This window comes from Acartia tonsa, chromosome 7 (genome assembly GCF_053477335.1).
Source record: "Acartia tonsa isolate MP-2025a chromosome 7, ASM5347733v1, whole genome shotgun sequence".
Lineage (NCBI taxonomy): Eukaryota > Metazoa > Arthropoda > Copepoda > Calanoida > Acartiidae > Acartia > Acartia tonsa.
In genome coordinates this window covers 1,180,494-1,252,582 of record NC_137266.1, presented here as the reverse complement: position 1 = coordinate 1,252,582, position 72,089 = coordinate 1,180,494, and the positions used below count along the sequence as shown (strand labels likewise).

Sequence of the window (72,089 nt, the reverse complement as noted above, 5' to 3'; positions counted from 1 at the left end):
CCCCTAGAGGCCTTTAGGAACAATTTAGTGAAATTTTTGTGGTAAATTGTCTGAAATACGATGCTGTACACGATTTTTCAGTATGGCTGAGAACCTGGTCAAATCCAACGGATATTATTTGGTTTCTTTGCCATACTGGAAAATATATTCCTGTCCGTGGATAACGTAGATGGATTGAGTTTAAATTATAATGTTTTCGTTTGAAATAGATTGATTTTAGTTTTAATCATATCATACATAGATGGATAGATACATTGATAGATAGATAGATAGACAGATAGATGGATATATAGATAGATAGATAGATAGATAGATAGATAGATAAATAAATTAATTGATAGATAGATAAATTAATTGATAGATAGATAAATAGATATATAGATAGATAGATAGATAGATAGATAGATAGATAAATAAATTAATTGATAGATAGATAAATTAATTGATAGATAGATAAATAGATAGATAGATAGATAGATAGATAGATAGATAGATAGATAGATAGATAGATAGATAGATAGATAGATAGATAGATAGATAGATAGATAGATAGATAGATAGATAGATAGATAGATAGATAGATAGATAGATAGATAGATAGATAGATAGATAGATAGATAGATAGATAGATAGATAGATAGATAGATAGATAGATAGATAGATAGATAGATAGATAGATAGATAGATAGATAGATAGATAGATAGATAGATAGATAGATAGATAGATAGATAGATAGTTAGATAGATATATAGATAGATAGATAGATAGATAGATAGATAGATAGATAGATAGATACATAGATAGATAGATAGATAGATACATAGATAGATAGATAGATAGATAGATAGATAGATAGATAGATAGATAGATACATAGATAGATAGATAGACAGATAAATGGATAGATAGATAGATATATAGATAGACAGATGGATAGATAGACAGATAAATGGATAGATAGATAGATAGATAGATAGATAGATAGATAGATAGATAGATAGATAGATAGATAGATAGATAGATAGATAGATAGATAGATAGATAGATAGATAGATAGATAGATAGATAGATAGATAGATAGATAGATAGATAGATAGATAGATAGATAGAAAGATAGATAGATAGATAGATAGATAGATAGATAGATAGATAGATAGATAGATAGATAGATAGATAGATAGATAGATAGATAGATAGATAGATAGATAGATAGATAGATAGATAGATAGATAGATAGATAGATAGATAGATAGATAGATAGATAGATAGATAGATAGATAGATAGATAGATAGATAGATAGACAGATAGATAGATAGATAGAGAGATAAATTAATTGATAGATAGATAGATTGATTGAGAGTTAGATTGAATAGCTTTAGTACAAGTCCTAACTAAAGTGGAAAACTATCAAAATTTGTATTATATGTAGTAATAATTTTTGCCGCTAGGAGTCGTATTTAAAAAACAAAAACACGTTTTGAAGCCAAATTTTGCACCAAAAAATATTTGTAGAATTGAATTTATAAAAACATAAAAATGAAATTAAGAAAAATAAATTGATATAATTGAAAATTAAAAAATAATAAGCAAGTACTTTTTGTTTTGATATTTATGTATTTAGAAATTGTCTCTGATCTATTCTTAACTAGTCATAAAGAATAAAAGATAAATTCAAATTTTCTGTAAGCGCTGATGATATAAAAATCAGCGTTATATTCTAGGCTAGATACTTTTAACTGCCTGTAGCTCACGGTAATCCATGTTATAACAAGGATGACAACATCCATAAGCAGCGAAGCAAAAAAATAGGAATGACAGTCATTGTTGATTTCTTCAAATGACGGGAAATTTAATTTTGATATCTTTAACTGAAAAAAAATTAAAAATCGGTCCATAAACACCAAAGATATGGGGGAAAATGTAAAACATATAAAAATAGCCAAAAACCTGCCAAAGGCAGTCTGACCGTCATTGTTGTTTTCTTCAAACGACGGAAAAATTAAATTTTGATATCTTTAACTGAAAATTTTTTGAAATCGGACCATAAACAACAAAGATATGGGGGAAAATGTAAAAAATATAAAAATAGCCAAAAAACCTGCAAAAAGGCAGTCTTTTCGTCATTGTTGGTTCTCCAAACGACGGAAAATTTAATTTTGATAAATCTAACTGAATAAATTTTGAAAATCGGACCAAAAACACCAAAGATATGAGGAAAAATGTGGAAAATAAAAAAAAGCCTAAAACCTGCTAAAAGCCGTCCGACCGCCATTGATGTTTTATAGTTAATTGTGCTCCCTAATGATAAGAATGTTGTCAAAAAATTTCAGCATTCTATCTTTTATAGGAGCTGAGTAAATTCCATTTCCCCATTATCGTTACGGACGGACGGACTGCCTGACTGACGGACAAAGTGAATTATAGAGTAGCTTCGCTACTAAAAAGTCACTATTATAAGCTGATAGATAGATATGTAATATAACCTGTATAGATAGAAAAAAAAGATAAATTAATTAATAGATACATAATCTAGATAACAGAAAGATTAGATTTATTGGTTGAAAAATGTGAACACTGAAGGTTTTCAAGCAGAAAATAGTTTTCTAATCCATTGTCCAATCTCTGTATCCTTGCATAATTACATTCCATTATTTGTTTCAACCCAAATTACACAGGGATATAAAGGGATAAGACAATGGACGATAATCACATACCTAATAAAAAGTAACAAAATTACCCCTTTAGCAGATTTAAATATTGGTTGATTTTTGGTATAATTAACCAAATGTCCCCAAAGTTTTATGATAACATTTTCTTATTTGTTGGCTCAACAACTTTGGTGACTTTTATTGGATTTGATTGGTTGGTTCATTAGATTCTAAACATTTCAATCATTAATTATAATCATTTTTTGTATCATTAATGAGGATGTACGTACAGTACATCAAATTATCTGCCATTGTATTATCCCTTTAGATCCCTGGAAATTACACCTTTGAATATTAATTTTCTGACCAGAGAGATATCTGGAGATAATGGATATATAATTACATGGATGTTGTACCAGATTTACATGTACTCTAATAAAGTGATATCCACAGCTGGCCAAAATAAAAAAACCCCATGCACCCCTTTCCATCCTATTAAAGAAAGCTAACCAATAAATAAGGACAAAATTAGCAACCTAAATTGACGTCAAAATTTCTCCTGTCATAATATCCACGTATACTATATCTATTCTGTAGAATTTGTGTTACCAATATGCTATGCTATGCATGCATATAAGGTGTTCTTGTTCAATAACCAATCATCTATAATACAAAGAAGAACGATGTCTGTCTGTCTATTTATCTGTTTGTTTGTAGCGAAGGATCTCGCTAACCGCTGAACCGATCGGGTTCTCCTTTACAGGGTAACTTCCTATAGGTCCCGGCAAGGTTTATAACTATTTTGGGGGAGGGTACCAAAACCCTCCCAAGGGAAAAAAAATAAATATTCAAAAGACTTGAATGAAACATATAGAGGTATCGTAGAATTTAAAAGCAATAAAGAGGTATCGTAGAGGCTTGAACAGAAAAAAAACATTTGAAGTGCCACCAGAGGCCTCTTAGGCGCTAGTTAGAATTAAAATAACAAGATGTCTTTCTGTGTTTCTGTCTCTTGCTAACTGCTAAACTGATTTGGTTCTCCTTTACAATGTTGTTTCTCTAATGTCCTGGGATGGTTTGTGACTATTTGTGATAGATTTAGGCTATTGTTCTTTCCCCTCTAAAGCAAATAATATAAATCATTGGTGGAAAAGTTTGGACACTAATCTAGATTATATCAACCATATATAAACTAATAAGTACCCAAAGTTAAAAGCCATGCTTAGAATACTTTGGGTACTAGTTTCCTTCACTATATTGTTCAATTTTATGTATAATGTTACTTTGTTGAAACATTTTTTGAGGGGGGGGGGTGTTACTTTAGAGTAGAGCACTACAATTACTAATTATTGGGAAACACCCGTATACACCGCCCCCCCCCCCCCCATTATGTTGCAGGGATCTTAAGTTATAGGATACTGGTCGAAAAATTAATGTATATCCCCAATGATGATACTCAAAAGTACCCCTTCTGTAGATTACAATTTGTAGTTGAAACGGTTTGGACATTCAACTTAATGATCCAACCAATCAAAATTCACTAGTAACAAAACGTTATTATAAAACTTTGAGGAAACTGAAATAAACAGCCCAATGTTCCAACTCTCTCCCTGGATAAGACAATAATTTTAATAAATTCATGTAAATATCCTATTATAAAAAAACGAAATTAACACTTCTTTATATTAGAAGTATTAGTTGAAAAGCTTGGAACTTTTAGTTTAAAACTAACCGCTCCTCATCTAATGAAAGTACCCAAAGTTTTGAGAGATAAAGTTTAACAAACTTTGGGTACCGGTGTAAATTACAGTCTAATGTCCCCTCCCTCTCCGCATACGGAAAAACTATACACAAAGTATAAAAGAACATCCATAATTCAATGATCCTATTATACAGTGTGTTTTTTTTATGAGAACTTTTTTGAAAGCAATTTTACTCCACTTATAGTTATCAGAATTTAATGATTAATGGCTTATTTTCTTTGTTTTTCAAGGCAATTAATAGAACAACAAAAAAATATTGCAGTTTTTATTTAAAAAGTACAGTAAAATCTAAAATTCAAAACTTAGGTGTCAACATCTAAAAATGGTTTTAGCGCATTTTTCTTATGCTCAAATAATCAACCTTTTGCAAGAATGGCTGCTTAACACTTCAAAGTTGAGATATAGAGCTAAAAATGTATACAGATACTATTAGGGACATGTACTAGAACATATCAAAGTTTGAAGGTCATATCTTAACCAGGGAGGAAGTACTGGCCCCCTAAAGTCGACTACAGAAAATCCACTTTTTAAAGAAAAATGCGCTAAAACCATTTTTATATGTTGACACCTAAGTTTTGAAATTTAGATTTTACTGTACTTTTTAAATAAAAACTGAAATATTTTTTTTGTTGTTCTATGAATTGCCTTAAGAAACAAAAAAAATAGGCCATTAATCATTAAATTCTGATAACTATAAGTGGGGTAAAATTGCTTTCAAAAAAGTTCTCATAAAAAAAACACACTGTATAAAGTAGTAAGATTTTTTTTTGTCTGTAGCTTAAGATTTCAATAACTACAGAAGCAATTGGTTTTTCCATATAAGGGTGGCTTCAAATTTCCCCCACAGCGTTACAGACTGATAGACTGACTGAACTGACAAAGTCAATTATAGAGTTGCTAAATTGATTCCCTACATTAAATACACAATAATTATTATATATGTACGTATTTTTCTTAGTTTTATATTTAGAACCGGTTCCTTAAATCTCTTTTTAACGTTTATGTGTTTGCGCTGGTAGTAACAAACATTAAAATAGTTTTAAAAATGAACGCTAGATGTCTCTTTAAAGTATGTATAACTTAATATTTTTTCTCTAAAATTATTGATATTAAACTAATTTAATCAGGACTTGTTTCAATTTTTATATCTAAATAATAAATTGCTAAAAATGTATTGATTAGTAATGTAATTTGAATGGTTAATATAGTTTACATTAAACGTTTTATTAGATTATCAGGATGTTATCAACCATCCAATAGTGGCGCTTCCACCTGCTTTAAATAGGTAAGCCAAATTATGAAGATCTAGTGATCTAATACATTCAACATTATTTTTAAACTCCTCAGGGACAGGGCCCACAACATAAACGGTTGGGTGGAGTGGCTATAGCAGGATGATAAAAAACTTCTCAGTATTAATGATTATCTACCCTGTATGATAGAACCATATCGGTTAGCGAGATCCTTTAGTACAGACAGAAAGACACTGATCTTGTTACTTGATAGTTGAATATTAAATGCGTTGTCACTCTATATTTGTTAAAATTTGTTTGTCTGCCCGTCTAATCAGCCATGTGACGTCAAAAATGAGGGATTATCCATATCTTTTTAGCCTTATTTTACCCCCCCCCTTCCAAAATAAAAAGCTTGGACGTCCTGGTTCTTCTTAAACAGAAAATTTTATCCTATTATATAATTGTTGACTAATAGCCCTAATAGTAAAGGATACATATCTTTAATCTATTTTTAAAAGAGTCAATTTATCAATGCCCTTAAAATTTAGGATAAAGTAGTAAGTAAATAATATCAAAAGTAATAGGATGTTTGTGTGTATTTTTGTGTACCAAAGGATATCGCTAACAGCGGAACCGATATGGTTTTCCTTTACAGTGTAGCTTCATATATTCTCTTAAGGGGCGATTTTTCATAGGAGGGTTGTGGTAATTTCCCCTAATATAGTTATAAACCTTCCAGGGGCCTATGAGAATCTACATTGTAAAGAAGAACCATATCGGTTCAGCGGTTAGCAAGATACTTTGGTACAGACAGACAGACAAAGATCCTGTGTCTTAACCTCTTTTCGAGGAAGCTTTGTGTTTATCAAGATCGAAATTAATTCCCTTATTCACAATTCCAATTCAGCGCAAATGTCGTCTTTGTTTGACTTTCCTTTCCTAAAGAGACGCGGCATGGAATGTTGTTTATGTTTTGATGTGTCCACGTTCTTTACTTTTGAATGATATGTGAGTGGATGAAGATTTCGGAGAATAAAGTTGGGCCTATCATTGGTCTCATAGTGCGTGAACAACCCTAGTATACCAGGGGCTTTAAACCATAAGAACTTCAGGTAGATTTTGTTCATTTTATTTAAATTGAATGGCGTATAGGACGAATTTATTAAGTTTAAAAGGCTTTAGCCAGCTAAACATGAAACTTTATTATGATTCAATTATTATGTTTTAGTAATTTTTATGTGCTTTTATTTTTGCATTTAACAATGATCTATTAAACCAAATAATTTTCCTTTAAAGCCAAAGTACCCAAAGATTCTTAACCGTAGAAAAAAAGATTTTTAAAAAGCAAATAATATTACGTGGTTATAAAAACTTGTATTTATTGATTTTGTAATTTCAGGACTTTGAAATAGTTTGTATCAATAAATCTATACTCAAACCTGCTGTTAAAACTTGATGGTTCCTGGTATTGGGGGTTTTTGTCCGTCAAACTAAGATCTCTAGAACTTCCCGCAAATTCGGAAGTCACACTTAACCAAAGTGTCATGGTTAAGACATCCTGTTACTTTAATATAAGAATAATAACTTACATTATTTGTAAAACTTACTTATTCCTTAATTCTATCTATATATAAATTTTAGTTAGCTGGAAGGTAAAGTGAAACAAGGATGACAACATCCTTAAAAGTAAAGCTTTAAACAATAGGATAAACTAACGTTAGCACTTGTAGAGTGTCAGAACTGAATAAGTATTAATATTTAAAAGTCTTAATAAGGTTATTTATAAAATTGTGGACTTACTGAAAATCTTGTACTTTGTTATCCTAGGAATCCTTGCTCCAAAATCATCATACATCATACAAAAATTTGTTATATTTGTAAGTGGACGTACAGACTTTTTCATAACGATTATAGAGTTGCTACACTTTCCAAATCATACCTAACTGTTACAGGAATCATTTTGCAATATTTGTAATCAATAGGACAATTCAAACATGTTTAAATTGATGTCTAGAGCTAACCATTACAGACGTATGTAAAGACCTATAGACCTCAATTATAGAAAAGCTTCGCCTTAAGAAAAAGGACCATTTAGTTTCTAGCGCCATAAAATTCCTAAATGGATCAAAAAGTGTCCTTGCGACCCTTCCGCTGTTTTTAAACGAGGCTTTTCTATAATTATGGTCGGTCTGTTCGTCCGTCCGTTGTTGAAGATTTTAAAAGGTTACTTTCTATAATTATGGTTGTTCCGTACGTCCATCCATTCCACGAACGTCAGTAAAGGATAGCACTTTTCGTTATACACATTAAAATTGATTTCAAACTTTGTATGATGATTCCTATAATATTTAGGTACGATTTTAGAATCGTAGCAACTCTATAATTGTAATTAGAATGTCCGTATGTCCATTAAAAATATGCTGAAATCTATGCTGATATTTATATGTAATGCTTCTCTAAAACTGTTTGTTCAATTAGGATAATACCCATAGATAATACCTTCATATTTATCTATCTATACATATCTGTATTATATCTATCTGTATATCATCTTTTTTTTCTATCTATCTATTTATATTGTTTTTCTATCTATCTATCTATCTATCTATTTATCTTTTTATCTTTCTCTCTCTCTCTCTCTCTCTCTCTCTCTCTCTCTCTCTCTCTCTCTCTCTCTCTCTCTCTCTCTCTCTCTCTCTCTCTCTCTCTCTCTCTCTCTCTTTCTCTCTCTGTCCTCTCTCTCCCTCTTTCTCTCTCTCTCTCTAATTCAATGTCTTTTGCTTTTTTTGACATATAGATCCTTGTTTTTTAGAACCTCTTATCAAGTTTGATAATCATAAAGATCTCATAAAACCGTTGAAAATTGGTGTACTATGAATTCCACCAATAAATATTACTCCAATTAATTTATAAGTATGAATTTATATTTTAATATATAGTATGTATTGTATAGATATATACTCTATGAAATGTTATAGGTTTAAATATATAGATGTACATTCCAGTAAATTTATGGATGTATACTACACTAAATTTATGTATGGATGTATTTTCCAATAGATGTATACTCGAATAAATATATATGCAAAGATATTTATTCCAATAAATGTATAAATTAGATGTAAACTCCATTAAATGTATTAAAATAGTTGTATATTCCAATAAATGTATAAGTATAGATATATGTCCCAGTATATGTATCATTTTGCAAAGACCCTATAGCTAGTAGACAAAAACATATTGTATCAAATTTTGCACACTCAGCTAAAGTGATAAAAGCAAAATAAGGATGGAGGGTCTGTGCTTGACTATAAACTTTGAGGGTAACCATCAAATAGTATTAGAGCCCTGCTATTATGATGATGGCGATTTTGTTAATCATAATCGTATGCAGAAAGTATTGCACAACGGTATAAGTTTCCGAACCAAATGTCTTTTTTTAGATAAATGTTCTAATTTGGAATTTTAGACAATTAAGGGTTCTAATTATGATCTGATAAAAATGGTTGTAGCCCATGGATCTTAAGGGATAAGACATCTCCTATGATAATACACCATATTAACCCTTCTATAGATTAAAATTGGTGATTGAAACTTTTGACAACTCAACTTAATAAAATAACCAATCAAAATTCACTGAAGTCCCCAAATTTATTAAGCCAACCAACAAGAAAACGTTGTTATTAAACTTTTGGGACTAGTGTAATAAACTGCCCCTTGTCCCCTCTCTCTCTAGTTTAAGACAGTGGAAAAATTAGAGGTCAATTAGGTTGCTAATATGTACCTAATATTTATTGGTCAGTTCGCTCATCCAGTAGGAGAGGAGGGAATGAGGTATGAGTTCGATGGGAATTAACGAAAAGAGCTATTCAATGCGGACGGACGAACCGACCCTAATCATAGAAACTGCTTTTCTTTTAAAAAACAGATATACAAAATTCAGTTAAAACTATTGTGTTAATTTTAACCTTTTTGGGGATCATTAGTTTCTAAAGCAAGGATAAGTATATATAAGTAGCGAAGCAATAACAATTTAAATACTGTTATTTTCAGGGATCTTAAGGGATAAGACACTGCACTGGCTGATAAATTGATGTTTATCCCCGATGATGATACACAACATTATCCCTTCTATAGGTTAATTTTATTGGTTAAAAGGTTAAAACTTAATAAACCAGCCAAAGTTGTTAAGCCAAAGAATAAGAAAACGTTATTATAAAACTTTGGAGACAAGTGTAATAAACAGCTCAATGTTCTCAACCTCAATGATTATAATTACAATTGTGTTGGCTTAAAAACTTTGGGGACTTTTATTAAATTTTGATTAGTTGGTCCTAACTAGCATTGTCAACTAAATCTACAGAAAGGATAATTGGTGGTGTACATCAATTTTTCTTCAATTGTCTTATCCCTTTAGATTTTAACATCCCCAAATATTGGACAGACCTACATACAGACTACTCTATGTATAGTAGCTACGCTACTAAAAAGAGAATACATATAATTAGGGCAGTCCGTCCCTATTCATTAAACCATGGTATTAACCAGGGAGGGAGGGAGGGGACATTGGACTGTAAATTATACTGGTACCCAAAGTTTTAAAACCACTTTATCTTGTTTGTTTGACCCAAAAACTCTTTTGAATTTTGATTGGTTGGTTCAAACTAATAATTTTAATCTACAAAAAGGCTAGTTTTATTTATCATTATTTGGGATGTATATCAATTTATCATCTATTGTCTTATCCCTTAAGATCCCTGGTATTTAGAAGTTATGTTTTTTTTCAGTCGAAGATTTTCGGTTTATAATTGTTCGTCTGTCTATTAGTCATTTGATGCATGTTATAATCGTCCAATCAGTTTCAAACCCCTCAAATCTCAAATTCTGACACACTTCCAAGGACATTAAAATGGAAAATTATGATAATGAAACCAGTTTTGTTAGACCCGAGGGACTAAAGGCCTGGGTTAACAAAACTGTTTTTATTTTAGTATTCGTGAAATATTGTCAGTAATACGATGCTGCACATGATTTTTTATTATGCCTGAGAACCGTTTCTAATCCAGTGGATATTCATCAGTTTCAAAGTCATGCTGGATTATTTCTTAATGTTCATTGTTTGTTTCGCTTTTATAGATGTTGTCATCCTTGTTTTTTTTTTCATTGACCAGAAGCCTTTCTCTCTTTTGTTCTATACATTTTCTAAACAATAGTTTTTGGTTATTTATACATGTGCGAATCTTTTCTATAACTACACATTTAGTTTTTTTGTTGATTTGTTTTAAAAATGTTAAGTAGCGAAATTTTCCGAGCAAACGAATGAGATAAAGTGGTTATAAAACTTTGGGTACCATATTAATCAAAATCCCAAAGTCACCTCGCTAACTGGGACATTTGACTGTATGTGTTATATCATACTGGTACCCCCTAAAGTTTATTAATCATTTATCATATTCATAAAAAAACTATTGATTGGTTGGTTCAAAGCGACTTTGCATCCATATTTCACTCTATAATTTTATTTTTCATCATTGGGGTTAATGTACATCAATTAATCGTCCATTGTCTTATCCCTTAAGATCCCCACAATTTAGTGAAAGATATAATTGGCTGAATAAAATCTCTAATATGAACCAAAAATATATCAACTTTTTGGTTAGCCAAAAATAAAAGTATCCTGAACGGTGGAAAAGTTGGAAGCAAAATAAATATTTAATAACCAATTGAAGAGTATTTTATAATCAACCCTACTGTTGGAAAAAATCATTCTTCTTGTTATAAAAAAAAGAATCCCCTTATTTCTAAAACACATTTTGTTATTCTTCTTTTAAGTTAAAACGTTAAACCAATTACAGGGGTATATGTATTAATTCTTTTTCTATATATTCTTTTTAAAACTAAGCTTTTCTATAATTAGAGTCAGTCCGTCTGTCCATCCGTTCATAACAGTTCTTTCCGTTAATTTAAACAGGTTAGAATTGTCTTATCGATTTTAAACTCTGCATGATGATTTCTATAACAGTTAGTTACAATTTTAAAAAGCGTAGCACCTTTCTAATAAAGACATACGTTATTTTGAAGACTTAATTATAGGGATGCTTCGCTTTTAATTTTATGCCTAATTTAATTTAAGCAAAAACTTTAAGTTATGTTTAAAATACTAAAACTGCTACACTTTCTAAATTGTACCTAATTAATTGTTATAGGAACCTTCAAGTTTGAAATCGTTAGGACAATTACATGCCCAAATCATTTAGTGCTATCAGTTACTAAAAACAGACCTTTGACTTTAAAAAAAGATTATTTCTAACTAAAAATATTTTATGCTTATATTTTCCCCTGAATGTCTATCGCATTAATAATGACCCTATAGTGCATTTGTTAGAAAAACATCTCATATATATTTTTTTTCATCGATTGATTTAATCTATCTATCTATCAATCTATATATCTATCTATCTATCTATCTATCTATTGTTTTTTAATGACCCTATAGTGTATTTGTTAGAAAAACATCTCACATATATTTTTTTCATAGATTGGTTTAATATATCTATCTATTAATCAATATATTTATCTATCTATCTAGCTATCACATCAATGACCCTATAGCTATAGTGCATTTGTTAGAAAAACATCTCATATATATTTTTATCATCGATTGTTTTAATCTATCTATCTATCCATCTATCTAATCTTTTATCTATCTATCTATCGCATTAATAATGACCCTATAGTGCATTTGTTAAAAAAAACATCTCATATACAGTTTTTTTTTTCATTGATTGGTTTGATCTATCTATCTATCTATTAACTTAAATATCAATATTATCTACCTATCTATCTATATTCTGTATAGGCGGGATTTATGATATATGTAGTATGAATTAATCAAACAATGTATTAAATCTTTTTTTTAGAAAACCATTTATCAAGTTATCCATAGAGTAACAATGTAAAGAAAATATTAATATTATTTTTCAAAGAAGATATTTCTTGCTCATCTTGGCTATTTACTTCTCTCTCTATCTCTCTCTCTCTCTCTTTCTCTCTCTCTCTCTCTCTCTCACTCTCGCTCTTTCTCTCTATCTCTCTCTCTCTCACTCTCGCTCATTCTCTCTCACTCTCTCTCTATCTCACTCTCTCTCCCTCTCTCTCTCTGTCTCTCTCTCTCTCTCTATCTCTATCTCTCTGTCTCTCTCTCTCTCTCTCTCTCGCTCTCTTTATCTATCTATCAATCTATCTATCTCCCTCTCTCTTACTCTGTTTTTCTCTCTTTTTGTCTTCTCTCTCTCCCTCTCTTTCAATTTTTTCTTTCTCCCTCCCTTTGCTTTCTCTCTCTATCTCTCCTTATCGCTCTCTCTCTTTTAAAACATTTATATTTCTTTTCTTTACCTTGTTACTGCATGTTAGTTTGTTATGATTTTGTTCTTTTAAAAAATCTTTATCAGTGGGGATATTAAATTGACTAAGGTTAGCTTAATTGGCTAATTTTACTGTTTTAATATCAGAAAATCTAACTTAGTTACTTTGCAATGATCTAAAGGGATAAGACAATGACTGATAAATCGATGTACATCCCCCCTGATGATACACAAAATTATCCCTCCTGTAGAATACAATTAGTGGTTAAAACGTTTAAACACTCAACATATTAAACCAACCAATCAAAATTCAAATAAGTAAACTAAAGTATCTTCATATACCTAAATATTTATTAAAGCATACATATAAGAGAATATAAACCATTATTTAAGAAAAACCATATGGCCAATACACACTGTACCGCAGTTTTTAAAAGTTACCATACATTACTGTAAATTTATAAATAGCAAAATAGAAATTGATATAGAAACCTAAAATCATTCTGAAATATAGCCTAAAACTTGCAAAGGGCACATAAAATGCTACCCTGCCAAGCAAAGAAATACAATTAATACCTTTTTGGATATCTTAAAGGCCACACAAACAATCACTTACTATTTTTTAGTAGTAGTAAGGTTTTCTTATTCGTTGGCTTAACAACTTTGAGAACTTCAGTGATTTTAGTTGGCTGTTTTATTAAGTGGAGTCTTAAAACGTTTTAACCACTAATTATTATCTACAGAAGGGGTAATTTTGTGAATCATCATTTTGGATGCACATCAAGTTATCGGCAGTTGTCTTATACCTAAGCTTTAGGCTATTTTTAATAACAATAATTTATAAAATTGACAATATTGTATAATAAACATGTATGATTTTCTGGAACCAATCGATTCAAGAGCGCAGCATATAATGCGAGTGTGCATTTACTTACGCATAAATGGGTACATTATTATTTGGATGTTGCACCAGATTTTCATGTTCTCTAAAAAAGTTATACTTTAGGCTTTCTAAAATAACAATACCATCCATCAACATCCTTTACACCATTTCCTCCCCTCCTACTGGATGAACCAACTGACCAATTATTGTGGTCCATAATAGCAAGCTAAATTGACGATAAAAAAGATTGGTTTAAATTACTAAAAGTGAAGCTATTGAGAAAGAGTATTTTGTACTGTTGTAATAATTTGTGGTAACAGGATGTCTGTTTGTGTGTCTTTAGCTTAGGGTCTAGATAACCGCTGAGCCTTTTTGTTTTTTCTTTACAGTGAAGGTCAAGATACCTCTACCCTCATCATTTTTTTCTCCTTTTCTTTTCAAAACCTATTTACGGGTAACGGAAAGGTAAAAATCAACCCTTCCCCCCTTCCTCCTTACCTTAAGTGCTGTTAGAGGCCTCTAGGGGCGGGGCCGCCACAGTGGGATCCAGTGGGACATCCAAAAAATTTAAAATTGACTTTTATCTATCCTAGGAATTAATAATGGCTGTAAGTAGACAGCTAGAAAAGAAATTTTTAAAAAATATTCATTTTTGGCGGATTTATGCCATTTTTAAAATAGGTAGTGTAAAATTTCTTTTCAGTTTTGATGATTTTCCAGATTTTTTTACACAATTTTTTCAAAGCAACAAAAAATACATTTATGTTCATCTTATGAAAATAATTTTTGATTGAGGTACTTTTCAGATACCTGTACCAATGTCTAATTAAAGAAAAATTTTAAAAAAATATTTTTTTGGTGGTGTAAATTGACATTTTGTGAGAAAATTTCACCAAAAATATTAAGATTTTTAACCCCAAAAAAGCAGTTTTCTCCATTTTACCCAAAAACGGCCAGGATGCCCCGGGTTTTGCAATAATAATATTAATATGCAACATGTATTGTGTTTAAAACAGTTTTCATAACCTGGGGCCTCCCGGCCGTTTTTGAGTAATTGAGCATTTTACATTGCATGGTTTGAACAATTTCGTTCTTGTTAATTTGAAATTTTCCCTCGTTAGAGGGGGAAGGAGTCATTTTAGAGCCCAAAGTCATCTCTGCAATGTTTTCTAACTTTTTGAGGTGGAACTTTCTTTACTTATGCATTATTTGCCTCCGGCCAACCGTTTCGCCGTTATTTGCCGCCGTAGGTGTGATTTTTAACGATTTTTGCCGTTCTCGCGGTTTTAATGGACATTTAAGGGAACAAGGAGTCCTTAAAAAAAGATGACTTATGAATACTTTTATTTTAGCAATTAAATTTGCTAAATTTCATGTGTTCTGAAAAAAATTGTATTTCTAACTGGTTTTGGTTCAGCAGAAATTCAAATTCGGGGATTAATTATAATATTGCAAAAACATTATATATGCGTCTGAGAGAGATAGAGAAATATACGTTTGAGAGAGAATATAATATAAGCAATTATGTTTATATTCTTATACAAACTTTAAATGAAGATAGCTAGACTTAGAATAAAGGTATTAACACAAAATCAAAAGTGTTTTGAAAATTATGTTATTGTTGTTTATATCTGTAAAAAAAAACATTAGAAAACATGCCTTATTAGTGTCCTATTTTACTTATACTGGACCTACCTAAAAATGCCGGGACTCGAACTGGGTGCACCTGACGCTATATTCATGTTCACAAACATTGTTTGCATTGAAGAAATATTTACATAGACGTTTATTTTGTTAAAATATTCCTATCCTAACTAAAGATATGAAGGTTTATAGATTTTTTAAAAATAGGGTAGCTTCGCTCCTCCAAAACCGCCAGACGTACTTACCAAATGCACATTAGAAGTTAACAGGAGCAAAATTTATGTTATTTTTGAGTTAAAGCAAAAGAAATTACATCATTTCGTCAAATACAAGCTTTTTTATTGATGTTTACTTTTGTCTACCCTTAATGTCCCGTTTTTTGGCAAAAGATCCCACTGTGGCCGCTAGTTATTTAATGATGTGATACATACACGGAAGTGAAAGTACACCAGAGTATAATGTATGTATTTATAAAAAAAAACATCGACAATGTTTTTCTAACAAATGCAGTCAGTGTTAATATCCCAGGGAAGGGGATAGGACTTCTGAAAAAACCTGAGATTAAGATCTCGCTAACTGCTGTACTAAAAGAGCTCAGCTTTTTAGGGATTACATATATTCATACGAAGGTTTTAAGCAATTTTGATATTGAAAAAATTAAAGAAATAGGGGTATAAAACCCCTCCCCCCAACGGTGTAAAGTATCCGTTTTTTTTACAAATAGTTAGATAGATAGATACATTCTTTGTGGACAATAGATAGATAGATAGATAAATTTATAGTTGGACGGTTTTATTTCACATTGAAGCTTCGCATAGGTCCATATGAGGTTGATAACTAATTTGGGGTAAGGAACCTTTACCGTCACAAGAAAATCCCTTTATTAAAAAAAAAATCTAAAAGATAAAATTTATAATATATGGTATTTTATACAATTAAAATTGAACTTTTTATTGAACAAATGGATTATCGTGACTAATTTTAAGCCTTTTTTTTCCACTTATGTCATTTTAGTGTTTTTACCTTTTAAAGATTATTTTGCTTTTTTTATTTGAGATATTCAAGAAAACGTTTAGTAATAAATATTTAACAGTAATCGGCCCAAGTGGTGGAGAACTTTTCGGTCTGCTAGCAAATTTCTTGCTGGTCTTTTTGGGGGAATTGACTACGTTTATATTACCGACGCTTTTAGCTGATTTCAAAGACCCTGAAGGAAAAGCTACTTATATCACATGTCCCCTCTATTCTATTTATTTATATTAAGGTTTAAATCATAACAAGCTTTTAAAAAGTAACAGGATGTGTGTGTGTGTGTTTCTGACTGTAACCGCTGGACCGATATGGATCTCCTTTTTTGGAAGTTCGTAATTTATGTGTTTTTTTTTTTGGGGGGGGGGGTTATAGTATCCTATACAGGATGTATGTCCACTAAGATCTTATGACCACTTAACCAATTAAGTTTTTGCCCTAATTATCCTTAAAATATTTGCTGTTTTGTAAAATAACTTATAAACTCCATTTTCATTGAATATTTTGATGGCACTAAATGTGTAAAACCTCCCACTTATAGATACAATAAAATTTATGATTTGAAAATCAAAATAGTTATTTATCGCATTGCGTTATAGCAGGGATCTAAAGGGATAAGACAATGACCGATGACACACAAAATTACCCATTAAAATTAGTAGTTTAAACGATTAAACATTTAACTTTATAAACCAACCAATCAAAATTCAAGAAATTCCCCAAAGCTGTTAAGCCAACGAATGAGTAATTATAGTTATTGTGAAACTTTTAAGACTAGTTTTACAAACAGTCTATTGTCCCCTCTCTCTTTCTGACATTATTAAAGACATCTTAAAGTTTTTTTTACAATAACAATAATTTATATGTCCAAATGAACGATAATAGATATCCGTTACGAAGGAACGTACGGACCGACCGAACCTAAATATAGAAAAGTCTTGCTTTTAGTAAAAAACAGGCATATGTACCATAAAGGTGTAAATTATTAGCAATAGATATATAATTACATGGATGTTTCACCATATTTTCATGTACTCCGAAAAAGTGATGCTTGCAGCTGGCTAAAATAACAATACACCCCATCCCTTCTACTGATACTGGAAAACGAACTGACCAATAAATCAGTTCCATATTATCAACCTTATATGACGACAACTTTTCCCCTGCCAATATATCCACATATTAATTAAATCCATATTAGTAGTGGGCTGAAAAAAAATTACACCATGAAATTAAACATTGCCACTTTAGGATTAAACTCAGGTATCTGTAGGGATAAGACAATTAACGATAAATTTATATACACCCCAATTATGATAAATAACATTTCCTCTTTGGAAATATTTAGTATTTAAGAATTTTAGGAAAGTTAATTTTATTACCCATTGTCTTATCCTTTATCTCCCTGGGAAATACGCATATTGCAAACACAGGGATCTAAAGGGATAAGAGAATGGCCGATAAATTAATGTACATCCCAAATGATGATATACAAAATTACCCTTCATGTAGATTATGACTAGTGGTTGAAACATTTGGAGACTCAAATTAATGAACTAACCAATCAAAATTCAATGAAAACGTTATTATAAACTTTGGGGACTAGTGTAATAAACAGCCCAATGTCCCCTCTCTCCCTGTTGCAAATGTAAGGTAGACAGGGGGCAAAAAATAACATCACGAGTGGATGATAGGGGGGGGGGGGCTCGGGGGGGGGGGGGTTGTATTGACATGGCAAAAGCAATCAGGGCGGGCAGGTGCCCCCCATATAATATAGTTCCTTCATTGCTATTCTATACTAGGGGTGTGTACGTTCGTCTGTCCGTAATCTACAGAATAAACAAATTGGAAACGTTGTATTGATGTCAAACCTTGAATAGGTATAATTTTTGTAGCATAACACATTCTTTATAATCAATATCACTATTTTTTTCATAATATGCTAATCCTTTTGCATTGATTTTATGATTTCTAGGACAATACGACATAATCTATAAAGATCTGTAGTAAATAATGCATAGATCTAAAGGGATAAGACAATGGCTGATTAAATAATGAACATCTCCAATGATGATACACAAAATCACCTCTTCTGTAGATTAAAATTAGTGATTGAAACGTTTGAACACTTAACTTAATAGAACAACCAATCAAAGTTTTTAAGCCAACAAATAAGAAAATGTTATTATAGCCCATTGTCCCCTCTCTTTGTGTAAGCAAGGCCTACATATATATGAATGCCTGGTTTGTTAAGCTTCGCTTTTATGGATGTTGTCATCCTTGTTTGTATATATAGTAATTGCAATTGGATACTTGGTTCATTTATTATTAAGTAAAACCATAGGGGGTCATTTTTACATATTTTTTAGAACATTTGCCCTTTTATGTAATAATCAGGGAGGGAGGGGACAGTGGGCTGTTAATTACACTAGTTCCCAAAGTTTGGCAATAAAGCTTGCTTATTTGTTAGCTCAACATAATTACATTGTGCTTTTGTTTTTGTAAAAAAAATCCTAAAATCTACTTTATTTGAACCTATAATATCGGTTTTTATTTAGGGATCTAAAGGGATAGGACAATGGCCGATTAATTGATGTACTTCCCCAATGATGATACCAATTCTGTATATAGAATGAGTGGTTGAAACATTTGAACATTCATTTGAACAGTCCCCAAAGTTGCAACAGAAGTGGTATCATGATTGGGGAAGTACATCAATTTATCAGCCATTGTCTTATCCCTTTAGATCCCTAAATAAAAACCGATAGTAAAGAGGCTAATAATAAAGGTACTCATAATTCTATTGGTCTAATAAAGTAGATTTTGGGATTTTTTTTGGTAAAACAAAGCACAATGTAATTACATAGTTATTAGACGATGAAGGAAGATCTCGATCATAACTATTTTCGGATAGATTCACCCCCTCTCTTTCTCCATTCCCTTTGAACTGGATGGATCTGGATTGTATATTCCAAAACTTGTTAGCGATAAGGTGTTTATACAAGTGCGCCAATGTTTTTTTTTTATAAAATTGTTAAAAAATGGCATCTGTTTGGTTTTCCTTTGCAATTAAGCTTTTTTTAAGGTACAGGGAAGGTTTTTAACTATTTTGGGAGAGCGTATCTCCACCCTCCCAATTTAAAATCACACCCCCAATTTTTTTTTCTGAATAATTCTTATTAAAACTCAAATTAAAAAGTAGAAGGGTGGTTGACTTATCCCCCTCCCACCTTAAGAACACCTAGAGGCTTCTTGGGGGCGTCCGTTGCCCCTAGTCTTTCTTAAAATAAAAGCTATGTCTTGCATTTTTTTTCAATTAGGTGTTTGATCACGAATTTCATATGGTAAAAATATTTTTCTTATTTAATTGTTATCCTAATAAGATAAAAGTTATGCTTGAAAATTGTTTTAATAGCTATTATTATATGTTGCATTTTTAGATAAACGTCAGAATTTGCGTCAGAATTTGCGTCATTTGCGTCATTTCTATTTCAGATTTTTATTACCCGTCATCTATTAGACACATCAAAATACAGGGAGGGAGGGGACATTGGACTGTAAATTATACTAGTCCCCAAAATATTTTGATAATGCTTTCTTACTTGTTGGCTTAACAACATTAGGGACAGTGAATTATGAAGGGTTGATTCATTAAGTTGAGTGTCCAAACGTTTCAACCATTAATTGTAATCTACATAAGGGGTAATTTAGTGTATCATCATTGTGGATGCACATCAATTTATTAGCCATTGTCTTATCCCTGTATGAAACAAAGCACAGTTGGTGTATATGCAAATATTTTAATTCCAATTTCATATAAAAATTATAGAATATTTGGAATTTTGGTAGCCGTTCGTAATTTGTAAGGTGTTCATTTAAAGCTGTAATATTTTTTGTTTATTTTTATATATGAAGGGGACATTGATCTGTTTATTATTAGTACTCAAAGTTTTATAATAACGTTTTCTTATTTGTTGGCCTAACTACTTTGGGGACTTTAATTGAATTTTGGTTGATTGGTTTATTAAGTTAAGTGTCCAAACGTTTTAACCAATAATTTTAAGTATAGTAAAATTAATCTTGTGAATCATCATTGGCGATGGATATAAATTAATCAGCCATTGTCGTATCCCTTTAGATCCCTGTTTATATGTGTTATTTTTATTTGCTTGTTTGTGAGAACATAAAAATGATTTTTGAATGAACATTGAACACTCTATCTTTACTGAAACAAATTTATAATAATCATGAGAGATGTAGGGATATATAAATGAGATAAAAAATTTTCTTTCGATTATGCATGTTACAACTGTTTTATCAATTTAAAACTTGAAAATTTAATTCTTGAACTAATAAAGAATAATCTTAAAAGCGTAGCAACTTTATAATTGTTACCAGGAATTCCATGTTTAAAATTCCAATTAAATTATCCTATATTATCTTAATCTTTTTAGAATTCTGGTATTCCTAGGATGAATAAGCACAAAATACCAGAGACAAATATTTATTATAAAAATAAGTTTATACTTAAATAACATTCCATTTTCAATATCGGAAAAATTTCTTGAAAATCAAATCCATATAAGTTCAGCAAACAGACAGTATTCCTGTTACTTTATTGACAATAAAAAAAAGTTACACCGAAAAGGGGTGCCATTTCTTTCTGTATGTAAGTGATACATACAAACATTCTGTTACTTTTATATAAGCTTAACCTATCCTTAAATGACTGATTAATGAAGTATACAAGAAAATCAGATCCATATTGGTTCAGTGGTTATCGAGATCTTTCGTTACAAACATTAAAGTAAAACAATATAGAGGGAATTTCACTTAGGTCTTTAAATTTGCCAGTAGACAAAAAAAGGTCTCCAACAATAGATCCAGGTAGTTGTCTGGATTATACATCTATATTTTTACATATATTTTACAATCACAGAGGCAGACTAACATTCTGTTACTTTTATATAAGCTTAACCTATCCTTAAATGACTGATTAATGAAGGACACAACAAGAAAGGACAAAGCTTTAATTTCAACTTTTTTGCAGAAAATATTTCAATATGTAATTATTGTAAAATATCTATCTACAAAACAAAAAATTTAATGTACAGGGTCTTTAAAAGTGGATTTTTAAAGTTTTAATTTTGCACGAAAAAAAAAATAATTATAAAATGCTTTATATGTTTGGAATGCCTGTTATTTAACATTTATGTCATAAAAATATCCATATACGTAAGGAGGAAGGGAACATTTAATTACAATGGTACCCAATGTTTTGTATGCACGTTATCTCAAAAACTTTGGGTACTTTTATTGAATTGTGATTGGTTGGTTCCAAACTTTTCATCTATAAAGGGGTTATTTTTGTTTATAACTTTTGGGGATGTACTACATCAATTTATCATCCATTGTCTTATCCCTAAGAAGAACCCAAACCAAGAATTATGACTCCATAGGACAATTTCCTCTACTTCCGATTTTTCATGGCGGAAATTTTTGAAAACTGTTGATTCTAGGATTCTTTGTATGATTCTTAGCTACCTGGGATCTAAAGTGGTCGATAAATAAATGTAAACCCTCAATGATGGTACACAAAATTACCCCTTCCATGGATTAAAACTAGTATTTGAAACATTTAGACACTCAACTAAATGAACCAACTTATCACAATTCAAGAAAAGCACTCCCTCCCTGCAAAATAAGAGAAATAAAAATTTATGGAATTTTAAAAAAAATGATATGGGATGTTAAAAGTCCTAGATGAAGAACATCAAAAATTTCAGTATTTGGAAGGCAACGTTCATTTGTCATATTTTTAATGACATATTCATGATTGGGGGGTTGTAGTGAGCATATATGACAGGGGGGGAGGGGACATTGGGCTGTTTATTACACAAGTCCCCAAAGTTTTATGATAACTTTTTCTTATTTGTTAGCTTTACAACTTTGGAGACTTTTATACAAATTTCATTGGTTGGTTCATTAATTTTAGTGTCTAAACGTTTCAACCACTAATTGTAATCTACAGAATTTGTAATCTTGTGTATCATTATTGGGGATGTACATCAAATTTATCAGCCATTGTCTTATCCCTTTGGATCCCTGGTTGTAGAGAGCAAATGATCATTTATGGGGGGGGGGGGGGTGGATATTAGGCAAACGACCATATTTTATCATTTATTATTGTTCACATAACAAAGTAGATAGTGATTCTTAGAACGATTAGCAACAAAGCATCTCTATAATTAAGTCTTAGAAGAAAAGTATGTCCATTTTTAGTAGGGGGGATAGGGGGGTTGAATATTAGACAAAAATATGTTTATAGTATAGATGTATAAACAGCTTACTACCTGCTTCCCATTTACAAAGACCTAAAATTCTGCAGACGAGAAAGAATTTCATTAGTATGTCCATTTTTAGTAGATGGGGTGGGGGGGAGGGGGTTGAATTTTAGGCAAACGACCATATTTTATCATATGTTATTGTTCACATAACAAAGTATATAGTGATTCTTAGAACGATTAGCACAAAGCATCTCTATAATCAAGTCTTAGAAGACAAGTTTGTCCATTTTTAGTTGAGGGGAGAGGGGAGTTGAATATTAGACAAACAATATGTTTATAGTATAGATGTATAAACAGCTTACTACCTGCTTCCCATTTACAAAGACCTAAAATTCTGCAGATGAGAAAGAATTTTATTAAACTTTGCTTTCTAAATTCAGTTGTTGGTAAGCAAATGATCATTTAGAGGGGGGGATGAATAATAGGCAGACGACCATTTTTATCATTTATTATTGTTTACATAACAAAGTAGATAGTGATTCCAAGAACGATTAGCAACAAAGCATCTTTATAATCAATTCTTAAAAAATAAGTATGTCCATTTAGTAGAGGGGGGGAGGGGGGGGGGTTAATATTTGGCAAACGCCCATATTTCATCATTTATTATTGTTCAAATAGATTTATAGAATAGATGTTTAAAAAGCTTACTACATCCTTAACTTTTTGAAAGACCTAAAATTCTGCAGACAAGAAAGAATTTCATTAAATGTTGCTTTCTAAATATATTACTTTAATATTGTTAAGTGAACAATGTTCACATAACAAAGTAGATAGTAATTCCAAGAATGATTAACAACAAAGCATTTCTATAATCCAGTTATAGGTACAACATTGAGTTGGATAGATATCCTATAATCTTAAGTAGTAAAGTTTTTTTGTTTTGGCGCTTAAGATTTTAATTACTATTAAACTAATTGAATTACCCTTAAAGGGAAGCTTCTTATAAGTTGAATGATTTTAGACTTATTAGGCTATTTTTTCTACCACCTACTCATTCCATTGATATGATAATTGTAGAAAGATTTCGTCCCAAAATGATTCGTTCCATATGGATATGTGTTATATGTGGATATATAGACAGGGGAAATTTTTTTTGTCAATTTAGCTTGTTAACATAGACCTAATTTTTTGGTCAGTTTGTTCATCCAGTAGGAGGAAAGGAGGTGGATGGAAGGTATACTTATTTTAGCCAGCTCCGAGCATCCCTTTATCAGTACATGAAAATCTGGTGCAACATCCAAGTAATAATAAATCGATTTCTATAATGCATATTGTAAACAAAACCTTTTTCCCATATTACAAATGACTCATATTGTACATAGACATGTAAAGACATTATGAAAATCAATTAAAAACCAAAAAAGATATGCGCTTTTGTAGTTATAAATAAAAATAACAGTTTAATGTCATACAGTTAAATGGGACAAGTTTGTTTATCATAGGCAAGCAGGGCGGCTATATTATATGTAAATTTTGCTAGTCCCCAATGTTTTGTGAATACATTTTCTTATTCGTTGGTCTAATAACGTGTAACTACTTTAATTATTTTTTAATATTTGTTACATTAATAAAATTGTTATTTTTAGATTTAAATTATAGAAAAAGTATGAATCATTTAAATTAGAGTAAAATTTACAAGTAAAACGTTTCCCAAATCAATATTAAACACTTTTGTGCAGAATTGCACCAGGATTGCAAAATAAAATAGTTTTTCCATTCTTTCTTTTTTAGAACAAGTGTTTTTTATATTGTGAAAGTAGAATAATTTTGATTCAGTTGATTGTAATACTTGAAAATAGAAATATAAACTTGAATTGCTACAATTAAATTGTTTATTACTTACCCGAAACGTCACAAACGTTGGGGACATTTTAACAGACTTTTACACCAATGAATTTAACCTTTAGAAGGGTTAATTTTGTTTATCATAATTTAGAGTGTACATCAATTTATAGCCCATTGTCTTATCTCTGAAAATCCTTGATCGTAATTTACTTAATAACTCAATTGTGATACATATATTTTACTCACGGCTTATAACCAGAATATTAATATCTACTACTAATAATAAAATTGAGTATAAATATCTCTGTTAAAGATATTGAGTAATACATTATCTTTAGTTAACATGAAAGATATATTTCATGCCAGGGAGGGAGGGGACATTGGGATGTTTATTGCACTAGTCCCCAAAGTTTTATAATAAAGTTTTCTTTTTTGTTAGCTCAAAAACTTATTGATCGGTTGGTTTATTAAGTAGAGCGTTATAACGTTTCAACCACTAATTGTAATCTACAGAAGGGAAACCAATGTTTTATTTAACTAAAATTTTAAAAAGTATATGGTAAAAGGTTATAAATTAATTAAATTATCTAAAGTTATTGTCTCCTCTTTCCCCTCCATTCCTTTAGGTGTCATTAGTAGCCTCTAGGGGCGTAGCTGCTAGTATATACATAAGTAAATATCTGTGTTTAAACATATAAATACATTTGCAATCATTTATAATCAAGTTATATCTTCTATTGTTAGTAAAAGTGCATATATACAGTAATTAGAATTGTACTTTGGTCTCTTTGCCTTCAAAACATTAAAGTAAAAGAGAATAGTCCTTTTTGTGTCAACGCCCTTTAAGGGTCGATTCATCGTATATTTAAAATGGCTTTGGATAGATTATTTTAGGTTAGGTTAGGTTATATTGGGTTAGGTGATTGCCCCACAGGGTTAGAGCTCCCCGCAGGGGCTAGAAATAGGAGAAAAGCTACTGTAAAACGAAGAATCGCCCCTTAAGGAGCGTTGCCACGGAAGAACTATATCCAAGTAAAATAGTAGAGGAGTCAATAGCTATATGTAACCCTTCTATGGAATGGAGACCAAGTGCCGACTTTCAATTCGGTCTTTGAATATCAGATAATAGCATCGGAAATATGAATAGAGCAAAGTCGCTATAAAGAGCAGAAAGTTAGATTCTAGCAGATCAAAAACCACTTGGGCCAATTATTTGTCTGGGTTATACATCTATACTTATACATTAATATTTCAAACTAACAAGAAACAATATTAAATGTATACAGAGTATAAGGGATAATGCAATGAACAATAAATTGATGGACACTTTGAACACTGAAGATTTAACAAAGTAAGCTAACAAATGACAGAACATGTGTATAAAACTTTGGTTAAATCTTATCTCCAATTACCCTTTCCTCCCAAAATATGGATCTCGGATACAAGTATTAAATAATCGTATTGATAATTGAGTTATGTCATGTATTGTTTATATATCTATGCATCCATTATATATATTATATCGGATGTGTAATCCATTCCACTTAATCCTATTTATAAAGTAGTAAGCATTTTTGCCTATAGCGAAGGATTTCGCTAACCGCTCAACTGATATGGTTCTCCTTTATAATGAGGCTTCTTATAGGCCCTAAGATGGTTTTAGGCTATTTTATTTTTATAAAAGTCTGGGTATAGTTTTAGGCTATTTTCTGCCCTTCCATATTCATTCGTATATAGAGCCCATAGATTCTAGGGGCGCAGCCGCTAGTGTATTAAATAACAAGATATCTAAAGGGATAAGACAATGAACGATAAATTTATATACTTTCACAATGATGATGAAAATATTACACATTTTGTTGATTAAAATCATTGGTTAAAAAGTTTGGACACTTCTAATCAGAATTCAATAATTACCCAAAAATTTAAGCAGAAGAATGAGATAAGGTTGTTATACAACGTTGGGTACCAGTGTAATTAATAGTTCAAAGTCCTATCCCTCCCTGCCGAAAAGCAAAATACAATCCCCAAGAAAATTTCTCATTTTTTTTGTTTTTACAACTGAATTTAAACTTCCTCACCCTAACGCCAACCCCTTTCCCTATTACCTTATATGTCCCTAGATGACTCTAACAATAGTAAAACATAAAAATGGATATATAAAATGTGGATATATTGACAATGGAAATTTTGCTAAAATTGCTAATATAAACCTCAGACCTCATTTATTGGTCAGTTCGTTCATCCAGAGGGAGGGGGGATAGAGTGAAGGGGGTGAATCGTTATTTTATCCAGCTGGAATCAGCAGTTTATGCGAGTACATGAAAATCTTGTACCTCATCCAAATAATACTAAATCCACTGTATTTAATATTTTAAAACTCATTTCCGTTAGAAAAATTTAAACATCGTCTAAACTTAGTTACTATTTATTTCGCTAGGGGTCCGTAAATTGTACAATTTTATAGTTTTTATACTTGATACAATGATATATTTTGTTGTTTATGTACACAAATAAAGTGTTTATAAATTTATTTTAATATTTATTACTTTTTAAGTTTTATTTTGTTTAAAAAAAAAAAAAAACTTTATAAAATTGTAAATGAGCTCTATCATAATATTTTTTGCCATATCTTAGGTAGCAGAACCTAAAAGAGTCGAAGCTATTGCTAATAAATTAGTTTTTATCGTGTGTTGATTTTCTCCATAGAAAAAGTAACACTAATCATTTCAAAATATTATTTCCTGACGTAGTAATGCAATTCTAATTGGACAGTACATCATGTATGCGTATAGTACACTAAATTTATAGTATAGATGTATAAACAGATTACAAAATGATTTCCAATTGCAAAGACCTAAAGCTCAACAGACAAGATATATATACTTTAATTATATTACTACGTTTTCGCAACAGCTTAAATAACGGACAGACAAAGTAAATTTCAGCATAACTTAACTATGCTACTAGACTGGACTGATTAGTGATTTTCAGAGATTTTAACATAGAAAGCGCATTATTGCTCTATAAAAAATCAGAAAGTTTTGTAACTGACTATTATTATTAAAGCAACTAATAATGGATGTATTATTACTTGGATTGAACACCAGATTTTCATGTTCTCAATTAAAGTGAAACACACAGCAGGCTAAAATAACGCCCCCCGAGTCCACCACAATCACCCCCCCCCCCCTCCTACTTTATGAACAAACTGACAAATAAATAAAGCTCATATTAGCAACCTAAAATGACTACAAATGTTCCCCTATCATTTATCCACATATTCTATATCCATTGATGCATTTAAGAAATTGAAACTCATTTCGAAAATAAGCTTCATATTTCAAGGCGTCAGCTAAATCAAGACATCATTCAAAATTAGTAGTTATTTATCTCGCTAGGGGTCTTCAAATTGTAAATTTTTAAAACAATTTTCATACTTTTAACATTAGTTAGCTTATTATTTGTATAAATATGTAATACAATTATTAATTTGTTTCAATATTATTAATTTTTTAAGTGTTTTATTGTTATTTTTTAAAACAAAACTTTACAGAACTGTAAATAAGTACATCATATATATTGGCTTTCATAGCTTTCAGTAAGAAGAGGTTTTATTGAACGTGCTGTCCGAACAAAAGTGATTATTTGTTGTGTTCAATTTTTCTAAGGAAAATGTAATACTAATGTGGAAAATGCTCTATTAGGGCCAAAGTTTAAGAAGGATACATTCATAGATATTTTTATGTTTAACAATAAAGGAAGATAAAGAAAATGAAAGAAGAATATATCTTTGCATATTAATATTTAAAATGTCTTTTTTTGTGTAGCATAGCCAACATACTAACAGACCAAGTAAATTATTATTTGGTTCGCTACTTAAACCTATGATGTTGTGGATGTATATAAATTTATCTGCTTATCCCCTTTATTTATTGGTCAGTTTGTTCATCCAGTAGGAGGGTAAAGGGGGTAAATCATTATTTTTCCAGCTGTAAGCATTAATTTATTAGAGTACATGAAAATCTAATTCAACATCCAGCTAATAATAAATCCATTGATAGAATTATGCATTTATTATTTTGAAACTCAGCTCGATAAAAAGCTTCATATTTCAAATAGTCAGCAAAATTCAAACATCATCTAAAATTAGTTATTATTTAACTCGCTAGGGGTCTCTACTTTACAATATATTTAGGTTCTTACACTTGTAATGAAACAAAAAAAAATTGAGCGTACACTTACATTTCTAAAATATATATATATATTATCAATTTCCTTTTTATGGTTATAAAATGTATTTTCAGTAAAACCCGAAAGTTTTGTAAATATGTTATGTTAAATTTCTTTTTAGGTGACCTTTCACAAGCTGGGAATGAGCCTATATCATCATAGTTAGTTGAAATTTATTCAATTAAATATTACTGCGCTATATTTATAGAAATGCAAATTTGCAACATTTCTTTCCAAGCAATGAATGCTTTCAGCTGCCCATAATATGGGCAGACAAAAATTAATTAATAATAATATTTCTTAGTAGATTACGGAAATTGACCTAAGATGTAAATTTTCAACAAGGATGATAACAAAAGTAGCAAAGCTTATAATTATGAAAAAATTAACTAAATAACAGGAAAATTTACAGAGAGTGAGGGGCTGTTTAATTTTATTTTACTAGTCCCCAAAGTTTTACAATATATTTTATAATTCGCTGGCTTTACAACTTTGGGGAATCCTAGTTTTTATTGGTTGGAATATCAAGTTGAGTGTTCAAACATTTTAACAACTTATCTTAATCTACATAAGGGACAATATTGTGTGTCATCATTGGGGATGTATATATTATCTTATGTACGGACCAACCATAATGAGACCTAGATTTGCTTATTGAACAGAAAAACAGGCCTACAAATCAAGTTACAGAGTAGTTTTGCTACTATTACGTTTTAAGAATGTGATAATCCATAAAAAGTAATATTTACAAGTCTGTATTTTTATATAAATATTCAGGACTTAAGGACAGACTGACTGACGGACGGACGGACCCTAGTTAGATAATATCTTTGCAACTATTTCTTATTACGGAAGTATGCTGTATAAGTTTTAAAAATGTGATAATCCCTAAAAATTAATATTTACAAGTCTGTATTTGTAAATAAATATCTAGAAGTTTATGACGGACGGATGGACGTACGGACTGACCCTAGTTATGGGGTAGCTTCACTACTAAAGCTTATTACGGAAGTATGGGTTTAAGATTTAATAGTTATTTCTCGTATCGTATTATAAACGGCTTTCCGCGGATATAGAATGTACAATTATAAGATTAAAACTAGTTTTTTTAGCCCCGTGGTGCCGAAGGCACCGGCTAAAAAAACTGGTTTTGATCTTATGATTGTACATTTCTATATTCGTAGAAAACTGGATATAATACGATGCTAGACATAGTTTTTTCAAATGGATGAGAACCGGTTCCTATCCGCCGGATTCGAATGAATACGAGAAAATATTTTATAATCCCTAAAAAATGATATTCAGGGGTTCAGAACAGACTGACGGACGTACGGACGGATCAGCTTAGTTATAGAGTAGCTTTGCTACTATTTCTTATTACGGAAGTATGGCGTATAAGTTTTTAAAAATGTGTTAATCCCTAAAAATTAATATTTACAAGTCTGAATTTTTATATAAATATTCAGGGGTTTTAGATAGACTGACGGACGGACCCTAGTTATAGATTAGCTTTGCTACTATTTCTTATTACGGAAGTATGGGTTTAGGTTTTTAAAGATGTGTTAATCCCTAAAAATTAATATTTACAAGTCTGTATTTGTGTATAATTATTCAGTAGGACAGACTGACGGACTTATAGACGGATAACCTTAGTTATAGATTAGCTGCGCTACTATTTCTTATTACGGAAGTATGGGTTTAAGTTTTTAAAGATGTGTTAATCCCTAAAAATTTATATTTACAAGTCTGAATTTGTGTATAAATATACAGGGGTTTACGGAAAAGTTAATAGCCAATAAAATATATTTTCTAAAATAATGACATTATTAAAGGTATGTATTCCTTTCTTTTTCTCTCATTTATTTTCTTTCTCTCTCTCTCTCTCTATCTATCTATCTATCTACCTATATATTTATTTATCTATATATCTATCTAACTATCTATATATCTATCTATCTTTCTTTCTGTCTACCTGTCTATCTATCTATCTCTTTCTCTCCCTCTCTCTCTCTCTCTCTCTGTGTGTTTCTCTCTCAATATAAACCATTATCCTCTCTAACTCTAAATGACAGAGCGACAGACTGACGGACAGACAGACCAAATGATTAACTACTAAATTTAAACTAACATAACTATTCCCTTATAATAAACTCTAAACATAACATCAGCTAGGAGCCCCTATCTACTGTAAAGAAGGCATTTAAAAGAGATAAGACAATGGACGATAAATTAATTTAAAACCCCCATTAATGATTGAAACGTTTGAACACTACTATTTTTTAACATACACAAAGCTTATGTCTTAAAGAACAAGATAACGTAATTATAAAACTTTGGGTACCAGTATAATTTACAGTCCAATGTCCCCTCCCTCCCTGGCAAGGAGCCTCTCTCTACAAGAAGGTCAAACTATTTAACCTTCAAGCTACATAAATAAAACATGAAAATGGAATCTAAGGTAAAAAGGGAATATTGGACTGTAAATTATACTGCCACCCAAAGTTTTTAAGACTTATTATCTCATTTATTGGTTTAAAACTTTGGGCACTTTTAATAAATCTTTATTAGATGTTAGATATTAAACTTTTAATCTACAGTGGGTGATATTTGTTGTTGGGAATGTACAACAATTTATCGTCCATTGTCTTACCCCTTAAGACCCCTTTATCCTTTAATTTGCTGAATATAAGTCTCTGTTTAAAATATACATATAACAGTAAAGTATAGTTATGAAATTGTGAGCTTATTTGAGCTCCTAAATGAGGATGCGATCAAGTGTATTCAACGATTAAATTACTTTTAAGTAGGAAATTAGATTTATAAATACATATAAAGAAGTAACAGGATGTGTCTCTATAGTTAAGCTTTTTATAGGTCCAGTAAGGGTTGGAAGCTTTTGTAAAAACGCCATAAAAAATACCAAATGCCCTTAGAGGCTCCTAGGGGGCGTAACTGCTCTTAATAATCCAGTAAATATCAATTGGATTGCTTAATATTTAGACATTTGAATATCTAGAGATCTTATAGGACAAAAGGCATTAAGTTGATCTAAATACCAAACAAAATTAATTCTTCTGTATATAAAAATTATTTTGTGGACTTTTTAATAAAAGAATTTTTTTTGATTAACCTTTAAGACAATTTTCACATGTGCAACGAATTAATGTTCGGTATATGCAATTGACCGACTTTGGGGGGCTAAGGGTAGGAAGTTTGATGTTTTAACAGAAAGAAAAGCCGAAAATGACGGATAGAGACTAGTAAACATAAAAAGAATTTGTATATTATATGCAGGGATCTTAAGGGATAAGACAATAGGCAATAAATTAATGTACCTCCCCAATTATGATTAACAAAATTATCCCTTCAACAGATTCAAATCATTAAAAGAAAAGTTTGGACACTGAAACTTTGTACCAATCAATCAAGATTTAGTAAAGTACCCAAAGTTTTTAAGTCAACAAATTAGAAAACATGTTTATAAAACTTTGGGTACCAGTATAATTTATAGCCCACTGTTTTTATCATACAAAATTAAGACTTCTTGCCAAATTCATTCAATCAAAGGGTTGGTTAACTGTTAAATTATCCAATGTAGTAATATATAACAGTTTATTGTTATCATGCTTCAATTAATTTCTATCTTTTTTTGTTTTTCTTTGTGAATATATATTCTTATCCCAGGAAAAAGCTTAAATTGTTTACAGAATCTTTAAGTCGGGTGTGCTTTTACTTATCAAATCATCCAAGGGTTAAGACAATGGCCGATAAATCACATCCCCAATGATGGTAATCAAATGATCTCTTTTGCAGATTACTATTAGTTGTTGAAATGTTATGACTCTTAACTTAATGAACCAACCAATCATAATTCAATAAATGTCACCAAAGTTGTAAAGCTAACGAATAAGAAAACGTTATTAGAAAGCTTTGAGGACTAGTTTAATAAACAGCCCAATGTCTCCTCCCTCCCTGATGTAGACGTTATAATATGAGGAATTGAACGCACACTCCTTCTAAGGCAGGAAGTTAAGAAATAGATTGAATGTCAAAATATTTACAAAGATTTTAGCATTAAAATAGCAAGTTAGACCTTAATATGTTGATGTTTTTGTAAATAGTTAGATAGATATATATCCCATAGTTTAATTGCTAAAATTTAAATACCTCACCACCTTTCCCTTTTTATTATGCAAAATTACCCCTCCCCCACTCGTTCCTTACCTCCACTGCAAGAAAAAAATCATCTTATGTTTTATTAAACAGTATAGAATTTATGCTTATTAAAGCATCGTGTATTTTTATTTATCCAACTGAAGATTGTTCTTGACATGAAACACTGTGTATTGGACTTATCAAATAAACATAACATGTTTAATTAAACTGTGTTGATCACTCTATATCATATAAAGTAGTAAGGTTTTTTTGTCTGAAGCTTAAGATTTCAATGACTACAGAATTGATTTGGTTCTAATTTATAGGGATGCTGTACACAGGTACCGGGTTAGTTTTAGACTATTTTGATTTTAGATTTAAGTCTTGGGATTGTTTTTTTATGCCTAATTCTTTCATTGAATGCAGTGCCCCAAGATGCTTGGGGCGCATCCGCTAATGTTAGTTAATAAGTGGTTGGCGAGATCTTAAAAGACAAAAAAAACCTTACTTCGTGTATATCCATTAAAGAATTATGATGTCTTTTTGTCATATCTTTATAACAATTAAAATGAAAAGTAATCTTTATGAAGAGTAACCACTGGCCCGTTTTATCGGGTCCCTAGAATCTTTAGGGGCGCAGCCAGTAGTGTTATTAAATATATTTCTTTGTAACAAATAAGAACGAATTAGAGTGGATTTTTTTTGTTTAATTGACTGTATATTACTTTTTTTCCCATCTTATTAATTTGACATTTTTGATATGCAATTTGTAACTAAGTTGAATCACAAGGACAATTGTGTTAATAAATTTCGCAGCAATAGTTCCTTTATAGTAAAGTCTTTCTGGCTAAATATATGGCTATATATCCTTTGGGGGTAAACCGATTTTTTCACAGTTATTAGGAAAGTTTTATATTGGTTCGGAAGGTTGTAGGCTATTTGAAAACTCGGTCGCCCTTATGGAGAATTGAAAAAGTATATCATAGTTTGTTTACTAACTAATTGCTTCGATCCTAGCTTCTAGGGGAAGGCAGAGGATATAAGAAATTTGCCTAAAACAACCCTAATACATTAAAAAGTCTTCATAAAAAGTGTACCCCATACGAACCAGCAATTTCCGAGATTTTAAACAACAGAAAAAAACCTTACTACTTTATATAGGATTGAATTATTATAGAGTATCCACGAATATACTTTACTTCAAATTAATGTTTATGTTATATAACATTCATCAAAACGACAGTGCAATGGTGTTCATAATTTTTACCATAACATATTCTATTACATAAATTAGTAAGTTTTTTTTGTCTAAAGCCTAAGATCTCTTTAACTACTATTATTTGGAGATTCTTGGTATTGCTTTTTAGGCTATTTTTCTAGCCCCGTTGAATACTGATCCCCTAGATGATAGGGTTATAGCCGCCAATTAATCTAAATAGCATTTGATAGTATATAAGCCTATTATAATATTTCTTAACTAGCGGCTACACCCCTAGAAGCCTTACCTAAGGTGGGAGGGGGTAAAAACGCCCCCCCCCCGCTCCATTTTAATTTCAGTTTTATGAAGAAAAAGTAAAAGAATTTTTTTGAGGGGGGGGGGGTTAACTTGTTTTTTGCGATGGTAGATATATCCCCCCCCCCCCCTTAGAATAATTAAAAACCTTCCCTGGATCTGTAAGAAGCTTTACTGTAAAGGAGAACCATATCGGTTCAATAGTTAGCGAGATCTTTCACTACATACAAAAAAAGCTTATTACTGTATGTAATAGGATATGTTTTTTTTAGTAGATTGCTTGTTGTTGCCGTGTTTTTTATGAACATAAGTTTATCCATGTGTTGCAATATTAAGTATTTTTGAAGAAACACTTTTGCAACATGTTGCATAAATCAATGCAATTGGTAGTTCACCTTAGACATACAACTGGACCAAATGATTGACCCCCCACCCCCCATTAAGACACTGGGCTATTTATTTCACTAGTCCTCAAAGACTTTTAATAACGTTTTCTTATTCACTGGCTTAACATCTTTTGAATTTTAAATGGGTGGTTCACAAAGTTGGGTGTCCAAATGTTTCAGCCACCAATTTTTTAATCTACAGAATGGGTAATTTTTTTTATCATCATTTGGATGTGCATTAATTCAACTTATATCGTCTTAACTCTTTAGTTCCCTGTATTTAAACCTTGCAGGGCTCTCTTAACCATTACCTTTATTCAGCATGCCAATTGTAAAATCGATAAGGCAATTCTAACATGCCTAAATTAACTTTCAGAGGTATCTGTTACGGAAGGACGATCAATCCTAAATATAGAAAAGCTTCGATTTTAAAAATACGTCCATTTTCAGTTTGAGGGAAACTGCCATGCAATTTGAAAGCATTTTTATTCATCAATTCAATTTGTTTATCATTAATTTATCTATTTATTCGCAGGGTTCTAAAAGGGATAATACAATGGCCGATAAATTGATGTACATCCCCAATGATGACAAACAAGAAACACTTAGACACTCAACTTAATGAACCAACCAAACAAAATTCAATAAAAGTCACCAAAGCCAATGAACATGAAAACGTTATTATAAAACTAGTGTAATAAAAAAGTATTTAATTTGGCAGCAATTTTATTAGATTAAAGGATACTTTTATTTAATTTTTAAAGAAAAACGAACAATAAATTGCTATTCAGTAATAAAGACTAACAAAAAATACTTCAAAGTATAATAGTTATTATACTATAATAGGATATTTAATAGGATTTAATAGTATATTATACTATGATACAATCCAATAGTTATACTGGTACCCAAAGTTTTATTAACACCTTTAGCTTAAAAACTTTTGGGACTTTTCATTAAATCTTGATTGATTGGAACAACACTAGTAGTATCCAAGCTTTCAACCATTCTAAAGAAGTAATTTTGTTTACCATAATTGGGTACATAAATGTATCATTCATTGTCTTATCCCTTAAGATCCCTGGTTACTTTTCATGATTGTTAGGTAACAGTTTTGACTAATTGATTTTAAGTTTATCTGATATTTTTTAAAAGCGAAGCTTTTCTACAAAGGGTTATCTTTATTTATTAAAATTAGGAGTGTACATAAATGTATCATCCATTGTCTTATCCCTTAAGATCCCTGAATACTTTTCATGATTGTTAGGTAACAGTTTTGTCTAATTGATTTTAAGTTTATCTGATATTTTTCATAAAGCAAGGCTTTTCTACAATTAGGGTCTGTCTGTCTGTCAGTAACGGATAGCTTTAATAAATAATTTAGGCACGTCATGATGATTCTTGTAACGGTTAGGTACAATTTTTCAAGCAAAGCATCTCTATAGTCAAGCTTGGAAGTATGTCCATGAAAAGCATCTAATCACTTTTTAAAGGCAAAGCTTTTCTACAATTAGGGTCGGTCCGTCCGTTCGTAACGGATGGCTATAATAATAAATATAGGCATGTCATGATCCTCTTATCCTTTTGCAGGATGATTACTTTGACAGTGAGGCACAACACAATGTTTTAAGCAAAGCATCTCTATAGTCAAGCTTGGAAGTATGTCCATAAAAAGCATCTAATCACTTTTTAAAAGCAAAGCTTTTCTACAATTAGGGTCGGTCCGTCCGTCCGTAACGGAAAGCTATAATAATCCTCCTATCGTTTTCAAACTTTGCAAGATGATCCGTGTAACGGTTAGGCATAATGGCATAAGCAAAGCATCGCTATAATCAAGTCATAAAATGTAAGTATGCTCAAAAAGTATTCAAAGCACTTTTTAAAATGAAATAACATTTATATATTGATCTGATGTCAAAGATACTGATTCCAAAGGCAATTAGGCACCAGCACTTTAAGCTATCCTGATTTAAATGTTACTCTTTAAAGCTAACTCTCCCTAAATGTGTATGTAATCTAGGGATCTACAAGGATAAGACAATGGCCGATAAATTGATGTACATCCCCATTGATGATACACAAAAATATGCATTATGTAGATTAAAATTAGTGGTTGAAACATTTTAACACTCAAGTTAATTAACCAACCATTCAAAATTCCCTAAGTTATTAAGCCAAAGAATAAGAAAACATTATTATAAAACTTTGGGGACTAGTGTAATATACAGCCCAATATCCCCTTCCTTCCTGATGTAATATAAGGCTTTATATAAAGCTTTGCTTTTATGGTTGTTGTCAATCTTGCTTACAAAAATGCATTGATGAATTAAATTAAACTTGAAATCAATTTGTTACTTTTAAGATTGCACATTTAGATTCAATTATAAATTAGTCAACAACAAAATACCAGTTGAATGAAAGAAGCTCAAGGGACTTTGGAATGAAAATAGACAGGTACCCAAAGTTTAAAAAACGTGATATTTCAAAAAAAACATTGAAGACTTGATTGGCTGAACTTAATTTTCTATTAAGTGCGAGTTGGCTGAGTCTAAGCTTCCCGGAAACAAAGTATGGCTATTACTAAGATCTTAATGGGTATTCTTTAACTATGGTATGTTCGTTCTAGTAAGTTACTTAAGTTATTGCTTTTTGGTTTAATAACATTTTGAGAAAAAAATATTATTAGAAGTTGATTGATAATACCCTTTAAACATGCTTTTATTTGCTGTATATCATCAAACAATGTTGTAAGCTTTTTATTGCCGCGCTACTTATGAACATAATTGTACTTGTTTTGTAAAACCTCATCAATAACATTATTCGGTCAAACACCATGTGTCCAACAACCAAGCATAACTCAGAGGAGCCAAATGTCTCCTTTTCTGCCAAAACACCCTAGGTATTAGGTTAAGTAACACCCATCAGACAAAGAACTCTTTTATTGCACGACCTTTGAGAAGTCCTAAGGTAATGAGTTGCGCCTGTTTTGGGACCACATTTAACGTTTTTAGTTTTGATGCGGTATTAAGCCGAGATTCGAACCTATCACCTCCCCGACGACGAGCGGATGCGCAACGTATTGAGCCACGGAAGCGAGTAAATAACACAATGATTAAAGATGTGTCTATACTATATTTCACAACAACTATAATGATAATAATGGATAGATAGACAATGTCCATCCATCTATAGATAGATAGACATTATATCCATCCATCCATAAAAAAAAACTAGATAAAAATATAATATGATTTTTCAGTCAGAATGAATAGCTAGGTTTTTTTATATGTATAACAGATGTATTGTAATTAGTATCAAAATATCTCTGAAAGGGTTAAATGGGGTTATTTGAGGCTTTTTTTGTGAGAGAGAGGGAGAAAAAGAAAGAGAGAGAGAGAGAGAGAGAGAGAGAGAGAGAAAGAGAGAGAGGGAGAACGGAGAGAGAGAAAGAGATAAAAATAACAAAAAAGAAGATGAATAAAGAGACAAAGCCAACAAAATAACCCCAGTTAACCCTAACAGTTTTTATTATCATATGATTGTACATTACATTACAACACATATATGTATACTAGTCATCAGCCAAGTTTTAATTAACATTTTTTTCAATACATTGTTTGATGATCAACATTAATATGCTAGTTTTCTGTACATTTTGTATTCTTAAAAGTGTATAAAATGATTGAGAGATAAATTTTTGCGCATTCCCAATGATAATTCATAAAATTACTCCTTCTGTAATGAGTTGGAACAATTGGACACTTGACTTAATAAACCAACCATTAAAAAGTCAATAAAAGTCCCAAAAGTAATTCAGCTAGCATATAAGAAAACGTTACTATAAAACGTTGAGGACTACTGATATTAACAGCCCAATGTTCCCTCCCTCCCTGCATTGATGTAGTAAGTTTTTTGAAAATTATACAAAATGTACAAAACTGAACATTTAGTATTGATCATCAAAATAAATATAATCACATATTTCGGACTGGAATAAGATTTTCAAAAAAATACATTTTATTGCTTTTTTTTCAATTATTTTATATAAAAAAGAGCTAAGTGTATTCTAAAAAAATGTAATGGCATAAAAAAGGGTTATTTGTTAAGCTATTACGAGTATTGTTAGGCTGGGTTAAAATAGGTAATTTGTTTAAAAATTGGTTCAATTCAAAAAGAGTAAAAACCTTAGTTACAAAAATAAGTGTTTTTATAAAACAGCAAAACAGTTATTTATCTAATCGTATCAAGACAGCTTTCCACGGATATTAAACGAAAAAAATATAAGATTAAATCAAGTTTTGTTAGCCTCTAGGGGCCAAAAACCTAGGCTAACAAATAATTTTTATTTTAATATTCATAGAAAATTGTCTGGTATAAGATGATGACCCTAATTTTTCATTATGACTTAGAACCGGTTCTAATCCAGCGAATATTAATCGGTTTCCAAGCGATACTAGAAAAATTTTAGTTGGCTGTTTTGAATTTTATCTTTTGCAGTTCTTTAAAAACACTGTGGATATGTCCTTAAAGGTTTTTATCTATAGATGTATGTAATATGGTCTATTGTTCAAAAAAGTTACTTCAAAATACAGCAAAATTTACATTTTAGCAATGATTTCTGTTTTAAAAGTACTTTATACAGGGATCTAAAGGGATAAGACAATAGCTGATAAATTGATGTACATCCTAAATGATGATACACAAAATTATCCCTTCTGTAGATTATATTGTTAAGCCAACGAATAAGACTAGTGATTTGTTAGCTAAAATATAAAACTTTGCTGTAAAATATTAACATATGAATTGGTTTTAAAATGGTTCAAATTGTTTTGTGTTCAAAAACGAAGTTTCACTTGTCTATCAAATTTGTTTCTATTTTTTCCCAGGCATTTGTATTGAATGTATTTTTAAAATAAAATTAAGGTTTCTTTCACTATGTAAAGAATGTATTTTATATAATAATAATGTATTATGGTTCTTTGATTGTATGCCCTTTATCTTGAGGACTTAATGTCTAGGGGCGTTTTATATTCACTTTCAAAGCTAGAATCACTAGAGGTTACATGTTGTACTAGGTTCAGCGGTTCATAATAAGCAGGTTTTAGTATAGTATTTGAGGCGTAGTGGTTCGAGCCCCCACTCCCCCCACCTCCACGCCCATCCCCATAATGGATGGGGTGTAGGAGGTGATGGGTCAAATGATGGGAGGGCACGGCGTATTCATAGCCGTTAGCGCCAACCTCTAGCCGTACACCGCCAGCAAATTCTTGGTGAGCGGTGTTTAACAGCCTGTTTTGTGAGCGGAATGAGGTTGTCGGCGATGTATCGTCCCAACCGCCGCTTCCCGCCGTTCCGTTAGTGCCCAAAAGACCGGCGCTAACGTTCGGCCGGCGATCCCACGTTATATTCCTCACTCCGTATTCACTACATGACGTTGAATGTCGGCTGCTGCCGAATTTTTTGGTTTTATAGCACAGTAATGCAGCGGCCATAACGATGGTAAGCGTCACTATTATGACAATCGCCATGGCGATGGCCCAAACTTTAACGGGTATCTCGCCGTTGACGTCATTATTGACCAGCACAACTTCGTGTGTCTTGTACATGAGCTGCCGTGAGGGGCTGAAATCGCCGTGGGTATCGCCATACTGGGCCGCAACCTGTAAAAGAAAGATATTAATAATAATAAAGTAACAGGATATTTGTTTGTCTCTCTGTTTGTTTGTTTGAACCCTAGGATCTCGCTAACAACAGAACCGTTATGGTTTTCCTTTACAATATAGCTTCTCATAGGTCCTGGAAAGATTTATAACTATTTTTGGGGAAAGTACCAAGAGAAATCACCCCTAGAACCCCCCTCCCCAAACAAAAGGCCTCTAGGGGCGTAGCCACTAGTTAATAATAAAGTAAATAATTAAGAAGTATGGACAGAAATGATATTTTTTCACAAAATTGTCCCTTGCCTTTCGAAAAGCAATTACAAGCTTCAAACAGCAAAAAAGCAAATATGTCCGAAGTGAGCAAGGTAGTTTTATAGATTAGTTTAGGTATACACTATACAATAGATATATTAATATGTAGATATATTGTAAATAGATAGATAGATATATTACCTGAACGCTATACGCTAGCCCAGGGTCTAGGGAATGCAGTTTGATCTGTGTCACATCCGCCTCCACCGTTATATTAGTCACAGCGGCGGAATTCGCCGTTAACAGAATGATATATCCCGTTACATGCTCGCCAACCGCCGTCCAATGGACTATTCCCGTCACAGGATCCACCATATAGGCGTCGGAAATCCGCGGGATTGCGGGAATAATCTCCTGACGGATTTCAACCACCCGCCGTGCAACTTTAACCGTTACCGGCAAATCCCGCCGGGTAACGTCACTGTTACTAGCCAAGCACACATAGCTGCCCCCGTCTTCTATCCCCGCCTCGGGGATGAACAGATCGCCGTTTGCCTTGATGACAAAATAGTCGTCGTTGACCAGGGTGTGCCCATCCTTTTCCCAGTAAACTTTGGGTACCGGATTGCCTTCCGGCGGCCGACATTGGACCAGCAACGGCTGCCCCTCTTCAACTTCTAGCTGCCGTTCGACGTCGCCGAATTTGGGTCTCATGTCTGAAATAGAAAAAATTGTATTAGTTATCAGGGATCTAAAGGGAAAAGACAATAGCTGATAAATTGATGTACATTCCCAATGATAATACACAATATTATACCTTCTGAAGAAAACAATTAGTGGTTGAAACATTTGAACACTTAATTTAAACCCACAAAAAATATAGTCCACAAAGTTATTGAGCCAAAAAATAAGAAAACTTTGGGGACTAGTGTATCAAACAGCCCAATGTCCCCTCCCTCTCTGATTAGTTATATAAAAAAATCTGAACTAGTTTTAAAATCAAAAAATCATCATTTTTGCCAGAAAACAAAATTATCACTGACTTAAATTTGCCAAATTGCACTTTTAATATCAAAATTGTGTAGAAAATTTATAAAATTATAATGTAAAATATCTTCTTTATGATCTTTCATCATAATTATATGGATATATGGATAGAGGGTAAAAAAGAGCCTCAAATTTTGACGGCATCACTCCTCCTCTTTTTTGTACCCTTTAAATTTTTTGGTGTGTTCTTATGTGGATACCATTTTTATAGCACTTTTTTTGTCCTTTATCTATCTAGCTATCTATTTAATTTTATGTATTTCTATCTATCTAAAATCTATCCATTTAATCTATATTTCTATCTATAAATCTAAACTATCTATTCATTTCATAATCAATCTATACATATGTCTAACTGTATATTCATATATCTATCTATCTACATATGTATTCACTCATTCATCTAGCTATCTGACTATCTATCTATCTAACTTTCAATCTATCTATCTATTTCTATCTACAATATATAAACACCCTCATATAAAGGGGCACATCAAGTCAAAATTCTTTTTTTGCAGGCAGCAGTCAAATAATTTTTTAAACATCATCACTGAAAGAAACATGTATTCTTTATAATAGTTTGAACATAATATTTAGTGATTTATTTAAAAAATTAGCCAATACCAAAAATATCTGTCTTAAAACATATTGATATAAATAAATTATTTTCTTACTAGATACTGATTGCCAAGGTGAGGGTACTGGCCTGTTTATTAAACTAGTCCCAAAAGTTTTATAATAACGTTTTCTTATTCGTTGGCTTAACAACCTTGGATACTTTTCTTAAATTTTGTTTGGTTGGATCATATAGTTGAGAGTCGAAATGTTTCAACAACAAATTGTTAGGGGTAATTAGGCGTATCATCATTAAGGATGAACATCAATTTTTCGGCCATTGTCTTATCCCTTAAGATCCCTGCATAATAGGTCTAGAAATTTATTTTATAGATTTGTATTCCCTATCCTAGCTGAACATGATAGAAATTTAACGCCTTTTGTGTCTAATCCATATAATGCTAGGGTGTGTGTCTGTCTGTATGTCCATCAGGTGTGTGTCTGTCTGTCTGTTTGTCGGTCGGTGTGATGTGCAAAAAAGCAGAGGGAAAGGGGTTAATTTTGGCTGTCAAAACACGGAGACTAAGTCTTTGTTAACGTTTTTATCTAACGAACTTTTTTAAAAAATTTGCTTTGAGCAATATTAAAAATTATCAGATAGATATTTATAATATGTCTATCTTATGCTTTTTTTATCTATTCATTTAGTTAAATATCTATTTATCTATCTTTTAATTAGGGGCCTATCTATCTATTACAGGGATTTAAAGGGATAAGACAATGGCCGAGAAATTGATGTATGTCTTAAATGATGAATCACACAATTAGCCTTTCTGTAGATTACATTTAGCGGTTGAAACGTTTGGACACTCAACTTAATAAACCAACCAATCAAAATTATATAAAAGTCCCCAAAGTTGTCAGGCCAACGAATAAGAAAACGTCTTATAATACTTTGGGGACTAGTGTAATAAACAGCCCAATCTTTCTTTCTGTATACCTTATCTATTCAAATATTATATCCTTCTTTCTATTTGCTAGCTTCTAAACAATCAAAAATTCTAAATTAAATTTGATATTGTTTTAAATCCTAAATTCAAAATTGCATAATTAAAGGAAATTTAAAAATTAGATTTGCTTTTCAAAAACATGAAAATCATTGAAATTAGTTGAAACAATAAGAGTGAATTTTAAACAACTAAAATATTCTAAAAATACTTGATTTCATATAAATAAATGCGTTTTACTAGTGTATTATTTTTATAATGGATATAGAATACGTGGAAATATTGACACGGGAAAATTTGAGGTCAATATTGACCTTCTTTATTTGTCAGTTCGTTCATCTAGTAGGAAGGAAGGAAATGGAGTAAAGGGGGGTAGGCAGGGGTGTTGTTATTTTAGCCAGCTGATAGTTTTATATACCGATTATCATCATAGTTTTTTACTGCCTTAAAAGTTACTAGCGGCTTCGCCCCTAGCCTCTAGGGGCTTTGCCCCAAGAGGTGATAAAAAAAAAAAATTATGGCGAAAATCGTAAAGAACCATGGAAATCTCTTTCAAAAAAAAAAAAAAAAAAAATTGGGGGGGGGGATATTTTGGTTTTTGGGGGGGTTGGGGGTGTCCCACCCCCCAAGAAAATAGCTTAAAACCACCACATGACCAATAGGTAGATACCCTGAAGAGTAGAATCCGATCGGTTCAGTGGTTACCGAGATCTTAAGGGACAGACAGACAGACGGACAGACGGACAGACAGACATCGTTCTACTTTGTATTATAGATAAATAAAGCTACTAATACCTAATTTTTTAAAACATTTGTAATTTCAAATAAACATTAAAACAAAAATTCAGCTTAATTGCATTCAAATTTCGGAGTAAAAGTTTTTTATTTAATATTTTTTTTGCTTTTGTTTTTGTTAATGGAACCGTAGAAAATTAAATTATAAACTCGGATTACCATTTCCTATTTAGAGCAGGGTTTTAGCTAGATATGCATTGTTTTTTTTTTAAGTAGCACAGCAACTTTTTTTATGGGGGAATGAAAGTTATTTTTCCTATTTATTGATAATTCCTTTAGTTTTTCAAATTAATGTTCTGCTTATTAAATTCTGATACTCGAGCTATTGTTCGTTTGTCCTTCCTTTATATATTAGAGCTTCGCTTTTGTGGAAGTTATCATCTTTGCTTAATGAATAAATTGATTTATCCTTTTAAAACGACATGACATATTTTAACCCAATTAGCAATGACACAATTAATTCATTAATAACAAAAAAAGATCAAGGATGACAACTTTCATAAGTAGCACTTTATTACACTAGTCCCCAAAGTTTTATAGTAGTGTTTTATTTTATTTGTGGGCCCAACAACTTTGGGGACTTTTTATCGGTTGATTCATTAAGTTAAGTGTTCAAACGGTTTCAACCAAAAATTTTAATATACAGGAGGGGTAATATTATTTATCATCATTGGGGATGTACATCAATTTATCTGCCATTTTATTATCCCTTTTAATCCTTGGATTAATAAACAGATCTTGAAATTTGCCAATTAGCAACTCAATTTTTAAAAGCACAATTATGCATTTATCATTCTATTTTTAAAACTTGGATGTGTTTATAAAACTGGTAATAAAATATAACATAACTAGCGGCTACGCCCCTAGAGGCCTCTAGTAGCATTTTAAATGTTTTTTTTCTATGTTCCGTCTGTGATTTCTCTTGGGAGGGTGGTGGTACCCTCCCCAAAAATAGTTATAAACCTTCCCGAGAATGAGAAGCTACCCTGTTAAGGAGAACCCGATCGGTTCAGCGGTTAGCGAGATCCTTCAGTACAAACATACACCGTGACAAACAGACAGCCTGTTACTTTATTATAAGGATAATTTAGGCTTTTTAATAGCAGCTATAAATATTTTTGGTAGTTTTGATGCAATATGATGTTTAAATAAAGTTATTTCAAGTGTTTAAATTGAGCTAATTTGTAAAAAATTCTAGTTTAATTTCATTTTAGTGATGTAATTAAATTGTTGCTTTTATGACAATTAATAAAGATTTAGATAAATTCTTACTACTTTTTTAGTAAGACTAGGGCTTTCACAAAAAGTCAAAGAGAGAGAGAGGGGACAATGAGCTGTTTATTTCACAACTCCCCAAGGTTTTATAATAACGTTTTCTTATTCATTGGATTAACAACTTTTGGGACCTTAGTAAATTAGATTGTTTGATTCATTTAGTTGAGTGTTCAAACGTTTCAACCACTAATTCTGATCTACACAAGAGGTAATTTTGAGAATCATCATTGGGGATGTACATCAGTTTATCGGCCATTGTCTTAACCCTTTAGATCCCTGACAAAAAGTACCACCTTACACCACCTAATTGATCTATTCAATAAACAAGTACAGGGTGCGCCACATAAATCTGGACTTTTTTTTAAACGTCCATAGCGCAAAAACTACTTGACCAATCAGGACGTTTGACCCCACTATAAAAAGCTTAGGTAATGACCTTTTTGCCCATGAAAATTATTGGACAATGGAGGACGTGTACGCCGAGCTGGCCGCGCATATTTTCAACAAGGTAGATTCGAATTGCGCAGATAGTTTACCGTGGATTTATGGCTTGGGCCTACTAAATCTTACCTCAGCCCATCTGAAGGTGAGATGGACTAATGAAACTTGCTGGAGATACTATCAGATACCTAGTGAAAACACTAGAAAAGACTAGAGCTCTCTATCACAGCTGACTTGGCTGAAGTACTCCGACAAAGTGGATCGTGGTAGATTTTAAGATCTCAAAAACGTCAAAAATCTTGTAAATTTCTCGGTTCTTGACTTCAGGGGCCCATATGGAACCTTGAAACTCGTTTTAGACTATGTAATGCGCTGATAACCCTATCTTGATCTTCATGCCATTTTTAAATAGGTATAAAACGTTGTTCTAGCTTAACTGTGGTCCAAATGAGAGCCGCCGTGTCAAAGGGTAGCTTTAAAGATGGGTTAATTTGGATCCTGCGGTTACTCACGTCCTTAAGGAGATGTTGCCTCCCAGCAGCCCCGATCTTAATCCAATGGACTTTTGGGCCTTGAGCGCCATTAAAGCATGAACCAATAGACGCGCCCATACCAAAAAGACCTCTCTCATTGCTCCTATCATGGAGAACTTCGCCTGCTTGACCAGGGACATGATGACCAGGGTCGGCGGGCGGTTCAGGGGGCGGGTAGAAACGGTGATTGAGGCTGGCGGCGATTTTATTAAATAATCTAATAGTCATATACCTAAGTTGCATCCCAGTTTTTAAAATTCAATAAAATCTTTAAAATTGACGATTTTATGTTTATTTGTTCAAAAATAAGAAAAAGTCCGGATTTATGTGGTGCACCCTGTATATCTATAACAACTACATAAACATTTTCAAATAAAAACTAGGGGTTGTAAATATTTTAAAAGTCTATCAGTTAATCCATACATACATTCATATAACCAGGGATCTAAAGGGATAAGACAATGACCGATAAATGTATGTATATCCCCAATGATTATACTCAAAATTATCCCTTCTGTATATTACAATTAGTGGTTATAACGTTTGGACACTCAACTAAATCAATATCCAATAGAAGTCCCCAAACGATATTATAAAACTTTAGAGACTTGTGTAATAAACAGCCCAATGTCCCCTCCCTCCCTGTATAAGTTTTATAGCTAATAGTAAACTGATAAACTGATTGGGAGTTTATTTCATTGTAAAGATTCGTTTTAACAAAGACATTGTTTTCAAAGGGGTTATCATAGAATGTCGACATTTATTAGCTATTATCATTGGGCTGGTCCCCAAAGTTTTCTTATTCGTTGGCTCAACAACTTTGGGGACTTTTATTGAATTTTGATTGGTAGGCTCATTGAGTAGAATGTACAAATGTTTCAACCACTATTTATAATCTTCAGAAGGAATAATTTTGTGTATTATCACTGGGGAAGTACATTAATTTTAGTTTTATGGGTATTATAGAAACACCCTATCCCTTTGAAACCCTTAATCCTCTAGATATCGAAATTTCAATCAGCTATATCATAGTTTTTACTATATATTTTTACATATAAGGATTACAATCTAAACTATAAATCTAAAATAGCAAAAAATAAAGAGTAAATTTGCGTCATAAATTTGAATATTTTAAGCTAATTAGACAATTCTATCATATAATACTCATTGTCGGTATAGAAATCATCAAAAAAAGAATGCATTTAATTGTAAAAAAAGCTTGTATCTTAAAAACAATCGATATAGGATATATGTGGATATTTGTCGTCAATATAGCTTGCTTATAAGGACCTCATTTAATGGACATTTCGTTCATTCAGTAGGAAAAGAGGGGATAGGGTATAATTTTTTAGCCAGCTGCAAGTATTACTTTAACAGATTACATGAAAATATGGTGCAAGATCCAAGTAATAAATATATCGATTTAAAAAGCACGCTTGCAAAAAAGCCGCCAAATAATGCAATTTTGTAGTGCAAAAAATGGGCTGCATTTAACTATGTCGTAAAATGCTTGAAATATTTGCAATTTAGATTTTTCTAATCTAAAATATTGGCGTTAAAACAGTATATATTATTGCAAGGAGGGAGGGGACATTGGCTGTTTATTACACTAGTCCCCAAAGTTTTATAATAACGTTGGCCTAATAACGCTAAGGACTTTTATTCAATTTTGATTGTTTGGTTCATTAAGTTGAGTGTCCATTAGACCCCCAATTATGATATACATAATAACCACTTCTGTAGATTATATTTATTGGTAGAAAACTTTGACCCTACTAGTTTGTACAACTCAATCAAGAATGAACTTAAGTACCAATAATTTAAAGGCTAGCGAATGAGAGAACATATTGATAAAACTTTGGGTACCAGTATAATTTACAGTCCAATGTAATATTGCTTTGTTGATAAAATAAAATGTGAAAACGAAATCTAGGGTACAACGTTCATTAACAGTCCTTCAAACTAATATTTGTTAGCGAAGCTAATCTATAGTTTACTTTGTATATCTGTCCGTCAGTTAGTCAGTCCTCAACGCTAGGGAAGAAATGTGATTTTTTCATCTGCAATTTAAACGGCATGTTTGAATCTTCCTATTGTTTTTAAACCTTGCTTGAACATTACTATAACAATAAGGTACAATTTTTTAGGTCTGAAACTCCATAATCAATAAATATTTCTAATGTTTAATTTGCAGAACTTTGTTTTTATGGATGTTGTCATCCTTGTTTTTTAAAAAAGTTGCACTTTTGTTATTACTTATTTATATAAAAAACTATGTTTATAGAACTTAAAAGTGTGACAAAAATAATAAATCAAGTTTTTTGGGTGCTAAAAATTATTTAATTATCTATTTTTACCCAAAGTGAGAGGGGACAATGGGCTGTTTTTTACACTAGTCCCCAAAGTTTTATAATAACGTTTTCATATTCGTTGACCTAACATCTTTGGGGACTTTAGTGAATTTTAATGGTTCTTTCATTAAGTTCAGTTTTCAAACAATTAAACCACTAATTTTGATCACTACAAGGGGTAATTTTTTTGTATCTTTATTGGGGATGTACATAAATTTATCGGCCATTGTCTTATCCCTTTAGAGCCCTGATAGTTCTAGCAAAGCTACTCAAACAAGGATGACAACATCCATAAAAAGCGAAGCTCTGAAATGGTGGGTCAAACGTGTAGCGTGTCAGAACTGAATAAACAGAATATCAATTTGTATACGTCTAATAAACATTATAAGTAAATTTGTTGCAAAAAATACAAGATACTGTTTAAGGACATATCTTTAGGGCTTGGTTATAGATTTGCTTCGCTTAACATGTACTTTGTTATCCTAGGAGTGAGTAATCCAAAAGTAAATTCAATCTATTGTCCCCATCTCTATTTTCTGTTTTATGATATATTATAATAGCGGCTGCTCCCCTAGTATCTAAGAAAGGAAGGGAAAGTAAAATAGCAAAAATCCATCCCAAAACTTGAATTAAAACTTGAGTGGTTCATATGATCTTAGCTTACAAACAAGAAAACCTTCCTACTTTTTTCGCTGTTTTTCTTGGAAGCTGATTTTTATGTTTATTTTATTGTTATGATTTGAGATAAAGTCTGTTTGAGTGTTTGAATTTATAGTCATTTTAGGATTAGTTCGAAAAGCTAAATAAATAATATAAAAACTATGTTAGGCAATTCTTGAGATAATAATGAGCAAGAATGAACCTTAGTATTTTAGTTAGTAGTAAGATTTTTATTGAGCTATATTTTAAGAAACTTCACATAGGTCCTTGGAGGGTTTAGGCTATTCATAGTTTCATTGTCTGTTTCGTGTTATAAAGTCTATTTTCTTTTTAAAAAATAAATCTTTGGATGGTTTTAGCCTCTTTTGTTAAAAATATATTTTTTTTAAAAAATGGATACAACCCTAATGTATATCTTTACATAAATTAGATGAATTTTATGTTTATTTGAATTTTTATGTCATTCATAGCTAACTTAATTTTGTCTGTTTGTCTGTTTGTCTGTGTAAGTGTGTGTCTTTCTGTATGTTTTATCAGTGAACTAAGACGATAAGACAATGGCAAATAAATTGATGTTCATCCCTTATGATGATACACAACATTACCCCTTCTTTAGATTACAATTAGTGGTTGAAAGGGTTGGACACTCAACTTAATGGACCAACCTATCAAAATTCCCTTGTGTACAAAAATTGTTATGCCAACGAATAAGAAAAATTATTGTAAAACTTTGGGGACAAGTGTATATAATAAATAGCCCAATGTCCCGGCCCTCCCTCCCCCCTGATGTTATATATAAACAAAAACTACTAATAATATAAACATGATATTAAAATTCAGATTCAGCTTTTAATTTTCAAAGATTTTATAATAAAAACAAATATATTTATAGTAGATGTTTATTTATGTTTTTTTCCTCCCAAATCGCCTTAAGAAAATCAAATAATGAAAAAATAATAAAAAGATTTTAATTTTTTTTATTAAGTAGTAAGGTTAATATGTCTGTAGCTTAAGATTAAAAAGATTGAGTTTTCCATTTTTGGGTGGTATTATGGTATTTTATTTTAAATTTAAGTCTTATGATGGTTTTAGGTTATTTTTCTGTCCTTTGAATATAATGCTCCTAAATGCTACAGGCGCAGCATTACTGACAATTTTCCACGAATATTAAAATAAATATCATAAATATTATGCCAGTTTTCTTGGCCCGGGCTTTCGGCCCCTCTGGACTATAAAAACTGGTTTTGATCTTAATATTTTTCATTTTAATAACCGCGAAAAGCTGTCTATAATACAATGCCAATAATAACTATATTAAAATTTCAAGTCTAATAATGTCAATGTTATTTAGTGCTAATCTGAAGTTTTTTTTTATAAAAACAATAAACTAGTATTGATAATACAAATAAAAATATCTATCTATCTATGTTTTATTTATTAAAATTAAAGATTTTGACTTCAACAAAGTGTGATAATGTATTGGATTTATTGTTACATGGATATTACACCAGATTATCATGTACTCCTAATAAAATGAAACTCGTAGCTGGCTAAAATAATGATACTCTTCATCCAAACCCATTTTCTATCCCCTCACCCACTGGATGGACGAACTGACCAATAAATCATGTCCATGTAATAAGCTACCTGATTTGACAATTTGATTTGTCTTAATATCCACGTATCCACGTATGTTTTATATCTTTTGATCATGTCTATCTTTTTAAAGATTATTTATCTATGTATATATTTATTCATAGGTTCTATTAAAAAAAAATCTATCCACTTGACTAAATCATCATTTATTTATTTTTCTTTCTATCTATCTATCTCAACTTACATGTAACAGTGAGTCTGGCTGGCTTTGATTCAACACTCCCATCCTTGTTTTCTGTCTATCTATCTATGTACATATCTATCTATTCATCTATCTATGTATCTATCTATCTATACTTACATGTAACAGTAAGTCTGGCTGGCTTGGATTCAACACTCCCATCCTTGTTTTCAGCCTGAAATAAAAAAAATAATTATTCCTTTAAAAATAAGGTACAATCTTAGAAGTAAGGCTTTATGGGCATAGGTATTATGTATTAAGTTCTAATTTGCGATTCCTAGGATTTTTAGACAAATATATGAATATTTTTAAATTCCCTGTTAAGGAGAACCTGATCGGTTCAGCGGTTAGCGAGATCCTTCGGTACAAACACACAGACACACAGACATCCTGTTACTTTAGTATAAGGATATATTCTTTCCATTATTGATGTTGTTATCCTTGTTAAAAATCAAAAAATATGTAAATATTTAAGAGAAATAACCTCAGAAAACTAATCTTCTTATTGAATTGAAAAGAAAAACATACTATAATCGATATATTATTACTTGGATGTTGCACCAGATTTTCATGTACCTTAATAAAGTGATACTCGCAGCTGGCTTAAATAATGAAACCCACACCCTCCCCATCCGCCCACTTAATGCACCACCCTCCTAAGGGATGGACGAACTGACCAATAAATAAGGTTCATGTGAGCAATCTAAATTGACGAAAAATTTTCTAAAGTCAATATATCCACATATATCCTATATCCATAAACATACACCACACTAAAGAAAATTTGAAAATGGATCGATAATTTTAAAAAGTTTCCCCTTCTTAAAAAGTTTACTTAAAAGGTTTTTCTTGTAAATTTATAAATAATGTATACAAAAAAAATAATGCTGATTTTTGTAAAATAATCCTTCAAATATATTTCTTCATGAAACTTTTAGAATTAATCCTTATATAAAAGAAACAAGAAGTTTGTCTGTTTGTACCCAAGGATCTCGCAAACCGCTTAACCGATATGGTTCTCCTTTACAGTGTAGATTCTCTGAAAGGTCTATGGCTTATTGAAAAGGCTTTGCTACTTATGAATGTTGTCATCCTTGTTTTTTTTTCATTGTTTTATATATGCTTTTACTTAAATTAAAAGTTTCATGAAGTATCTTTATAAAAAGCATAGTTGCATGCTATTTACAATTGAATTTAAGGAAGTTTTTAATTTCATTTTTAAATCTATTTAAACTAAAAATAGAAAATGCACACTTCTATCTATCTATCTTATTTATAATCTATTAATCTATTCATTCATTCATCCTTTATCTATCAATCTATCCCTATAACTATGAATCATAAGGGATAAAACAATGGACGATAAATTGATGAACCTCCAAAATGATGATGACAAAATTTCCATTTTAACCATTTAACCCATTTTAACCCAACAAATTAGTAAAAATACCCAAAGTTTTATCTATAATACAAAGTAGAACGATGTCTGTCTGTTTGTTTGTGTGTTTGTGAGTGTTTGTTTGTAGCGAAGGATCTCGCTAACCATAGCTTCTCATAGGTCCCGGTAAGGTTTATAACTATTTTCTTGGGAGGTGGGACACCCCCAACCCCCCCAAAAATGAAAAATACCCACCCAACAAAAAAAAAATTCCCCCCTCCCGAAAAAAATAATTTTTCTTTTTCTTTTTTATTTTAAATCTAAAATACGAAAATTGGTTTAATCAAACCTCTTGGGGCAAAGCCCCTAGAGGCTAGGGGCGAAGCCGCTAGTAGTCAATAAAGCAGTCTATCCATATATCATCTATCTATCTATCCATCAAACCTACCTTGCAATGATAAAACCCCGAATCCTGCTGCCTTGCCCCACCGTCCTAAGGAAGAACAGCGCTCTGTCTATCTATCTATCCATCCAACTTCAATATATCTATCTATCTATCCAAGCAAACCTACCTTACAATGATACAACCCCGAATCCTGCTGTCTAGCATTCTCCACTGTCCTAAGGAAGAAGAGAGCCCCATCCGGCAGTAGAACCATATGATCCGGAGCGGATTCTAAATCCACAGCTACTCCGTCCTTGTACCAGGTGACAAACGGCTCCGGCTGGCCGCGGGCCCCGCAGTTAAGGGTGGCTGGGTCGCCGCGGCTAACGGATTGGTCTGTAGGGTTCTCGTTGATCGTTGGGATTCGACCTACACAAAGATAAATGATGTTAGAATATACTTGATAAAATTTTTTTTGTCTATTTGTGTTGATAATAAGGACCTAATAATAGAGAAGGAGGAGATGGATGGGGGTTACCGTTAATTTAGCCAGCTGGAAGTATCACTTTATTAGAGTACATGAAAATCTGGTGCAACATCCAAGTAATTATATATCGATTAATAATAATAGGAAGTTATAGCAATTTATGGTCTGATTATCAGGGATCTCAAGGGATAAGACAATGGGAGTTTAAGTCACAATAATTATGATAAAAAAAATAGCCCTTTTGGTTTAGTTTAGAAACTCATAGCTTTAAGCTTTAAGCCAATGTACGTATTTATAAAACTTTGAGTACCAATATAATTCACATTCCAATGTCCCCGCCCTCCCTGCTTATTAGGCATATTTTGAGATTTAATTTACATCAAAATCTGACAACTATTGATTTTTAATTAATATAAAATAAATCAACTGTAATGATTAATTGTATTAATTAACTCCTTTTTTGGCGACTTGCAAATTTTAGCCTTAGATGTCTGGATGTCTTATAGACGTACTACAGGGATCTCAAGGGATAAGACAATGGAAGATAAATTGATTATACATCCCCAATGATAATCTACAAAATTATCCCTTTTGTAAATTGACATTATTGGTTGAAAAGTGTGTACACTAATCATTTAAAGATTTAGAGCAAACGAATAAGATAACGTGGTTATTAAACTTTGGGTAACAGTGTAATTTACAGTCCAATGTCCCCTCCCTCCCTGGATAGATAGATATCTTATTTTCGTGTCTGTGTGTCAAAATTAATGAGCGGCCACAAGTCAAAATTTGCAATAATTAAAATTATTGATTTGTGCCATTTTTATTTTTTGGTAAGGGGACTTTTGGGGTGATTTCTCTAGGGAGGGTGGAGGAACCCTTTCTCAAAAATAGTCAAAAACCTTATCTGGACCAGTGGTTAGCAAGATCCTTTGCTACAAACACACAAACAGACATCCTTTTACTTTTATATTAGATCGATAAAATCTTTTTTTTATCAACTTTTATAGAAAAAAAAGTTAAAAATAAAGAATTTTTGCCCTTGTTATATGTTTACTTAGGATTTATATTTTATTTGCTTCAAACAATTGCACTTATAAAGAACGAGTTTTTTTCTTCTTACTCATTGTTTGTTTAATTCCCTTTTTTAAGTGGCGAAGCTACTCTATAATATTAACTTTGTCTGTCCGTCAGTCCGTTAAGATATGATTTTCTCGGTTGATATGGAAGCTAGACAGCTGAAATTTTCAGTGAAGATTCTTATGGTATATACGCTTCAAGTCTATACATTGTTTTGTCCGTCTGTCTGTTGGTCATGCTTCAAAATAAACGCTCTTTTGCGATTTTCCGTTTGTCCATTTCATGACTTTTATGCTTCGCTACTTATGGATTTTGTCATCCTTGTTTTTAATATAATACAAAAAAAACTACAAAGCAAATTTGTTTAAAGCTTAGTAAAATACACAAAAGTTTTAAATACTAAAGATAACTATAAATCTTTCATGAATTAATCAAAATATCCGCAATATAAAATAGTTATTTGTCGCATCCAATTATAGACAACTTTCCGCGGATATTTAAATAAAACAATCAGTTTTTTAAGCTCCAAGAGGCTAAAGGCCCAAGCTAACAAAACTGCCATAGATTTTATGATTTTTATTTTAATATTCGTTAAAAATTGTCTTTGATATGATGTTATACATGATTTTTCAGTATGTCTGAGAACCAGTTCCAATCCAGTGAATATTAATCGGTTTCCAAGCCATTCTGGATAAAAATTTACTTTCTATTTAGAATGTCAGCCTGTCCATTAAGATCTCATTGACATAGCCAGTTAAAGATGGTGGCGAAGCCATGAATAAACAAATCCTAAATTCTTACTAAATTTAACACAAGTGCTATAAAGTAAACAACTAGTAAAAATGATATATTGAACAGAAAAAGCGCTAATTTTTTCAATGTTTAATTTTTTTAACCTATGTCTTGCCTTGCTTGTTATGAATGTCAAGTTACATGCTAGTGTTATTGTTTGTTTAAAAAGTGGGATAGATAGATAGAGAATTAGAAAGAAAAGATAGACAGATACTTCAGATAGATAGATAGATAGATAGATAGATAGATAGATAGATAGATAGATAGATAGATAGATAGATAGATAGATAGTTAGATAGATAGATAGATAGATAGATAGATAGATAGATAGATAGATAGATAGATAGATAGATAGATAGATAGATAGATAGATAGATAGATAGATAGATAGACAAATAGATAGATAGATAGATAGATAGACAGATAGATATAGATAGATAGTGTTTATGTTTGCCCCATAGAGTTGCTGTCATATATTTGATTTAAAGTCCTCTTATAGTAAAGTCTCCTAGTGCTTAATGTCTCTCTTAAAGTAACACAACCAATATTTAAAAGACCTTTACCCTTAGAAAAAAGCTTAAAACTAAGTATTATAAGCAACAAACATCCCCAATTATGGTAAACATATTGCCCCTGCTGTGCATTGAAATCATTTGTGAAAAAGTTTAATAAGTCCCCAAATAATGTGTTTGAAGAATAAAACTTTGGGTACCAACGTAATTTACAATCCAATATCCCCTCCTTCCATGTCACAAACCCACTTATAAGTCAAGCCATTTTAGAGATATGTTTAAACATAAACATTCAACTACTAGTAATCAAAATTATTTGTGCCACTTTGCAAGTTTTGTTTATTTATCTATGGTCATCTTTCTTATTTTAGCTCGTAATATTCGTAAACATTTTACATAAATCGAAATATTATTATTTGGATGTTGCACCAGATTTTCGTGTACTATGATAAAGTCATACTCGCAGCTGGCTAAAAACCTATGCCCTTCAGTTACCCCTCTTTACACCATCCCCTCCCCTCCTACAGGTTGATCGAACTGACAAATAAAAAAGGTCTATATTAACAACCTATATTAGGGACAAATTTTCCCCTGTCAATATATCCATATATCCTGTATCCATTTTACATAGTAAATATTATATAAGTATTTCACATACATAATAACGGGACTTTAAACTTTGAGGAATGGAGGAAGAGATTTGTTTAATTCCCATTGGCTTATCCATTACCCCTGACTTTCACACAGGTAGGGATTGGACATTAAACTGTTAATGCACTAGTACCCAAAGTTTTATTCTTAATCGTTGAATCAAAGACTTTGGTTGGTGTCCAAACTTTTCAACATATATTTTTATCTCAGAAGGGGAAATTTAGCCCATCATCATTGGGGTGTGTACATCAATTTATTGTCCATTATCTTATCCCTGAAAATTATCTAGCCTTTAAACTTGATTTTTTAAAGTTTATTAATTTGACTTTAAAGTGGAGTTTGATGTCATAAAAAATATAATTCGTCCTAATTATGTGCATTAGCTTTTTTCGACCTTTGCGCAGATTTAGTTGCAAATCTTAACCAATTGTCCGTCCGTCTGTCTGTCTGTTTAAAGCGTTATGGGGAGAAACATGAATTATCTAGCTGCTATTCTAGATAGACAGCTGATTTATTGTGATTGAAGATTCCTTGTACCAGTGGGCATCTAGTGTATAATTGGTCCGTCAGTCTGTTATTCATGCTACAAAGACCTATACAAATATTATGTGTCTATAAAACTGAATATTTGCTCTATAACTGACTTTGTCTGTTTGTCAACCCATAATTTGTGGTGCTTGTGGATGTTGTCATCCTTGTTTAAGGTAAAAATAAATCTGCATTTTACAATTTTTCTTGGAGTATTAAAGAGATTTAAAGGCAGTATCTACTTTTTACATGTACAAAAATTGTAGTTTAAATAATATTTTAAGGATATGGCTTTTACTTTATTAAATAAAAAGACAATTATGTCCATAAGTAGCGCAACATTGAAAAGAACAGTAAACTGTTATACAGTAATGACTTATAATATAATACAAAGTAGTAGGTTTTTTTTGTCTGAAGCTTAAGATCTCAATATCTACTAAACCGAATGTGTTCTCATAATCCTAGATTAGTTTTATGCTATTTTTAGCCCATTTGAATACATACAACCTAGATGCTAGAGGCTCAGCCGCTAGTAAAGTTATATAGTAGCTGTGCAATTTATAAATAACAATGCATATGTGTATTCATATATTTAGCAACTATTTATTTAGTTCTTATAAGTTTTGAATTTTAGCAGGGAGGTAGAGGACAATTGGATTGTAAATTATACTGATACACAAAGTTTATTGATCTTATTCGTTGGCTAAAATTCATTTGATTCTATTTACCCTTAAATATTCTATCGGGTGATTCTATTTGTCATAATTGGGGGTGTATAAACAATTTATCATCCAGTGTCTTATCCCTTCAGATCGCTGAATTTTAGCAACACATTTATTTAGCAATCAAGTTTTTAACAATTCATGCTGTTTGCTCCATTTATAGATAGATAGCTAGCTAGCTAGATAGATAGATATGTGGTAAAGTCATTCTTTACCACAATAAGTACCACCTTAAGATATCCCATGAACTAGGGAACCTTATTATCACTAGGTAGGTACTTGGAAGATGTAGGCTGGGAGGACTTCTGGGATGGAAGGTCATCTTGGTGAGGGTTCTTCAGGCAGGAAGGTCTTCTTGATGGACTGCTACTTCCTTGTTGTATTACAAAGATAATATTTGTTAAATAACAAAGATTTCTTTGGAGTTATATATTTATTTTGACTGTTAACAGTTTCAAAGCAAATACAGAACTGATTTATTACAATAAATATCTCAGCTTTTATACCCGTCAATTCAAATCAGCTGACAAAATATTGCCTTCATTTTTAAAATGGCTGCTCCCATGATTCAAAATGGCTGCCTTCATATTCAAAATGGCTGCCTTCATATTCAAAATGGCTGCCTTTTGTTAACAAAATTTGAGTTGACAATAAGAAGATCAGAACATCAATATAGACATTATATACATCATATACATATCATTTATATACATAAAATTTATGATACTAGTATTCAATCTATTGTGTTGTGCTCATTTTCAATGCTAGGAGATCAGAAAATGCAGTATGTGTGTATCAGAGTTCATGCATATTGATTTTTATTGAACTTTGCATTTTTACAATAGAGAATGTGAAGAGTATTAAGGTTATATTGCACCTTTATACATAGTTTTGTAATCACACAAGTTTTGTTCTTTGACCACAAAGGTATACTAAGTTCTTCAATCACAAAGATAAGTCTTTAACCATAAAGGTCACTTCAGTTGACCACTAAGGTCTTTGCACAAAACCACAAAGGTTTGTCCTGGACCACAAAGGTCCCTTGATCAACCACTAAGATTCATCCTTGACCACAAAGGTCCAGTCTATCACAAAGGTCCAATATATATGTCCTGGACCACAAAGGTCCCTTGATCAACCACTAAGATTCATCCTTGACCACAAAGGTCCAGTCTATCACAAAGATCCAATATATATGTCTTGGACCACAAAGGTCCCTTGATCAACCACTAAGATTCAGCCTTGACCACAAAGGTATTACTTAATCAATCTCTATAATATAGTTAACCACCAAGGTTTATTTTATCACAAAACCACCAAGGGTAAACATTAACATAGTATTCAAGCTTGGCAAATATAACTAACTTTTTATATTGCCTTGCTTAATACTCCACTATATAATTTCAATTGTTTGAAATCTTGATAAGACAACTTGTTTATTGCGTCATTATTTATTAGTTTCTAAACAAGGACGGCTTTACTACAGATAGATAGAAAGATAAATAATTGCTAGATAGATGGATAGATATTTTTGCAAACTCATGGGCCATCTGCGAAATTTTAGCATCTAGTTTAAGTGTTTATGCAAAAATGTTAAAAATAGTTTTTAATTGCATCGTATTGTAGCCAGCTTTCCGCGGATGTTAAAATGTAAAATTATAAGATTAACATCAGATTTGTTAGCCCCGAGGAGCCAAAGGCCCGGTTTAACAAAACTGGTATTAATTGTATGATTTTTTATTTAAATATTTACAGAAATTGTCTGTAATACAATGCTATACATGATTTTTTACGAATATTAAAATAAAAATCTTAAATCTAAACTAGTTTTTTTTCTTTTTTAAATTCGCAGAAAACTGTCTGTAATACGATGCGATCAATAACTAAATTACATTTTGATTAGTTTTGTAAAAATACTTGTTGTTTTGCGAGTCTGTACTCTATAAAGCTTTCTGCGAACAATAGAAAATGTTTAGGAAAATCTTAAAATGAACAATGATTTTGAATTATTAGGTTTTACTTCTCTAATAAATCATGTACATTAATTTTACTTAATTTAATCCTTATAAAGTAATAAGATGTTTGTCTGTCTATATGTGTGTACCGAAGGATCTCTCTAACCGCTGAACCGATATGGTTCTCATTTACAGGTTTAGCTATTTCGGGAAAGGTTACCACCACCCTCCAAAGAGAAAATTATCGAGAATGAGCAGGGATCTAAAGGGATAAGACAATGGACGATAAATTATTGCACATCCCCAAAGATAATAAATAAAATAACTCCAATCTGTATTTTTGAATTATTGATGGAAAAGTTTGAACAAACTCAAAGTTTTTGAGCCCAAGTATGACAAAACGTAGTTATAAAACTTTGGGTACCAGAATAATTAACAATCCATTGTCCTCTCCCTCCCCCTCCCTATTAGAAAAATATCTCCTAGAAAGGAGAAGGACATATTTATCTGATTCTCAGATATTTTAATTCACTTTGACAGTAAGAAATTTTGAGGGGTGTGACTTGGAAACGGCAAAAATTTGGAGTTTTCCCACATATTTCCTGGAAGAGTATGGACATTGGGACAATAGGCTGTTTATTACACTAGTCCCCAAAGTTTTAAAGTAATGTTTTCTTGTTCGTTGGCTGAAGAACTTGGGGGACTTTTATTGAATTTGATTGGTTGGTTCATCAAGTTGGGTGTCCAAACGTTTCAACCACTAATTGCAATCCAAAGAAGGGATAATTTTGTGTAGAATCATTGGGGATGTTTATCAATATATTGGTCATTGTCTTATCCCTTTAGATCCCTCGGACATTTGGGACTTTTTATATATCTATTTTAGATTTTTTAAAACTTCAATTTTAAAAACTTTTCTACTATTAATCTTAGTCTTCAGAAGGGCTTAAATTATCTATCACAATTGGAGGACTATATTAATAAGCTATTTTATTAAATTTGTTGTAATGTGATTTATATGAAATTTAAGCTTACATATCTAAGTATACTATTTCACCGATTTTTAGTTCTAATTAAAAACTTAAATCAAATTATTTACAACAGATCTAAAGGGATAAGACAATTGGCGATAAATCTATGTACATCCCCAATGATGACACACAAAATTACCCCATATATAGAATTCTATTAATGGTTGCAACCTCTGGAGTCTCAACAAAATGAACCAACCAATCAAAATTAATAAAAACCCATAATGTTTTTAAATCAACGAATAAGAAAACGTTATTATAAAACTTTGCAGACAGCCCAATGTCCCCTGACAGATAGGTATATGATAGCTTATGCAACGGCCAACCCAGGTTATGAAAGTACCAAACTATGCATAAAAATATGTGAATATGTGTAATAATTTTATTATTATTATTTTGTATGCGTATGTTGAAATACATATCTATCTATCTATCTATATAGATTTTTAATTAGGCTTTTAAAGAACGCTGGGGGTCTAAATAGAGAATATATAAACTGATTCTTGATTTAATTGACTTATTATTGTAATTTTTTTTTTAATTTAAATTTTAAAGAGAATGATAGATAGGTGGATAGATTTGCAGAGAGAGAGAGACAGACAGAGAAAGACAGAGAGAAAGGCATAGAAAGATAAGAAAAGAACAAAAAGAGAGAGAAAAAGAAATTGTTCTCCATTTCCCTATACCTAATTTGTCCTAGGAATTACATGCCCCACTTATAGAGAAGAATTTGCATGAGGTATTTCTCAGTAAACAAACAAATTCTCTGTCTCTCTCCCTTTCTTTCCTTAATTATCTTTCTCTCTACTGAACCGATTGAGTCCTTAATTTTAAGGAAAGCTTTACATACCTCCTAAGATGCTTAACGAATTTATTTTCTTATAAGTTATTTTATGGTTTTACGCTATTTTACTGCACCCTACCCCCCCAAAGAAGCCCCCCCCCCACGTCACCTAAAAATAAAATTGATTACAACCTCATTTTTAGGTACACTATGTTTTAAATATACAATATAATAAAGATAAAATACCCTAAAAACACTTTTATAGCCCCCCGACTATGTTGTTGAAATGATTTATTCGTTTTACAGAAATAATCATACATCATATAATAAGTAAAATAAGAAAATAATGATAAATTAGATATGTGTTAGTAAGTTAAGGGTTAGCAGTTATACATATGAAATATTTATAACTAACATAAAAAAAAACTAACTACACAATTAAAATGATAATGTTTGAATTGGTTTGGTGTTCGTGTTTCAGTTTGTTAAGAGTTGATTGGTTTAATTGATAGCAAGCATTTTGGATAGCCCCCCGACTATAAAGCTCTAAAATTGCTTCTATTCATGTAGTTCAAGTAAATCTAAATTTTCTGGGTGTTCAATCACTTTCACGATTTTATCACATTATCAAATATTCAGAATCGCATATTATTACTACAGCACAAACTAGTTTTATTTGTTAATAGAGGCCTCTAGGGACAATTGAGGGAAAAAGTAAGGGGAAAAATCGACCCCCATATCTAATTTTAGTTTTAAAAGAAAGTTTTTGGCAGGGGTTAGTTTCTCCTGGGAGGGTGATTGTATCCTCCCCCAAAGCAGTTTTAAACCTCCCCTAGACCTATATGTATGTATTCAAAGGGGTAAGAAAAGTGGGAAAATAGCCTAAAACCAAACTTAGATATAAGAATTAAATATCGGTTCAGTAGTTATGAAAATCTTAGGCTACAGACAAAAAAACCTTACTACTTAATAAAAAGGATATGTGGAATATATGGCACACCAAATTTCCAAATTAAGTGTCAAGGAGAAAGATATTTTATGGCCGACATGAAAATTTGTTAACAAAATTGGGGGGAGAGAAAAAATAGGTAGTTACAGGGATCTTAAGGGATAAGACAATGGATGATAAATTGATGTACATTCCCTGTAATGATGAACAAAATTATTGGTTGAAAAGTTTGGATATTTCTATATTAAACCAACTATTTTAGTGTCGAGGGTACACATTTCTAAAACTTTGGGTACCAGTATAAATGAGAGTCCATTCCCTCCCTAAAGTTGCGTAGCTACTCTATAATTCAATCCTGACGTATGTCAGTAAGTCATTTATTCCAAGATAAATGACTTATAATTTGATTTTAAAAAATATAAAGCAAATTAATTACAAATTTATCAAAAAAAATAGAGTCAAATACAGTGATATATTAACAATACCTGCTGAATTCCCATTAACATAAACCCTTGAAACAGAAAAATTGGAGTAAAAACGCTTTTTAAAAACTATGTGCATGCCTGTTTTATGACAAATTCAAAGTAATTTTCTTGTGACTTTTCCAATTATCTTGTCTTAAAAATCAATTTTTCCAAGTATCAGAAAAAAGTAAAAGTTGAATCTTAAAACAAAGATTTAAAAAAGAAATAATATCCGCTAGATTAGAACCAGTTCTGCTCCATACTGAAAAATCAGGTATTGTATCGTATAATATACAATTTTGCAAGAATAATTACAAAAAATCATAAAATTATATACCTATCAAAATAATAAAAGACTCTTCGGGCTAACAAAACTGGAATTAATCTTATATTTTTTATTTCATTATCCGTGGAAAGCTGCCTATAATACGAGGTAATAAATAACTATTACCTTATAGATAAAATTTTTTTTAATGAAATAAATTCTTTAAAAAAATACTTTAAAAAATCTTAAAGCATAAAGATAAAAAAAAATATCAAATTAAATTAGCTTTCTTCCCTCGCTTCAGAGCCCTATCTATCTTATCTATTTTCTATCTATCTATCTTATCTGGCTATCTATTTTTTGGAGCATTGAAAATTGTGTGAATATTTTCCAATGAGTAATTTTATTGGCTCTCTCTAATTCCTGAAATGTTAATACTAAAAAGCAAAACAGCTTTCCGCGGATATTTAGATGAAAAGTTACATAATTAAAACCAGTTTTGTTAGCCCCGACGGGCTGAAGGCCTGGGCTAAGAAAACTGGTATTAGTTTTATGATTTTTGTGTTAATATTCGAGGAAAATTGTCTGTAATACGATGCTATACATGAATTTTCAGTATAGCTGAGAACCAGTTCTAATTCAGAGTATATTAATAGGTTTCGAAACCATACTGGAAAACACAATATTTTTTTTTGCTGTTTTTGAAAAACAGTCCTAAAAAGCTCTACTTCACGTAGTTAAAAAGTAATTTTTATTACATACAGTTAAAATACAAAAGTTATTCAAGCACGGGGGGGGGGGGGAGAAAAAAAGCATGGGTTGGATATGACAATGGCCGAGAAATTAATCCCTTTCCAATACTTTGGCTTGTATACTGGGAGGATGGGGTCATATATTACCCTGGCACCCAAAGTTTTATAATAAGGTTATCTTATTAACTCAAAAAAACTTTGGGTACTCTTACTAAATTTTAATTGATTGCAAACTTTTCAACTAATAATTTTAATAAACAGGGTATTTTTGTTTATTATCATTGGGGATTTATATCAATTTATCGTCCATTGTCTTATCCCTCTCTGAGAAAAAAAGGAACATTACATGTTTGCGGTTTTAATCGAGGGGTTCAACAGGGATTTTAAGGGATAAGACAATGGACAATGAATTGATGTACATCCCCAATGGTGATAAACAAAATTAACCCTTCTGAAGATTATAGAATATACTTATTTGGATAAAAAATGTACTAAGTACTAGGTTCTAGAAGCTGACCTAGCACAAAATCATATGTTTCAGAGTTAGATATAGCTCTTGGTTCAAATCTTATGATTAAAAATTTTGATATCCGCGAGAAGCTGTCTATAATGCGATGCAATAAATAACTTGATGAGACAGTGAAATCAATTGATAGATATTTTAAAATTTCACATTTATGTGAACTATTTCTGTATTGGAAAACGGAAGCAAAGAGTTCATATCCTATTAAAATTTATGGCTTTTAATTGACATAAAGTATTATATGTAATTATGTCGGCATTTTATAATTGTTGTCACTACTATAAAAAAAACCTTAAAATCTATTTCGCGTATAGGCTTTGAAACCAATATATATCCGTTGGATTAAAACCGGAACATAGCCTCACTGAAAAATCATGTAAAGCTTCGTATTACAGACCATTTTCCAAAAATATTAAATCGTAAAATGATTACAGTTTTGTTAGCCGCGGAGAGCTGTCAATAATGCGATGCGATAAACAACTAATATTGAATCGTATTAGAGACACCTTTCTACTAATAGTAAAATAGAAAATCTTAAAATCGATTCTAGTTTATGGCCCTGAGGGTCCAAAGACACGGGCCAACAAAACTGGTATAAATTTAATGATTTTTATATTATTATTCGAGGAAAATTGTCTGTCATACAATTCTATACATGGTTTTTCAGTATGGCTTAGAACCTGTTCTAATCCAGCGGATATTAATTGATATCATTTCAATTTAATAAGAGAAACTAAGTTTAACTGATAATTTTTCTTCTAAAAGTCTTTGAGAATTTCAATATTCATAATTTCTATCTATCTATCTTTCCAATAATTATCTATCTATCAATCTTTTGTGAATTTAAGGAAGTTTTTTCAATATTCAAATTTCAATAGAAAATCAATATTTTATAATTTTTCTTCTTTGGATTATTTTAAGAATTTTGAAACAATTTTCTTTTCTTTTCTTTTATTTATTTACTAGCGGCTAGGCCCCTAGAGACCTACTTACGATAAAAGAAGGGGGGGGGGGGGGCGGCCCTATGAAAGATTTATTAGAAGGAAAAATAAAGCTTTAAGTAAAAACCAATTCAAATCAATTTTTAGTACAAAATTTTCACCTTTCTAATATTTTTTAAATACTACAATTGTTCTTATAAAACATGCTTGAAAACATTCAAATTCATAAACAATTTCATTAATTCTTATTTTTGACAAACTTTCAATTTTAAGAGTAAGAGGTTGCGTGATTTTTAAGAGAAAGAAAAATATAAGATTTAGTTTCTTAACTTTATATGATTGTTTAAAATACAAAATTAATGATTATGAATTAAATAAAATGAATTATAAACTGCAGAGCAAATATGTCTATTAATTTTGTCCATGTATTGTAAATAAATCACTTAAAATCACATTCTGGGAGGATAACTATAAATAAATTTTAGAAATTCTACCTAAGTTTTTAAATTAGCTAAAAAGGGGAGTTTTTTAGTTTTTTTTCCATTAAATGACGAACATACCAAGACAATCTATAGATTGGCTACGCTATTTAAAAAATATGTAATTTTCTTCAAAAACTTTAAGAAATAAAATAATTTTGAAAATGCAACTTACCCAACGAAAAAGAGAAATAACTAAAAATCACAATTGCTTTTAACCAAATCATTTTGATTTTTCAAAAATCTTTATTTTTTCTATAACTCCACTGTTATTTTATCTAACATAAATCACTTGAAATCATAGTTTTATCAAAATCATGTTATTTTTTTAATATCTTTAACGTGGCCTTGCTCTCAGGAAGGCTTTTAACTTACTAACTTAAAAGTAAAATTATTTTGTCCCGGCCCGACTTCAAAACCGACGACATCCTTCCCCTTTTGTCGCTAAATGATTCATCCCCCCCAAAGTTCACACTCTAAGCGCGAAGGAAGCGCACTTACTTGAAGAAGAAAAATCGGGGAAACGGGAATTGGAAAAAAAAAATCCGGGAACGTAATAATTTGTGTGCACGGTAGGGGGGCGCGGACGGACGGAGGGGGGAGGGAAGATGTAACGCGCTCTGAGGTTAAAAAAGGGGAAGGTTATGCACGGAACGTGCACACTAAGTGAGTAAGAATAAAAAGGGGGTGGGGAATAGATTCTAAAGGGAATGGGGAGAGGGAAGGGTGTGTGTGGACATGAATATCAGGAAGTACCCCTTCCAACCCCACCCCACTCCCTTTTATGGATATCTATCTATGTATGTAAATGACTATCTATCTATTCCTATTCCTACTCTCTATTACTATGAAAATAGGGAATATTTTGTTTTTGCTTTCTATAAAACAATTCTCTTAAGTCTCTCTCTCTCTCTCTCTCTCTCTCTCTCTCTCTCTCTCTCTCTATCGCTCTTTCTCTCTCTCTCTCTCTCTATTTTTTTTTACCTTATTTGTTGTTTTCTCTCTTTTTATGTTCTATTTTTTATTGTTCGCTATCTTTTTAAAAGCTCTTTTCGTTAAGGAGCATGTTAGAATTGTCCTATCGATTTCAAACTTTGCATGCTGATTCCTATAATTTACGTACTCTACAAAAGTTAAATGTTCGTTTGTTCTACCGTATCAGTGCTTTGCTTGTAAGGATGTTGTCATTCTTGTTTCTCTTTCTGCTTTATTTTTTTATTTCTCTGATACAGTTGTAAAAATAACAAAATTAGTTTTATATATTAATTATGTCCTAAAATGATTCTATTATCCTATTATGTAAAGTACTAAGCTTTTTTGTCTGTAGCGAAGGATCTCGCTAACCGTTAAACCGATATGTTTCTAATTTACAATGAATATTTCATTTTTTAGAAATAAGTCTGGGTATTGTTTTAAGCTATTTTCTTCTGCCCTTTCCTCAAATATAGAGCCTCTAGACTAGATTCTAAGGATAAAACAAACTTAATTTATATGGACGTACAGTTAAACCAGGATCATATATAGAGTAGCTTCGCTACTAATCATATAAAGAGCGGGATTTACTCAAAATTTTAATCGGGAACCGATGACAGACACATACAAGGGATTATTTTTGTTTACTCTGCGTATTTTTCACGGACCTAAAGGGATAAGACAATAGCCGATATATTGATACACATAATTCACAAAAGAAGATTGCAATTAGTGGTTGAAACGCTTGGATACTGAACTTAATGAACCATCGCATCAAACTTCAATAATTAGTACCCAAAGTTGATAAGTCAATATGAATAAGAAAACATAATCATAAAGCTTTGGGGACTAGCATAATTAACAACTCAATATCCCCTCCTTCCATGGTTTATTGGAGCCGTGTGCGGGTTTATAAAATAATAGGATGTGTGTTTGTTCGTCGTTGTAATCCCATTTTTGCCATGGATATATAGACTTATACATAAGTGTTTTTATAATGTAACCAACACCTAAATAAACAAGGATGACAACATTCATAAAAGCGAAGCTCTGAAATTGAAGACGGACGAACATTATTGCAACATTAACACTTATAGAGTGTCAGAACTGAATAAGCAGATTATCATTTCATAAGTATAAATATAAATATAAATATTGTAAGTAAATTTGTTGCAAAACTGAATAAATACATAATGTTGTTTAAGAACATATTTACATTTTTAGGACTTAATTATAGAGATGCTTCACTTATTACATTGTACCTTGTTGTAATAGGAATCAGTATTCCAAAAATCAGATGAATCGGATAATTCTAGCATACAAAATTTCGATGCAAAGACGATAAAGTATAGAATAGAATCCAGGTAGAAGATTCTGACTGGCTAGCATGAAATAAAATTGGAACATTTGAAAGTCAAAAACGGCTATAAGGCTGTTAGTAAATAACATGATTTCAGTAATTATTCAGAAAAAATATTCAAAATAAATTCCTTTTGCAATAATTTACTAAAAGCCTTGTAGCCAAGCTTCCACCTTTCTCTTCCCTATTCACAATGGATTACAAATGAATTTGATGTGCATTTTAAGCCTTAAAAAATTTAATTATGTAAGAAAATTTACAAGAAATATTGGTCTTGGTATTTATATTATAAAACTAGGTTGCGCTCTTATGTATGTTTTTAAACAGCTGATTTATACATGATAACAACTACATCCATACATTAACTTGTGGTAGGGGGGAGGGGAGAGGAAGGGGCAGTACCCATTTAACTGACCCTTGAAAATTACAAATGTGGTCAATTGTACTTACCAAAATTAAAACAAAAGAGTTAAGGACTTTTCATCTTTTTCTGAAACGACCAAGCAGCTTTTGCTGTCTTCACTTCATTATGAGGTGTGTATCAGAGATTTTAGAGTCTATCAGATATTTATGTTTAAGGGCAAATAATTATCTTCTAGTTACAGAGAACAGTTTAAAATTGATCCAAAGTCAAGCGTGTTACACTACATTACATAATATTAGATTATGAAGATCATAAAAATTGTTAACAGTATATAATATATATTAGATTTTGATATAAATTAATCTTTTCTAATTTTGTCCAACTAGTCATTGTGGTTTGTACTTTACCATTATTGTCTTTACTGCGCATGGCAAAGATTCCTTCTAATTTTCCAGAAATTTTTAGGGTTTTCACTTCTATTCCTCCTTATTCAATGTTTCGATGTCAAAAAAGTAAAAAATGAACATGTTTAAAATTGACATACAGACATTTTGGTATTTACTGTAGAGTTGCTACGCTTTCTAAATCGTACCTAACTACTACAGGAATCACCATGCAAAGTTTGAAATCTAAAGGATAATTCTAACATGCCTAAATTAACAAAACGAGCTAACCGTGACGGACCGATCATAATTATAGAAAAGCTTCGCTTTAAATGCAGCAATTAAATCTCTTAAAGCTATTTTAATTTTACAAAGTTTTACCTCGATTCTATTATATACTTTATCTTCTTTGTAAAACATTCAAGTCATTAACATTTGACAGGATGAATTATAAGATATTGATATTACCGTAAGTTACAGACAAACTTTAGTAATTAATCTTTATTGCTGAAGGTTCAGCTTAAAAAACAAGGTATCATTTAATACATGTTTTATGTTCTCAATTAAGCTTATTCATACATTTATTAATATTTTATCTTTTATAAAGTTCGCTGGCTTGTTTTTAATTTTTTTCAACATAATAAATTATAGAAATGTTTTTAATTTTATGTTAACATTATTTAAAATTCTACAATCTATTTTTTATTACATAATTTGGTTTCAAAGCATGTTTATTTTTTTATATTGAGACTCCTAGCGGCAAAAAATACAACTACATATAATACAAATTTTGATATTTTTCCAGCTATTTAAAAATTGTTCTATATATCCATCTAAACTATCTATCTATTTATCCATCTATATATTTATCTATCTATTCATCTATATGTCTATCTATCTTTCTACTTATCTATCTATCTATCATGCCATCTATCTATCCATCTATATATATATCTATCAATCAAAGAAGATACTTTATATCTTCTTTGACCGATATAAATCATACCTATAAAAAATAGAGGCCTCTAAGAAAATTTTTTTAAAATTCAATCACTAATTCATTTATGTGAGTTTAGCTGTTTTAAATAAACATAGATAGTTTGGTATATATGAACTAATAAAATCAATAGGATTAACATGTTATCTATAGTTTCATCAGTTATGATTCACCTATAGATAGACAGATAGACTTCATAGTTAGATAAATATATAGTTAGATAGATATAGATAGATGGATAGATAAATAAATAGAAATGAATGGAAAGGATAGATAGATAGGCATGATATAAATAAAATAGCCTAAAACCCTTTTAAGACTTTAATCTAAGTTTAAAACAGTCTAAAACCATCCCGGGATCTTTGTAAATCTTTTCTGAAATGTAGAATTGAATCATTAGACAAAAAAACTTATTACTTTACATAATAAACCTGGATGCTTTACACCTAGCCTCTAGGGGTGGGCGAAGGAGGTTAGAAAATAGCCTAAAACAACCAAAAACAATTTATAAAGGTTTTCTAAAAAGGAATCAATTTTGACCAGTATATTTCAAGATCTTTAGCTTTAGACAAAAAATCTTATTACTTTATGTAATAGGATTACTAAATATGACAAAATAACAGACGTACAGACAGGCCCTAGGTATAAAGTAGCTTCGCTACACACAATTAAAACTTCAGACAATGTTATAAATCCCTTTACCAATAAAACCATCAAATGGCTAATCCTTAAATGACAGTAAAATTTACCACAGGGTCCGATTTTATACAGTTTATATAGTGTACATATAATTTTTTCTATCGTATTTTAAAATATTTTCGAAAAGGTTTATCCCATTGTATTTATTAGTAAGATTTTTGTATATTGTCTGCAGCAAAGTATTTCATAACCGATATGGTTCTCCTTTACAGTAAACCTTTTTATAGGTCCAATGAAGATTTATAACTATTTTGGGGAGGCTATCATTCTCCACCCTTGCAAGAAAAATCGCCCCTAGAATAAATGATCCCTCCTCCCTTCCCCCCAAAAAACTACTTTTTATTAATAAACTTTAAGATGCAGTATTCTAATGGTTATTTTCCTTGTACTTATAAACTTTAGTACATTTTTGGATTATTTGGTATATGTCACCGTAAAACTATGTTGAAGGACAGACAAACGTTCAAAAATCGCTAATTTGATGAAAACAAAAGTTTTAGTAAAAACCCTTAAATGCTCAGTGAACCATTAAGACCCCCTCCCTATATCTATAACTAGAGATTACGCCCCTAGAGGCCTCTAGAAACACTTGAGTTTGGGGGAGGAGAGGGAGAAGTAGACCCGACCCATCCACTTAAATTTGTATTTTTAAAAAGTATAAGTTTTAGCACCCTTGTACGAAGGGAAGTCCAGTAAGTCAAACAGTGACACCGCCTAGCAAAACTTTAAAATATTTGTTGCTATTTCTTTCCTAAGGGAGATTTCTCTAGGGAGGATGGTGGTAACCTCCCCTCCAAAAAGTTATAGACCTTTCCAGGACCTGAGAAGCTATCTTGTATACACACACAGATATGTTACTTTGTAAAATGACGAGTGGCTACGCCCCCTAGAGGCCTCTAGGGGCACTAGATAAATCTATTTTAGATTTAAACAGACACACAAACAGACAAAAACATCCTGTTACTTTATAATATGATACATGTGAATGCACATTATGTTATAAGATGTAACATTGATAACAAGCTAATCCTATTGATTTTGTTATAGCAAGAATCGGGAAGGGAGGGGACTGTAAATTACATTTTACTCACTGGTACCCAAAGTTATATTATTCATTGGCTAAAATACAAACATTGGGTACTTTAATTGAATCTTGATTGGTTGGTTTTAATTTACAGTGTCCATAGAATAGTGTCCTAACTTTTCAACCAATAATATTAATTTAGAAATGGAGTAA

At 31.3% G+C, this 72,089-nt stretch overlaps 1 protein-coding gene across 1 annotated transcript; it reads right to left on the bottom strand.

The window, feature by feature from the left end:
• Positions 1-39,851: 39,851 nt before the first annotated feature.
• LOC145324643 (uncharacterized) lies at positions 39,852-66,456 on the bottom strand. Its single transcript, XM_080167221.1, has 5 exons — positions 66,253-66,456; positions 53,350-53,591; positions 51,520-51,574; positions 41,100-41,614; positions 39,852-40,646 (listed from the first exon to the last, which is right to left on the bottom strand). The coding sequence occupies exons 1-5, from the start codon at positions 66,302-66,304 to the stop codon at positions 39,981-39,983; spliced, it is 1,530 nt and encodes a 509-aa protein (XP_080023347.1). The 5' UTR covers positions 66,305-66,456; the 3' UTR covers positions 39,852-39,980.
• Positions 66,457-72,089: the final 5,633 nt, after the last annotated feature.

Coding starts and splice junctions, on each gene's coding strand:
- LOC145324643 (XM_080167221.1), bottom strand. CDS start 66,304: ATGATTTGGTTAAAAGCAATTGTGATTTTTAGTTATTTCTCTTTTTCG. Junction 41,615..51,519: donor AGCCAGACTTACTGTTACAT/GTAAGTATAGAT, acceptor TTTCTATTTCAG/ACATGAGACCCAAATTCGGC. Junction 40,647..41,099: donor GGCTAGCGTATAGCGTTCAG/GTAATATATCTA, acceptor TTTCTTTTACAG/GTTGCGGCCCAGTATGGCGA.